The 72,089-nt window shown below is 38.4% G+C and overlaps 1 protein-coding gene across 1 annotated transcript; it reads left to right on the top strand.

Moving 5' to 3' along the window:
- The first annotated feature begins 40,926 nt into the window (after positions 1-40,926).
- LOC137950080 (N-terminal acetyltransferase A complex auxiliary subunit NAA15-like) lies at positions 40,927-67,901 on the top strand. Its single transcript, XM_068796445.1, has 26 exons — positions 40,927-41,104; positions 44,210-44,288; positions 46,073-46,155; positions 46,252-46,401; positions 47,522-47,637; positions 48,009-48,114; positions 49,426-49,497; positions 49,598-49,713; positions 50,039-50,171; positions 52,661-52,738; positions 52,884-52,937; positions 53,112-53,182; positions 54,394-54,448; positions 54,531-54,626; positions 56,798-56,926; positions 63,976-64,058; positions 64,146-64,376; positions 64,516-64,648; positions 64,730-64,843; positions 64,924-65,055; positions 65,367-65,423; positions 66,147-66,244; positions 66,337-66,395; positions 66,477-66,588; positions 66,682-66,782; positions 67,165-67,901. Exons 1-26 carry the CDS (start codon positions 41,054-41,056, stop codon positions 67,365-67,367), a joined length of 2,712 nt encoding a protein of 903 aa, XP_068652546.1. The 5' UTR covers positions 40,927-41,053; the 3' UTR covers positions 67,368-67,901.
- The last annotated feature ends 4,188 nt before the right edge of the window (positions 67,902-72,089 follow it).

Here is a 72,089-nt window from a genome sequence, read left to right as displayed (position 1 = left end):
GGGGGTTACGGTGGATCCCGAGAAGATCCGAGCTATTCACGAGTGGCCGCAACCACAGTCATGTTCTGCATTGCGGGGTTTTCTGGGTCTTGTGGGCTACTACCGTAAATTTATTCAGAACTATGGGCCAGTGGCAGCACCATTGACGAGTTTACTCAAGAAAAATTCCTTTATTTGGAATGAGGGGGCCACCACGTCATTTGTGGCACTCAAAGCTGCCCTCGCATCCGTTCCAGTATTACAACTTCCCAACTTCGACGAATTGTTTGTGGTAGAGTGCGACGCTTCGGGCGTGGGCATGGGGGCCATTTTACAGCAGCTGGGCCATCCTATTGCTTATTTTAGTAGACAGTTGGCAATCCGCCATCACAAACTGGCAGCCTATGAGCGTGAATTGATTGGGTTGGCCAAAGCGGTCCAACATTGGAGGCCTTATCTCTGGGGCCGGGCTTTTCTCATACGCACAGATCACTACAGCCTTAAATTCTTACTAGAACAGCATTTGACGACGTCGCCACAACAGCACTAGATCAGTAAGTTGTTGGGGTTTGAATTCTCGATGGAGTATCGTGCGGGGAGAATAAATAAGGCGACAGATGCCTTGTCATGGTGTTTTGAAGATCAGCAGTCGGTCTATTCTATCAGCCAGCCGAGATTTCTCATTATGGACTTGGTGCGAGAAGCACATGCTACTAACCCTGCACTGCAGGAACTGCATCAGCAGATCTCAGAAGGGACAATGAATGTGAAGTAGTCCATCCAGGATTCACTTATTTATTATAAGCATCGGATTTTCCTTCCACCTGAGTCCGAGTTGATTCCAGCTATTCTCTCGGCCTACCACGACAGTACACACGAGGGGATCCAGAAGACCTTGCACAGAATTCGAGTTGATTTTACTGGCAAGCCATGAAAGCCTCTATTGCGACTTATATTGGCGACTGTCAAGTATGCCAGCGCAACAAAGCTGAGCACTTGAGTCCAGTCGGTCTTCTCTAGCCTCTGGCCCTTCCAACGCAGGTTTGGGCCGTCATTTCAATGGATTTTGTGGAAGGCATACCCCTGTCAGCCGGCAAATCCGTACTTTTCGTAGTGGTTGATTGATTCTCCAAGTACAGGCATTTTATACCGATGGCTCATCCGTATACAGCAACACGGGTTGCTCAGACTTTCCTGGAGCAGATAGTCCGCTTACATGGCATTCCAGAATCCATTGTGAGTGACAGAGATGCAGTTTTCACGAGCACCTTTTGGCGGGAACTGTTTTGCTTGAGTGGGACAAAATTGAAGTTCTCCTCCGCCTATCATCCACAGACAGACGGGCAGACTGAGGTGGTGAACCGCACCATCGAGATGTATCTACAGTGCTTGGTGGGGGATCGTCCACGGCAATGGGTTCAATGGCTTCCGTGGGCCGAATATTGTTACAACACTTCATTCCACTCTGCATTGCAATCCACTCCTTTTCGGGTTATATATGGCTGGGATCCACCTCGCCTCCTCTCGTACAACCCAGGGTCCACCCGAGTGGACACGATTGATCAGGCACTCATAGACAGGGATCTACTGCTACAGAATATCACAGAACGGCTACGACATGCCCAAGCTCGGATGAAGGATGTATACGACAGAGGCCACCGTGAGGTCTCTTTTGAGGTTGGAAAGTATGTGTGGCTACGGCACCAGCCCTACCGTCAGCAGTCTCTAGCGGGACCTCCACGTCATAAGCTCTCACCCAGATTTTTTGGGCCGTTTCCCATTCTTCGATGCATGGGACCAGTCGCCTATCAACTCAAATTATTGGACACAGCCAAAATTCACGATGTGTTTCATGTCTCTCTTTTGAAGCCGCATTCCGGAGCACAGCCTACATCCACTCCATTCCTACCACCAGTTGATCATGGCGAGGTTATTCTTAACCCAGCTGCGGTGTTACGTGCACGGTTGACCAATGATCATTGGGAGATTCTCGTTCAGTGGACGGACACTGACCCCGACGCTGCAACATGGGAACGTGTGGACATCTTCAAACAAGTCTACCCAGCTTTTGAGCTTGAGGACAAGCTCTTTCTCCATGGGGAGGCAGATGTTGTGGACTCAATAGCACACCGAGTCACACAACGAAGAAGACAACAACAACTCACTCAATAGGATTTAATTCTTATATTTCTTTGAGTAGGATTTATTTCTTATATTGTTTTAAGTAGGATTTATTTCTTATATTGTTTTAAGTAGGAGTTATTTTTAATTACTTTATATGTAAGGGCATTATGGGGAATTATTGTAACCCTAACCCTAAAACTCCCTATTTAAGGGATAGGTATGAATGAAATAGGTAAACTTTGAGATTTTAGAATAACTTAGTCTAAATAGGTTGAGATCACCTCTTGATCTCGAGTTTAGGGTTTACTCCAAAAATCCAACCTATCCTTCACCCTCCATTGCCATCCATCTTCACCCAAATTCATCCACCATCATCCCTACTAAGAAAAGGAGTTTCCTGCCCCTTTTCTGAGCCCAAAGAGGAGGTCTATCCTCCCTCTCGGCAGCAGCAGCAAGAGAGGCCCAATTCCTCCCTTACCAAGCAGCAAAGTGAGGATTTTTATCCTCAAATCTTGAGCAAATCCTGGTGCAACTGGGAGCTGATCATAGCATCAAAGAAGAGGTATTAATCTATCCCAAACTCTTGTTTCAAGTTATTTAAGAAAGAAGGATTGCATTCTTAGCTAGAGCAGCAACAAAGAGGGCCAAACCCTCTTTGCCGTGACCAAGAAAAGAGAGCACCTTGCTCTAGCAAGGTCAGCATTGCTGTGGGGTCTTCTACCTAGCACAACAACTCGGTAGGACCCTCAAAAGAGGATCTTTCCTCCTAGCCAAGCACTGGTTAAGGAGAAATACTCATACATAGACTCTTGACGTGAAGTGAGTAAATTCTGAGTGCTGGATTCACAAATCCCACGCCGTGTTACTCGATCCATGACCCGGGACCGTAACATCCAACGTGCGACGTGGGAGCCCTCTCTGATACCAATTGTTAAGCACCTAGCCAATACTACCCAAAAGACCGGCATGTTAGGAGCGGAAGGCACAGGTACTTAACCCAGGACCATAACATCACACCCAGCTCGCCCGAGCTGACGACCACGGCGGCATTAACACAGCAACGTGACCGGGTCAGGGGTCTTGCCAGGGGCTTACGGTCCACCTGCGCATGCGGCCGTGAGGACTCGAAGTCAGGACGTTGCACCTGCTCTGATACCAAATGTTAAGCACCAAGCCAATACTACCCAAAAGACCGGCCTTTTAGGAGCGGAAGACATAAGTACTTAACCCAGGACCATAACAATATTTTAGGATCTAACTACAAAATAATGTGGCAGAACCGGCTTGGTCATCCATCTACCTCATCACTTTGTTCTTTAGTTTCATCTCTTAAATCTTTGTCTAATTTAAATTGTGAGGCATGTCAATTAAGTAAGAATGTTAGGAGTACATATTCTCTTCATCTTACAACTACTAGTACTGCTCCATTTGCATAATACATTTTGATGTATGGGACCCTTTAAAGGTCTCTAACATTTCTTAGGTTCAATATTTTGTTACTGTAGAATTTAGGATCTCATGAAAGGAACTTTAGATCAACAAGAAAGAAGAAGAAGAAGAAGAACGTGGAAGGAGAGAGTTTGGATTAAGGAAGAAGAGGGTTGCGTCAAAAAGAAAAATGAGAGCTGGACAAATTTGTGGAAAGAGAGGAGAATGCTTCAATGCCCACCTCTAAGCCAATGCCTTTATTTATAGTTTTAAAATGCCCTTAGGGCTACAACTTGATAAAACAAAAGACATAAAAAGAACACATATTTACCATTCTATGCCATCTTTATGGAAAGTACCATATTTTACACATATGTCACTCCTTTGACGTGTGGGCTTCTTGTCTTGAACTCGTGGGCTTGAGCCCATCTTTCAACACTCCTCAAGCTGGAGGAGAAAAGACATCATAAATACCCAGCTTGCCACACATAAAAGATAGGATTTTAGATGTAACGGGTTTAGTGAGAATATCAGCTACTTGCTCTTGAGATGACACATGTTTGAGAGAAATTATTCCGGCTTGAAACTTCTCCCGTATAAAATGACAATCCACCTCAATATGTTTAGTTCTTTCATGAAAAACTGGATTTGAAGTGATATGAATGGCTGCTTAATTATCACAATGCAGATTCATGAACCCCTTTTTATTAAAACCTAGTTCGGAAAGAAGGGTCCTGATCCATAAAAGTTCACTAATGGTATGGGCCATAGCTCTGTATTCTGCTTCGGCGCTAGATCTTGCAACTATATTTTGCTTCATACTTTTCCATGTAACCAAGTTTCCCCCAACCAGAGTACAATATCCTGATGTAGATTTTCTATCATCAGGAGATCCAGCCCAATCTGCATCTGAGAAGCCTTCTATGTTGAAGTGCCCATGTTTTTTATACAGCAATCCTCTTCCTGGAGTTCCTTTTAGATAACGTAATATTCTCTCTAAAGCCTGCTAGTGGGTAATTTGTGGTTTGTGCATGAATTGACTCACCACACTTACAGCATATGATATGTCTGGCCTAGTTACCATAACATAAATCAATTTTCCCACGAGTCATTGATATTTGACAATATCAATATCTTCTTCATTTGTGGCACATAATTTTACATTTGTATCCATAGGTGTGTCAACTGGTCTACAACCCTTCATTCCTGTTTCTTCAAGGAGATCCAAGATTATTTCCTTTGAAACAATATTATCCCATGTTTGGATTGAAGAACTTCTATACCCAAAAAAATATGTAAGCATACTAAGGTCTTTAGTCTTGAATTCCTGACATATCATCTGTTTCACCTCATGTATGCTCAAAGCATCATCACCGATTAAGATAATATCATCCACGTATACGGCAATAATATTTTCCCTTTGAATGTATCTTTATAATATACGGAATGATCAACTGAGCACCGATGAAAACCAAACTGTAGGAGTGTTTGACTACATTTATCAAACCAAGCCCGAGGGGACTGCTTAAGCCCATATAAAGACTTTTTTAACCGGCATACTGACTCCCACTCAATCACATAACCAGGTGGTTGAACCATATAAATTTCCTCACTCATATCACCATTTAAAAAATCATTTTTAACATCCAACTGATAGACAGACCATGAGGAGTTAGCAGCAATAGATAAGATGATGCTTACTGAATTCAATTTTGCAACAGGAGAGAAGGTCTCCTCATAATCTATCCCATAGAACTATGTATAGCCCTTAGCAACCAATCGAGCTTTAAGACGAGTAACCAATCCATCCGGATTATGTTTCACCAAAAAAACTCATCGATAACCAACCGGTCTTTTACCTTTCGGGAGTGATGTTAAGTACCAGGTTTGGTTTTCGTATAAGGTGTGCATTTCTTCATCCATAGCCGCCTTCCATCCTGGATGTCTCAGAGCCTCCTGATATGACTGCGGAATGGAAGTAGAAGAAACGGACACAAGAAACTGAAAACACTTAGAAGACAAGCGATGGTGAGACATAAAATTTGAGATAGGATGCGAAGTAGTACAGGAGTGACATTCTTTTCTTAAAGAAATAGGTCGAGTATCAAATTCAAGCCCATACATAGAAGGAGAAGGACTTACCTCGGGTGAATCCAACAACTCCACAGGTGAAGGTACGGCCGGTGCATCAAGGGATGGATCCACTTCAAGATTGAACGGCACAAGCGGACGAGTAGTAGAAGGACAAGTCCATCCTGGAGGAGCATCATGGGAGGATTAGTAGGGAGGGTCCTCAAACAAAGTCACATCCCTAGAGATAAACATCCTCCGAATGGTAGGATTGTAACAGACATAACCTTTCTGAGTGTGAGAGTATCCCAAAAAAATGCATTTCATAGACTGAGGATCAAGTTTATTTTTATGTGGAGATGTAACATGAACAAAACACGTACATCCAAATACTTTCAAAGGAAGATAAAAAGGATCTTCACCATTAAATAACACAGAGTAAGGAGTTTTATGATGAAGGTAACTTATTAATGAGAAACCATGCTGAAAGTATAGCATGAGGCCAATAGAAATAGGGTACCTTCATGGAGTAGAGGAGGCCCCGAGCAACATCAAGAAGATGACGATTCTTCCTTTCAGCAACACCATTTTGTTGAGGAGTATAGGCACATGATGTTTGATGAATAAGCCCATTACTCTCACAAAATGATTTAAAGTCATGAGACATGTATTCCTTAGCATTATCAGATCTAAGGGTTTGAATTTTCTTCCCAAATTGTGTCAAGACCATAACATGAAAATTTTCAAACAATAAGAATTTCGGAACGCTCTTTAAATAGATATAACCAAGTCACTCGAGTAAAATCATCAACAAAAATGACAAAATATTTAACTTGGGAAATATTTGTGACACATAAAGGGCCCCATACATCAGAATGTATTAGCTCAAACGGAGTAGTACTTGTAGTTGTAAAACGAGGAGAATATGTACTCCTGACATGTTTACTTAATTGACACACCTCACAACTGAAATTAGAAAGTCCTTTTAAAGATGGAACCAAAGAACGAAGTGAAGCGGCAGATAGATGACCAAGTCGGTTGTGCCAAAGTTGGGCCTCAGATGTAGTAGACGATAATGCAACTAATGGTGGAATGTGGAAGAGTGAAGTAGTACAAACCTCCCCTTTTCATGGCCGCCACCAATCACCCCCTTCGTAGTGAGATCCTGAATGACACAAGAAGACGGTGAGAAGGTGATAGAGCAATTTCATTGTTTGGTCAATTGGCTAACCGAGAGAAAATTTAAAGGAAATTGAGGAACAAACAAAACATCTTGAAGAGGAATAGATGAAGTAAGAGAGGAGGAACCTTTTCCAAGGACCTTGGTTTGGGTACCATCAGCAATAGTAACGAATTTATGAGGATAACAAGGAGATAAGGACTGCGACAAGTGTTTGTTACCTGATAGATGTTCAGAGGCCCCGAATTCGGTGATCCAAGAGGAAGAGGAAGAAGATGAAGAAAGCATACCTGAGGCAATAGTAGTGGCAGCAGTAGATGAAGAGGGAATAGAGGATTCCATGAAGGACTTCATTTTCTGAAATGCAGCATAGCCCTCAGTCGTAAGAGTCACATTTTCGGATGATGATCCAGCCTTATCTTCATTTTTCTCAATGTTAACCGAGACCGGGTAAGTTGTGGCCCAATCAGGCTTGCCATGAAGTTTCCAGCATGATGCCACAAGGTGGTTCTGATGGCCACAATAAGTACAAAGTTGAGGCTCAGTACGAAAAGAATTCCGACCCGTTCTACCACCTCTATTTTCAGCCCCTCTCATATTTAGCCCCGTCCTCAGGATGAGGAAGATGTTCCCCGATTGCCAGAGAACATCGCCAATGGAGCATCAATAGGAGAAGGAGGGGATGGATCCAGTATCCAAAGTAATGTAGCACTAATATCAATGAAGGATGGAAGAGCAGAAGAACTTAGAAGCTGAGTTTTGGCCACCTCAAGGTATAGTTTAATATTCGATAAGCAAATGGTTGCTGCCAAAACTTCTCTTTGTCGTTCTTGAATGGCAATATCAGTGGAATATGGCTGAGCTAGTTTCCATTCTTGAAGAAAACCTCAAAAGCGTGCCAAAAATTAGTGAATATTATCTCCATGTGTCGTATGCAGCATGTTTTGTAATACATCATATTTTTTTTGTAATGAAGCAGTGCTTGAGTAAAGCTTGGCACAAGTGTCCCATATGTTCTTGGCGGTTTCCAAGTGGACCACATTGTTGGCCACCTGCTCTTTCATGCTATTAATGACCCAACTTATCACCATGTTATCATCCTTAATCTACTTGTGGTAGGACGCATCTTCTTCATCAATCGGAGGAGGAAAGTTAACAACGTGGCTCATGAGGTCACGAGTAATAAGAACCCTCTGAACCAATTGTGACTAGCTCATGTAATTGGAGAGACCTCTAAGTGTAATTGTAGTAATACGAAGTATATCACTCTTATTACTATTGTATCCAATCTCCATGATGAGGCAAGTAAAATATGGAAGTCAAGGGAAAAGGTCTTCTTCAAAGAACAATTACTCAATGTAATTTGAAGAACCCGTAGACCAAATCAATCACCAACAAAAGAGAACAAGAACCAATTTCTTTCACAAGGGCAAGCACCAAATTTTCAAAAAATTTGTGCCTTTAGAAAGTCATAATAACATCCAGCCATCACTCAACTTCTCTTGTATTCATAAGAACAAAGAAAATAAAGTAGATGCAACCGAGTAGGCCTTAATCCAAACTCCAACACAAACGAGCAATAGACAAAAATTTAGAGAAGATTTATCGACAAACCAAGACACTTGGAAGAGATTTATCTTCAGCTCATGGGAGAGTTCAACGTAAAAAAAAAAATCAATTGTTGAAGTTTTAAAAAAACGGAACTACAAAGGGTAAATGACTGCTAGAATTTCAACAAACATATAATGGGCATCCAACAACATAACACAAACCCATGAGCAACCTTAAGTAGGAGAAGATACAACAACATGTGCTGGAATTCTACCTCAAATAAGATGGATCCAAATTACATAAAGGTAATTGAATTTCACCCATCAATCTTAATAAGATGCAAACAACAAATGATCTTGATCACTCTTGTAATTGATTTACAAGGAGTCAAGATTATAACATCAATTTAGTCATAAAAATAAATCTTTACAACATATAAAGATTTATCTTGACTTGATGTGACTCAAAATTCAAGAAGTAAAGACAAACAGTAAAAAGGAGTATGTAAATAAGAAAAGGAAACAAAAACAAACGTAAATAAGAAGAGTATGAACTTATCTCTTTATGACTGAACTCCTTTTACAACTTCTTGAATAGATTTCATAATAACTCCATGAAGAGATCATAAACTCCATGCTCTGATACCATGTAGAATTTAGGATTTCATGAAAGGAACTTTAGATCAACAAGAAATAAGAAGAGAGAAGGAGAAGAGAAGAAGAAGAACATGGAAGGAGAGAGTTTGGATTAAGGAAGAAAAGGGTTGCATCAAAAAGAAAAATGAGGGCTGGACGAATTTGTGGAAAGAGAGGAGTGTGCTTCAATGCCCTACCTCTTAGCCAATGCCTTTATTTATAGTTTTACAATGCCCTTAGGGCTACAACTTGATAAAACAAAAGACATCAAGGGAACACATATTTACACTTTTATGCCATCTTTATGGAAAGTACCATATTTTACACATATGCCACTCCTTTGACGTGTGGGCTTCTTGTCTTGAGCTCGTGGGCTTCAGCCCATCTTCCAACAGTTACTTTTGTGGATGATTTTACCCGACTAACTTGGTTGTTTTTGTTAAAAGAACAATCAGAAATTCTTTCTATTTTTAAAAACTTTTGTTCAATGGTTCTAGTGAAATTTGGAAAATCAAATCCTTAGATCCAATAATGCTAAGGAATATTTTTTTAATGAGTTTAAATTATTTTGTGAAGGTAATGGGCTTCTTCATCAAACAACAAGTGTTATGAACTCAATAGCAGGCCTAGTCATGCAAAGATGCCATGGCTGAGTCAAGTACTCCGGCTGAGTCAGTCATGTTACAATGTGGGACCCACGATGGCCCCACAAGCTGGTGGGACCCACCATGAGCTCAAGAGGTGTCAACAAGAGTCCTCATACAAAGTGACTCTAGCTAAGATATAAGGAACATGTGTTGGAATTAAATAGAATATTTTAAGATCAAGTGGGACCCACAAAGATACCATGACCTGGTATCTCTATCCACATGAGTTGGAAGATCATGTGGGACCCACAAGATAAGACAAGAGTTGGCCCTCTAGCTTGATTCCTGTGATTAAAGAAGGTATTTGTAGTTGAATTAAATTTGTCTCTTAAATAGATAATGTAATCTTATCATGATAGGCTTACCTTGGAGAGTTCCAGTTGGAATATAATTAGGATTCCTAAAATTACTTGTACATGGACTTTATCACCTCCTCAACTATAAATAAAAGTGATTGTAACTCGGAATTCATCGAACAAGTTTCTTTTTTTTTTATTTCTCTCTCCCCTTGTTCGAGGTATTATTCATGGGATCCTAAATTCAACATGGTATCAGAGCAACCAATTTAGGATCCCCATTATGCTCTATGAAGATATGATTAAAAGTTGCTCATAGAAGGCTTCTTATGAAGCAAGATTGAAACTCAAGAGATAAGTATTTATTTTTTATGTTATTAATTTTATGCTACTGGTTTTCGGAATTAAGAGGTGGATTAGAGATGTCCTTATGCATGTTTTCATCTAATAAAATTATGAGACTATATGTATCTTTGATTATCTTTGATTAGAAGAGATTATCAAGGCAAATTATTTTCGGTTTGCACAATACTTTGACCGCGATCAGTGCATATTGAATTTTTTTATAAATCTTTGGGAACATGATTCCTGGATAAATAAGGATGATGTTGAGCCTTTTCTGAATCATTATCCATTAAAATTAATTACTTAGTGTTTATGCTAAGTATCTCCATTAACAAAACTAGTTAAAGCCTTCCACTTGGTCATATTTTGATTACTTGATCGGAGAACTATTTTACTTGATTTGCCTACTATGGCTGAAGATAATATGAGTCACAAGAGTGACATACTCAGAATCACCATTGTACCCTTTTGGGGGGTATCAAATTTTATGAATTGGTTCACATCAGTTCGTCGGCTTCTTATCACAAAGGACCTAGTTGGTCATCTCACCAACCATGGACCACATATTGATGAAGATGATATATTCTATACCAAATGGTTACAGGAGGATACATTGGTTATTAGTTGGCTTATCAACAGTATGGAAGAACATGTCTCCAATAATGTCATTCATTTAGAGACGGCTAAACAAATTTGGTAGACATGCGCCAAGTTGTATTCAAGCTTTGACAACTTACAAAGGCCATATGATATTTTACAATGGATGCTTACCACCAAACTAGGAGACAATATACATGAAAATTTTGGCCCACTTTCGAGGCTTTCTTCAAGAATGGAAACTTGCCCAACCTACCTTTACAGATATCTCTGTCAAAGATAAACAGAAAGAGGCCTTGATAACTGCCATATGCCTTGCTAACATTAAACCGCATCTTGAAGTTGGTAAGACTCACCTTCTTAGCTCTTCCGCAGTTCGCACTTTTGATGATGTATGTGCTACACTTCTCCGTATTCCAAATGATTCTCCCTCTACTACTGAAATGTCATCCGCTATGTACTTTGGACATAGGGGAATACCATCTGACCAAGGTCGAGGCCAAGGCAGATTTTATAGAGGAGGAAGAGGAAGAGGTGGCAGGACCGGTGTTGACCGAACAGATGGGAAGGAATGCACCCTTTGTAAGGGATATGGCCACACTAGAGACACTTGCTTTCACCTGAAAGAATGCTCTATATGTGGTAGATTGGGCCACTCTTGCGAAAGATGTTATAAAGCTAATGAGAATAGGGCTAACCAAGCCTTAGTGAGTGATGCAAAGGTAAAGCAGTCTACCACAACAACTCCAAAGCATACTTTTACTGATGAAGACTATGAACAATTCTAGAAAATGAAAACCATGATGGGGTTCTCCCTAAGTACTTCTTCACCAACCGCTGCCACCACCTCTTCAGGTATGTTTTCTGCCTCCTCTTCATCCTGGATAATTGACTCAGGAGCCTCCAAGCATCTTACAGGTAACAAACATCTTCTATACTCAGTTTTTCCATGTCTCTCACATAAATTTGTTACCATTGTTGATGGTTTACAAACTAAAGTTCAAGGGAAAGGATCCACTTTTGTTACACCATCACTTCTGCTCACTGATATCCTTTTCGTTCCTACTTTCCCTTTGAATCTTTTATCGGTTAGTCAACTCACCAAACATTTTAATTGCTCAATCACTTTCTCACCCACTTAAAGTGGGTTTCAAGATCTTACAATGAAGCGGGTGATTGGTGGAGGCCATGAATAAGGGGGGCTCTACTACCTCGATGTGACACAAATAAATAATGCATCCACCTGTGATACTGAAACCAGGTTATGGCACAACCGGTTGGGACATTCGTCCACCCAATCTCTTCATCATTTTTTCCTAAAGTGTGATCAGACCTTCATAGTGAAGCATGTCAAATGATTAAACATTAGAGGTCTACATACTCACCTCGTCTAGAAATTTAAAGTGTCTCTTCTTTTTCGTTAATTTATACTGATGTATAGGGACCCTTAAGTGTCTCCAACATTTCTCACGTGAAATATTTTATTACATTCATTGATGACTTCATGCGTACCACTTGGTTATTTTTGTTTAAAGAGTGTTCTGGAATACCATTGATATTTAAATCTTTCTTTGCAATGGTACTCACTCAGTTGGGCAGAAAATTAAAGTCCTTCGCTCGGATAATACCAAAGAATACACATCCAAAGATCTTGACTCATTTTATCAAGAAAAGGTCATTATTCATCAGACATCATGTGCCTACACCCCTCAAAAAAATGGTATAGCCGAACAGAAGAACCATCATATTCTTGAGGTAGCTCGTGGTTTACTATATGTCATGCAAGTTTCATATTTTTATTGGCCGCATGCAATTCATACTGCATGTTTTCTTATTAACCGGTTACCCTCATCCGTTCTTGGTTAAAAAATCTTTGTACTTTCTATTATTACCTTATGATCCTTTTTCACTGCCTTTGAGAATCTTCGGCTGTCAATATTTTGTCCATACTTCATCCCCAAACTTGATCCCAAATCTATGAACTGTATCTTCTTAAAATACACTCGCACACAAAAGGGTTATGTTTTCTATAATCCTTCTCTTCAACGTTTACTTATGTCTCGGGATGTCACATTTTTTAAGATTCTCCATATTATTCTGATAATGCTCCTTCATGTTCATCTTTCATACCAGGTTCTCCTCGACCTGTTGTGCCTCGTGTTGCAGAAACTACTCAACCACCTGAAACACTGGCTGACATTGCACCTGTTGAGTTGTCAGTTCCTACCGAGGTAAGTCCATCTTCTCCAATTCTTTTTGGCCCAGATCATGCACCATGCCTTCTACTTCTCACCGCATAACAAACATTGTGTCTCATCATCCTCTATCCCCTATTTGTTGTCAATTTCTATCGGCTATTTCCTTCGTATATGCACCTCAAACATCCAGGGTGGAAGGCAGCTATGGATGAAGAAATGCAAGCTCTTTATGAAAATTAGACATGGGTTCTAGTCCCCCTTCCTTAAGATAAGAAACATGTTGGTTGCAAATGGGTATTTATGGTAAAAACACAATCTAGATGGGTCCGTGGCTCGGTTGAAAGCTCACCTTGTTGCTAAAGGATATACACAATGTTATGGCATTGATTATGAAGAAACCATCTTTCCAGTGGCTAAATTAAACTCGGTATGTTTGTTATTATCTCTGGCAGCTAACTCTTCCTAGCAAGTCTATCAACTTGATGTAAAAAAATATTTTTCTGAATAGGGATATAAAGGAGGATATTTTTATGCAGCAACCACTTGGGTATGTGGTTGAGGAGGAGTTCATCTATCGACTACAAAAATCTATTTATGGTCTCAAACAATCGCCTCGTGCATGCTTTGAAAATTTTAGCCCAGCACCCATACGAGCCGGATTTCACAGATGCTCTGGAGATCACTCTGTCATTATTAAAGACACACTAAAGGGCAAGGTAATTTTAGCCATATATGTTGATGACATTATTATAATTGGCAGTGATCCTGAGGGCATCCAAAAGACAAAAGAAAAGATATGCACTGAATTCAAGACAAAGGATCTTGGATTGCTCAAATATTTTTTTTGTGTATTGAAGTTCTACTATCCAGACATGGAATTATATTATCTCAAAGGAAGTATGTCCTTGACCAACTGAAGAAGACCGAAATATTGGGATGTAGACCAGTAGAAACTCCTATGGACTCGAATAAAAAATTATGTGCAGGTACTGAAGAAGAAGTAGATGTCGGAAGATATCAAAGATTGGTGGAAAGACTTATTTATCTCTGCGTAACGAGGCCAGATATTTCATATGCAATCTATGTGGTAAGTTAATATATGCAAAAACCACAACTCAGTCATTGGAAAGCACTAGAATGGATATTACGATATCTGAAAGAACCACCAGGAAGAGGGCTCCTCTATAAAAATCATGGACACTTCAACATCGAAGGATTCTCATATGCAGACTGGGCCGGATCCCCAGATGACAGAAAATCTACTTCGGGATATTGTACGATGGTTGGAGGAAACTTAGTTACATGGAGGAGCAAGAAACGGAATGTAGTTGAAAGGTCTAGAGTAGCAGCAGAGTTCAGAGCCATGACACACATAGGCAGTGAACTCCTATGGATCAGATCTCTCCTAACTGAACTGGGTTTTTACAAGAAGCTCCTATGAATCTGTATTGCAATAATTAGGCTACAATTCCCATCACATCAAATCCAGTCTTCCATGAGAGGACAAAGCATATAGAAATATATTGCCACTCCATACATGAAAAATTCACTATCGGCATCTTATCTCTCCAGCAGGTATCTTCACAGAATCAGGTTGCAGACATTCTCACCAAACCAGTCACTCAAAAAATTTTGTCCAACATTTGCAGCAAGTTGGGCATCTACGATGTTTTCTCACCCTCAGCTTGAGGGGGAGTGTTACAATGTCAGACCCACCATGTCCCCACAAGCTGGTGGGACCCACCATGAGCTCGAGAGGAGTCAACTAGAGTCCTCATACAAAGTGGCTCTAGCTAGGAGATAAGGAACATGTGCTGGAATTAAATAGAAGATTTGAATATCAAGTGGGACCTACAAAGATACCATGAGTTGGTATCTCTATCTACATGAGCTAGAAGATCATGTGGGACCCACAAGATAAGACCAAGAGCAGGCTCCAAGCTTCATTCACGTCCTTAAAGAAGGTGTTTGTAGTTGAGTTAAATTAGTCTCTTAAATAGTGTTGGAAGACAGGGCCCAAGCCCACACGACCAAGGAAGGCCCACATATCAAAGTGTATTAGAAGATGGTCCCAAACCCATAAGACCAAGGAAGACCCATAGAACCAAGAGATATAGAAGATGGGCTCAAGGCCCACTGATCAAGAAGAAGGCCCATAGGCCCACATACATTGATGGCAGGATGGTAAATAAAGGGTCATCTTATAGAGATGACATTGATGTAATTAAGCTAAAGTTCGAGGGTTAAAATCCTAAACCCTAAGTTTAGGGGTATTATTGTAATATAGTAGTTTCATAAATCTATAAATAGATCTTCAGGGGGAGGGTAAGGAATAATCAATTCCATAACCCTTCTTCCTCCAGTTTTCACCTAATGAGTTTCTTTCCCTTTTTCTCCATGAGCTATATTCATGGAGTCCTGAAAATCAACATGGTATCAGATCTTTGATTTTCAAGACTCGTAGTATAGTTTCAACTTTTTTTTCTTTTCCCATATATATCTTTTTTTTTATAGTTGCTAGAATTGGTTTTTATTGCGTATCACTTGCTCTCCGTTCCGGTCCCGGGTCATGGATCGAGTAACATAGCGTGGAACTTGAGACTTCAGCACTCAGAATTTAAGCTCACTTCACGTCAAGAGTCTGTCTATGAGTCTTTCTCTTTGACCAGTGCTCAGCCAAGAGGAAAGTTCCTCTTTTGATGGTCCTACCGAGTTGCTGTGATAGGTAGGATACCCCATAGCAACGCTGAAGTTGCTAGAGCAAGCTGCTCTCTTTTCTTGCTCACGCCAAAGAGGGTTTGGCCCTCTTTGTTGCTACTCTAGCTAAGAGTACAATCCTTCTTTCTGAATTAACTTGAAACACGAGTTTGGGATAGATTATTACCTCTTCTTTGCTGCTATGATCAGCTCCCTCGTTGCACTAGGATTGCTCAAGATCAGAGGATGAAGATCCTCACTTTTCTGCTCAATAAGGGAGGAATTGAGGCCTCTCTTGCTGTTGCTGCCGAGAAGTAGGACAGGCCTCCTCTTTGGGCTCGAAAAAGGGACAGGAAGCTCCTTTTCTTAGTAGGGATGATGGTGGATGAATTTGGGTGAAGATGGATGGCAATGGAGGGTGAAGGATAGGTTGAATTTTTGGAGTAAACCCTAAACTCGAGATCAAGAGGTGATCTCAACCTGTTTACACTAGGTTATTCTCAAATCTCAAAGTTTACCTATTTCTTTCATTCTTTTCCCTTAAATAGATCACGTCATGGACTTTTAGGGTTAGGGTTACAATAATTCCCCATAATGCCCCTACATATAAAGTAATTAGAAATAACTCCTACTTAAAACAATATAAGAAATAAATCCTACTCAAAGTAATATAAGAAATAAATCCTATTGAGTGAGTTGTCGTTGCCTCCTTCGTTGTGTGACTCGTTGTGCTATTGAGTCCACAACATCTGCCCCCCCCATGGAGAAAGAGCTTATCCTCAAGCTCAAAAGCTGGGTAGACTTGTTTGAAGATGGCCATGCGTTCCCATGTTGCAATGTCGAGGTCAGTGTCTGTCCACTAAAGGAGAATCTCCCAATGGTCATAGGTCAACCGCACGCGTAACACCGCAGCTGGGTTAAGAATAACCTCGCCATTCTCAACGAGTGGTAGGAATGGAGAGGATGTAGGTTGCGCCCCGGAATGTGGCTTCAAAAGAGAGACATGAAACACATCATGAATTTTGGCCGTGTCCGGTAATTTGAGCTGATAGGCGACTGGTCCCACGCGTGGAAGAATGGGAAACGGCCCAAAAAATCTGGGAAAGAGCTTATGATGTGGCGGTCCCGCAAGAGACTACTGACAGTAGGGCTGGAGCCGTAGCCACACATACTCCCCAACCTCAAAAGAGACCTCACGGTAGCCTTTGTCGTAGACATCCTTCATCCGAGCATGGGCATGTCGTAGCCGTTCTGTGATATTTTGTAGCAGCAGATCCCGGTCCATGAGTGTCTGCTCAATCGCGTCCACGAGGGTGGACCCCGGGTTGTATGAGAGAAGGCAATGTGGATCTCGGCCATATATAACCCGGAAAGGAGTGGATTGCAAGGCAGAGTGGAACGAAGTGTTGTAACAGTATTCGGCCCACAGAAGCCATTGAACCCATTACCGCGGAAGATCCCCCACCAAGCATCGTAGATACATTTCGATGGTCTGGTTTACCACTCTATCTGCCCGTCTGGCTGTGGATGATAGGCGGAGGAGAACTTCAATTTAATCCCACTTAAGAGAAACAGTTTCCGCCAAAAGGTGCTCGTGAAAACTGCATCTTTGTCACTCACAATGGATTATGGAATGCCATGTAAGCGGACTATCTGCTCCAAGAAAGTTTGAGCAACCCGTGTTGCTGTATATGGATGAGCCAACGGTATAAAATGTCCATACTTGGAGAATCTATCAACCACCACAAAAAGTACGGATTTGCCGGAGGACAGGGGTAGACCTTCCACAAAATCCATCGAAATGTCGGCCCAAACCTGTGTAGGAAGGGCCAGAGGCTGGAGAAGACCAGCTGGACTCAAGTGCTCGGCTTTGTTGTGCAGGTAGACCTGACAGTCGCCCACATAAGTCGCAATAGAGGGTTTCATGGCTTGCCAGTAAAAATCATCTCGAATTTTGTGCAAGGTCTTCTGTATCCCCTCGTGTGTACTGTCATGGTAGGACAAGAGAATAGCTGGAATCAACTTGGACTCAGGTGGAAGGAAAAACCATTTCTTGTAATAAATAAGTGAATCCTGGATGGACCACTTCGAATAATTGTCCCTTCCAACATCTTCTAATGCAGTTCCTGTAGTGCAGGGTCAGTGACATGTGCGTCTCTCACCAAGTCCAGAATGAGAAATCTCAGCTGGCTGATCGAATAGACCAACTGTTGATCCTCAAAACCCCGTGACAAGGCGTCTATCGCCTTATTTAATCTCCCCGCACGATATTCCACCAAGAAGTCAAAGCCCAACAACTTACTGATCCAGTGTTGTTGTGGTGACATCGTCAAACGTTGTTCTAGTAGAAATTTAAGGTTGTAGTGATCCGTGCGTATGAGAAAAGCCCTGCCCCAATGATAAGGCCTCCAATGTTGGAACGCCTTGGCCAACCCAATCAATTCGCGCTCATAAGCTGCCAGCTTGTGATGACAGACTGCCAATTGTCTGCTAAAATACCCAATAGGATGGCCCAGCTGCTGTAAAACGGCCCCAATGCCCACGCCCGAAGCATCGCAATCTACCACGAACAATTCGTCAAAGTTGGGAAGTTGTAATACTAGCGCGGATGCAAGGGCAGCTTTGAGTGCCACAAACGACTTGGTGGCCTCTGCATTCCAAATAAAGGATTTTTTTTCTTGAGTAGACTGGTCAATGGTGCTGCCACTGGCCCATAATTCTGAATAAATTTACAGTAGTAACCCGCAAGGCCCAAAAAACCCGGTAATGCAGGACACGACTGTGGCTGCGGCCACTCAGGATCCATCGTAACCCCCTCATGTGAGATAATGTGTCCCAGATACCCCACATGTGAAGCCGCAAAAGAATACTTGGAATGTTTCAAATAGAGCTTATGTGCTCATCACAAGTCGAAAACAATCCTCAAGTGTACCAAGTGCTCCTCAACTAACTTGTTATATATCAAAATATCATCGAAAAATACATGAACAAATTTTCGGAGATAGGGGCTAAATGCCTCGCTCATCAAAGATTGAAAAGTGGAGGGTGGATTGGATAACACGAACGGCATGACTACGAACTCAAAGTGGCCATGGTGCGTGCAGAACTCCGTCTTCTCGATATCAGAGGGGTGCATCCGAACCTGATGGTATCCCGAACGGAGGTCGAGTTTAGTGAATAACCACGACCCATGTAACTCATCCAGGAGCTCATCCACTACTGGAATCGAAAACTTATCTTTTACTGTCTGCACGTTCAACTCCCGATAATCCACATAGAAGCTCTATGTCCCATCATTTTTCTTCACAAGTAAGATGGGTGAAGAGAACGGGGAACGACTGGGACTAATAAGACCATGTTTCAATATCTCTTGGCACTGAGTCTCTATCTCGCCCTTCTGAAGGTGTGGGTAATGGTATGGTCGCACGACCACTACCTCAGATCCTAATTTCAGACAGATCATGTGGTCACAGTGCCTCAGGGGAGGCAAACCCGAAGGCTCCTGGAAGAGGTTAGAAAACTCCTCAACGAGACCCTCACTGTACTGTCAGGTTGTTCCTATGTCTGCAAAGTGTGCATGCGGTGGGCCCTATCCACCTGACAGCCCTGTAAGAGCACCTGACTCCCGGCCAAATCAAAGCTCATGGTTAAAGCCAAAAAGTCCCACAGATTAGGCCCCAACGTTTGTAACCATTTAATGCCTAATACCATATCAAATCCCGCCAGGGGAATAACAAAAAATTCAGCATTAAACGAAGTAGAGCCAATGGAAAAAGTTCCTGCTTTACTAATCCCATAGCCAGGGACCTTTTCGCCATTGGCCACTGAGACGATGGCTATTGGATAAGTGTGTATCTGGAGCTGGAGATGTTGTACGGCTGTCAAACTCAAAAAATTGTGTGTACTCCCTGAGTCGACTAGTCCCACCAGTTCTCGGTCGATGACATGAGCTCGGACTTGCATTGTATTAGGCGATTTCTGGCCAGTAATAGCATGTAAGGATATCTCCGGTGGTTCGTCCTCGATAATATCCTCTGGCTCCTCTGGGTCCTTTGAATCCTCCACCTTGAGCCAAAATAATCGTTTACATTGGTGTCCTACCCGATACTACTCATCGCAATTATAAAATAAATTTTTGGACCGCCTTTATGCCATCTCCACACTCATTAATTTTTTTATAAAGCTCAGTAGGGAATTGCCAGGGCGGGGATCGGCTACCCGAGTCGTAGTTGGAGTGTGTCTGGATGGGGCTGTTGGAGATGCTCCCTGAGATGAAGTATAGCGGTGCCCTTGCCATGTGGAGGAAGTGTTCCTCTCACCTGACCAACTCGGCTTACGTTGCTACAACTGTTGTCGTTGTTCCATTGCTTGTGCCATATTAATTGCATGAGCTAAATCCGTAGGCATAAGGAGTTCTACCTCAAGCCGTAAATACTCATTGAGACCCACTGTGAATAGGGAGACCTACTGGTCAACCAATACTCTCTCACCAGCATGAGCCAACTTTTCCTAGAACAGTTTTTGATATTGTTCCACCAAACCAGTTTGTCGCAATAGGACTAACTCTCCCAGGGGGTTGCTGTTGGCGGGAGGGCCAAATCTAACTGTGCATAGATTTTTAAATTCTCCCCAACTCATCCCTGGTCTCTCTTTCTCTACTTGAGTAACCCATAACATGGCTTCATCTGTCATATGGAACGAGGCTAGTTGCACCTTATCCGATTCAGTAGTCCCTTGGTTCAAAAAAAAAAATTCACATCCATGCAACCAAATTAAGGGATCAAATGAACCATTGAAAGAGGAAAACTCTAACTTGGTGTACCTTGGAACTGTGCTTCCATGCTGGGGTCCTTGGACAACAGTGCACCCAGGCCACTGCTCTCCTCTTCTGTGATATGGTTGAGCAACCTCTCTCACCTCTGGACTCTGATGTCTCTCTGCCCTCAACTCCATTAGCATGATGAGGACTCGACTCATCTCTTCTTCCAAACCACAAACCTTCCCCAACACTAGTTGTGCTGTTTCAAGGCTATCTTCTATCTTTTGTATCCTGATTTGGATTAATTCATTGTCGATATTATCCCCCATGTTACCCTGCTCTGATACCAAGTTGTTACAGTCCCGGGTCATGGATCGAGTAACATGGCATGGAACTTGAGACTCCAGCACTCAGAATTTAAGCTCACTTCACGTCAAGGGTCTGTCTATGAGTCTTTCTCTTTGACCAGTGCTCAGCCAAGAGGAAAGCTCCTCTTTTGATGGTCCTACTGAGTTGTTGTGATAGGTAGTATACCCCATAGCAATGCTGAAGTTGCTAGAGCAAGCTGCTCTCTTTTCTTGCTCACGCCAAAGAGGGTTTGGCCCTCTTTGTTGCTACTCTAGATAAGAGTATAATCCTTCTTTCTGAATTAACTTGAAACACGAGTTTGGGATAGATTATTATCACTTCTTTGCTACTATGATCAGCTCCCTCGTTGCACTAGGATTGCTCAAGCTCGGAGGATGAAGATCCTCAATTTTCTGCTCGATAAGGGAGGAATTGAGGCCTCTCTTGCTGCTGCTATCGAGAAGGAGGACAGACCTCCTCTTTGGGCTTGGAAAAGGGGCAGGAAGCTTCTTTTCTTAGTAGGGATGATGGTGGATGAATTTGGGTGAAGATGGATGGCAATGGAGGGTGATGGATAGGTTGGATTTTTGGAGTAAACCCTAAACTCGAGATCAGGAGGTGATCTCAATCTGTTTACACTAGGTTATTCTAAAATCTCTAAGCTTACCTATTTCATTCATTCTTTTCCCTTAAATAGATCATGTCATGGAGTTTTAGGGTTAGGGTTACAATAATTTCCCATAATGCCCCTACATATAAAGTAATTAGAAATAACTCCTACTTAAAACAATATAAGAAATAAATCATACTCAAAGTAATATAAGAAATAAATCCTATTGAGTGAGTTGTTGTTGTCTCCTTCGTGGTGTGACTCGGTGTGCTATTGAGTCCACAACACTCTCTCTCAACTCCCCCTTTGATGAGATAATCTCTCCAATAGTGATCGACCTTTGTAACCCATCCCCGCAATCAAGTTCTTCATCTTCCTCACTTTCGACTTCCTCCTCATCTTCATATCGCTACCTATACACCGAAAAGGAAGGTATCATTTCCAGTACCGTACGCTGCCATTTTGAAGATTTCACCAAGTTCGAATGACTTCCAAGGCAGTTAGAACTCCCAGCAGCCAGATAATGAAAAATATATTGATGTCTTCTCTACCATCTCTGGCTCCGTAGTCAATGAGTAAAATGCAGGTTTGAGCTAAAAAGGGAGACGAGAGGCATACTACTCCTGTCCCAGACAAAAAATGGGGAAGTTGGATGTCAATTACAGAGACCCGAGAAGTCGTGAGTTGTTGTTTCTGGAACTTGAGAAGTTGTGAGAAGTCGTGAGAAAACGACAACATTTCTGCTACTCGACTCTGCTCCACCATCAACCATAGTATTTATGTTCAACGTCGAAGACGACGACTTCTCCTGGTGATTAAGTATCCCAGCGTTCCTGTGGGCTGTTCAGCCGCATGAAAGACTACCCACTTTGACCACTCCGACGACAATCCATTTTTTATTTTTGGAAGTTCCTGCAGTCTCAGTTGGCTCATGCGCTTCGTGGAGAAGAAGATAGCATATTCCCCAATTAAAAGACTTCCTAACTTAGGAATAACAGATTTTAATCCAGCGCCTCTTCTACGGAGACCCGCCATTGCTAGAGAAGACTAAAGTTGTGTTGGAAACTTTCCTTCCGAGTTTTCGCTCTATGTTGGGGAAGAAGAGGGGAAACTTTCCTTCCGAGTTTCTGCTGAACACTATTTATGCCGAAGATGCCGAGGTAGAAGATGCACTCTTCCAAAATTTAATTCTTCCTATGTTACGAAGAGCTGATAAAATCCAGGCCCGCTCTGTTCTGCTGAGACCTGAACTCGCCCTAGTCAACACGGACTAGGGAGTCGAGTTCCCAGCCGACCGAGTGCCCGGCTAGACCAAGTCAACCCATACCAACTCAGTTCGGGTCAACTCAGGTTCGGGTCACAACTACACACTGACTATAGGCAACGAAAAACAACAATGACTCACACAATACTATTCCTACAGTCACACTTCATACATCCTATCATTTCACCATCATATTACTTTTGCTTCCTACCACATGTCACTATTATGTACTCGTTTGTGTCTATTTTCATAGTTATCTAATAGGCCCAACATGATTTCTGCTGCTACTTAGAACTTCTTCAGGTTTTGACCCTATTCCTGTCGGCTTACCACCACGTGGATAATCCGTCAATGCGGTCCTCACGGTCTCCAGAGGGCCCCAAGTCGTTCCTATTAATCGTTGCAACTCCATGGCTACTTCAATAGGGTAGAGCACAGCTCTGTTTCATTTTCTACCCTGGAGCGTAGTCGAATAATTCTAAGTCTCTAGCTTCTGTCCTATTTGGCACTATTTCGATATTATTTCTTTTTACGAGTGAACAATAAACATGAATAGTAACTATGAATAGTAAAAATGAACAGTACTTTTGAATAGTAACTTTGGAACAGTAAAAAACAAACACTGTGGAGATCAAAAGCACTATTGCTCTGATACCATTTTAAAAAAAACAGACACACAACGGAATATGATACCGAAAGCACTATTGCTCTGATACCAATTAAAAAACAACGAGCCTCTAGCAGACTCAACAGCGGAATATAGGGTGAACCTAGGGATGAGGCCAACGGAAATAGAATCCTAGGGATCACAACTACACACTGACTACAGGCAGCGAAAAACAACGATGACTCACACAATACTATTCCTACAGTCACACTTCATACATCCTATCATTTCACCATCATATTACTTCTGCTTCCTACCACATGTCACTGTTATGTACTCGTTTGTATCTATTTTCATAGCTATCTCATAGGCCCAACATGACTTCTGCTGCTACTTAGAACTTCTTCGGGTTTTGACCCTATTCCTGTCGGCTTACCACCACGTGGGCAATCTGCCAATGTTGTCCTCACGGTCTCCTGAGGGCCCCAAGTCGTTCCAATTAACCGTTGCACTCCATGGCTACTTCAACAGGGTAGAGTACAGCTTCGTTTAATTTTCTACCTCGAAGCGTAGCCGAATAATTCCAAGTCTCTAGCTTCTGTCCTATTTGGCACAATTTTGATACTATTTCTTTTTTACGAGTGAACAGTAAACATGAATAGTAAAAATAAATAGTAACTTTGGAACAGTAAAAAACAAACACTATGGAGATCATAGATATAGATGTGGAACATGAACAGTGATAACAACAACTGTATGAATCACAATATTACAAACATGGGGAAAATATAAAAACATACAACAATTGTACAAATCAAAATATTACAAACATGAGAAAATATAAAAATATTGTTCAAACAAAATAAAACAACTAAATACATACCCTTAAAAAAGGGAAAGAAAAACTACTTATCTACATAACTCCTGAAATTATCGACCGTGCTACCGATCGGTTCCTTCTTTTCTACTCAGCCATTACGGTTGTTATGCACATACCATGCTTTTAAGGAACTTGCCGGAGGATGCTCACCAAAAATTGGGCCACTTATTTTTTGCCTCAATATGCATGCCCAAGATTTTGGCACAACTCGGTAAATTTTTTCCTTTAGCTAGTGTAGAATTTAGGATCTCAAGAAAGGAACTTTAGATCAACAAGAAAGAAGAAGAAGAAGAAAAAGAAGAGAGAAGGAGAAGAGAAGAAGAAGAACGTGGAAGAAGAGAGTTTGGATTAAGGGAAAAGAGGGTTGCGTCAAAAAGAAAAATGAGGGCTAGACGAATTTGTGGAAAGAGAGGAGAGTGCTTCAATACCCTACCTCTTAGCCAATGCCTTTATTTATAGTTTTACAATACACTTAGGGCTACAACTTGATAAAACAAAAGACATAAAAAGAACACATATTTACACTTCTATGCCATCTTTATGGAAAGTACCATATTTTACACATATGTCACTCCTTTGACATGTGGGCTTCTTGTCTTGAGCTCGTGGGCTTGAGCCCATCTTCCAACACTCTCCTCAAGCTGGAGGAGAAAAGATATCATAAATACCCAGTTTGCCACATATAAACAATAGGATTTTAGATGTAACAGGTTTAGTGAGAATATCAGCTACTTTCTCTTGAGATGACACATGTTTGAGAGAGATTATTCGTGCTTGAAACTTCTCCAGTATAAAATGCCAATCCATCTCAATATGTTTAGTTCTTTCAAGAAAAACTGAATTTGAAGTGATATGAATGGCTGCTTGATTATCACAATGCAGATTCATGGACCCCTTTTTATAAAAACCTAGCTCGGTAAGAAGGGTCCTAATCCATAAAAGTTCATTAACGGTATGGGCCATAGCTCTGTATTCTGCTTTGGCGCTAGATCTTGCAACCACATTTTGCTTCTTACTTTTCCATGTAACCAAGATTCCCCCAACCAAAGTACAATATCCTGATGTAGATTTTCTATCATCAAGAGATCCAGCCCAATCTGCATCTGAGAAGCCTTCTATGTTGAAGTGCCCATGTTTTTTATACAGCAATCCTCTTCCTAGAGCTCCTTTTAGATAACGTAATATTCTCTCTAAAGCCTGTCAGTGGGTAATTTGTGGTTTGTGCATGGATTGACTCACCACACTTACAACATATGATATGTCTGGCCTAGTTATAGTGAGATAAATCAGTTTTCCCATGAGTCTTTGATATTTGCCAATATCAATATCTTCTTCATTTGTGGCATATAATTTTACATTTGTATCCATAGGTATGTCAACTGGTCTACAACCCTTCATTCTTTTTTCTTCAAGGAGATCCAAGACATATTTCCTTTGAGACAATATTATCCCATGTTTGGATTGAAGAACTTCTATACCCAAAAATATTTAAGCATACCAAGGTCTTTAGTATTGAATTCCTGATATATCATCTGCTTCACCTCTTGTATGCTCAAAGCATCATCACCGGTTAAGATAATATCATCCACGTATACGGCCAATAATATTATCCCTTTGATTGTATCTTTATAATATACAAAATGATTAACTGAGCACCGATGAAAACCAAACCGTAGGAGTGTTTGACTAAATTTATCAAACCAAGCCCGAGGGGACTGCTTAAGCCCATATAAAGACTTTTTTAACCGGCATATTGACTCCCCCTCAACCACATAACCAGGTGGTTGAACCATATAAATTTCCTCACCGATATCACCATCTAAAAATGTATTTTTAACATCCAACTAATAGACGGGCCATGAGGAGTTAGCAGCAATAGATAAGATGATGCGTACCGAATTCAATTTTCCAACAGGAGAGAAGGTCTCTTCATAATATATCCCATAGCACTGTGTATAGCCCTTAGCAACCAGTCGAGCTTTAAGACGAGCAACCGATCCATCCGGATTATGTTTCACCGAAAAAACCCATCGACAACCAACCGGTCTTTTACCTTTCTGGAGTGATGTTAAGTACCAGGTTTTGTTTTCGTATAAGGCGTGCATTTCTTCATCCATAGCCGCCTTCCATCCTGGATGTCTCAGGGCCTCCTGATACGACTGCGGAACGGAAGTAGAAGAAAGGGACGCAAGAAAATGAAAACACTCGGAAGACAAGCGATGGTGAGACATAAAATTTGAGATAGGATGCGAAGTAGTACAGGAGCGACGTTCTTTTCTTAAAGCAATAGGCCGAGTATTAAATTCAGGCCCATACATAGGAGGAGAAGAACTTACCTCGGGTGGATCCGACAACTCCACAAGTGAAGGTACGGCCGGTGCATCAAGGGATGGATCCACTTCAAGATTGAACGGCACAAGCGGACAAGGAGTAGTAGACGGACAAGTCCATCCTGGAGGAGCATCATGGGAGGAGTACAAGGGAGTGTTCTCAAATAAAGTCACATCCCTAGAGATAAACATCCTCTGAAGGGAAGGATTCTAATAGACATAACCTTTCTGGGTGCGAGAGTATCCAAAAAAAATGCACTTCATAGACTGAGGATCAAGTTTATTTTTATGTGGAGATGTAACATGAACAAAACATGTACATCCAAACATTTTCAAAGGAAGAGAAAAAAAATCTTCACCATTAAATAACACAAAGTAAGGAGTTTTATGATGAAGGATTGATGAAGGCAACCTATTAATGAGAAAACATGTTGTAAGTATAGCATGAGGCCAATAGAAATAGGGTACCTTCATGGAGTAGAGGAGGCCCCGAGTAACTTCAAGAAGATGACGATTCTTCCTTTCAGCAACACCATTTTGTTGAGGAGTATAGGCACATGATGTTTGATGAATAAGCCCATTACTCTCACAAAATGATTTGAAGTCATGAGACATGTATTCCTTAGCATTATTAGATCTAAGGGTTTGAATTTTCTTCCCAAATTGTGTCAAGACCATAACATGAAAATTTTCAAACAAAGGAAGAATTTCGGAACTCTCTTTAAATAGATATAACCAAGTCACTCGAGTAAAATCATCAACAAAAATGACAAAATATTTAACTTGGGAAATATTTGAGACACATAAAGGGCCCCAAACATCAGAATGTATTAGCTCAAACGGAGTAATACTTGTAGTTGTAAGACGAGGAGAATATGTACTCCTGACATGTTTACTTAATTGATAAACCTCACAACTGAAATTAGAAAGTCCTTTTAAAGATGGAACCAAAGTACGAAGTGAAGCGGCAGACAGATGACCAAGTCGGTTGTGCCAAAGTTGGGCCTCAGATGTAGTGGACGATAATGCAACTAATGGTGGAAGAGTGAAGTAGTACAAACCCCCCCTTTTCATGGCCGCAACCAATCACCCACTTCATAGTGAGATCCTGAAAGACACAAGAAGACGATGAGAAGGTGATAGAGCAATTTAATTGTTTGGTCAATTGGCTAACCGAGAGAAAATTTAAAGGAAATTGAGGAACAAACAAAACATCTTGAAGGGGAATAGATGAAGTAAGAGAGGAGGAACATTTGCCAAGGATCTTGGTTTGGGTATCATCAGCAATAGTAATGAATTGATGGGGATAACAAGGAGATAAGGACTGCAACAAGTGTTTTTTACCTGATAGATGTTCGGAGACCCCGGAGTCAATGATCCAAGAGGAAGAGGAAGAAGAGGAAGAAAGCATACCTGAGGCAATAGTAGTGGCAGCAGTAGATGATGTGGGAATAGATGATTCCATGAAGGACTTCATTTTCTGAAATGCAGCATAGCCCTCAGTCGTAAGAGTCACATTTTCGGATGATGATTCAGCCTTATCTTCATTTTTCTCAATGTTAACTAAGACTGGGTTAGCTGTGGCCCAATCAGGCTTGCCATGAAGTTTCCAGCATGATGCCACAAGGTGGTTCTGACGGCCACAATAAGTGCAAAGTTGAGGCTCAGTATAGAAAGAATTCTGACCCGTTCTACCACCTTTATTTTCAGCCCTTCTCATAGTTTGACCCCCTCTCATATATCTGCCCCGTCCTCGATATGAGGAAGATGTTCCCCGATTGCCAAAGAACATCGCCGATGGAGCATCAATAGGAGAAGGAGGGGATGGATCCAGTATCCTAAGTAATGTAGCACTAATATCATTGCAGGATGGAAGAGCAGAAGAACTTAGAAGTTGAGTTTTGGCCACCTCAAGGTATGGTTTAATATTCGATAAGCAAATGGTTGTTGCCAAAGCTTCTCTTTGCATTCTTGAATGGCAATATCAGTGGAATATGGCTGAGCTAGTTTCCATTCTTGAAGAAGACCGCGAAACCATGCGAAAAATTCGTGAATATTATCTCCATGTTTTGTATGCAGCATGTTTTGTAAGACATCATATACTTTTTTGTAATGAAGCATTGCTTGAGTAAGCATGGCACACGTATCCCATATGTTCTTGGCGGTTTCCAAGTGGTCCACATTGTTGGTCACCTGCTCTTCCATTCTATTAATGAGCCAATTTATCACTATGTTATCATCCTTAACCCACTTGTGGTAGGACGCATCTTCTTCATCAATCGGAGGAGGAAAGTTAACAACGTGGCTCAAGAGGTCACGAGTAATAAGAACCCTCTGAACCGATTGTGACCAGTTCATGTAATTGGAGAGACCTCTAAGTGGAATTGTAGTAATATGGAGTATATCAGTCTTATTACTATTCTATCCAATCTCCATGATGAGGCAAGTAAAATATAGAGGTCAAGGGAAAAGGCCTTCTTCAAAGAACAATTACTCTATGTAATTTGAAGAACCCGTAGACCAAATCAATCACCAACAAAAGAGAACAAGAACCAATTTCTTTCACAAGGGCAAACACCAAATTATCAACAAATTTGTGCCTTTAGAAAGTGATAATAACATCCAGCCATCACTCAACTTCTCTTGTATTCATAAGAACAAAGAGAAGAAAGTAGATGCAACTGATTAGGCCTTAATCCAAACTCCAACACAAACGAGCAATAGACAAAATTTAGAGAAGATTTAACGACAAAACCAAGACACTTGGAAGAGATTTATCTTCAACTCATGGGAGATTTCAACGTAAGAAAAAATTCAATTGTTGAAGTTAAAAAAAATGGAACTACAAAGGGTAAATGGTTGTTGGCATTTCATCAAACATATAATGGGCATCCAACAACATAACACAAACCCATGAGCAACCTAAAATAGGAGAAGATACAGCAACATGTGTTGGAATTCTACCTCAAATGAAATGGATCCAAATTACATATAGGTAATTGAATTTCACCCAACAATCTTAATAAGATGCAAACAGCAAATGATCTTGATCACTCTTGTAATTGATTTACAAGGTGTCAAGATTATAACATCAATTTAGTCATAGAAATAAATCTTTACAACATATAAAGATTTATCTTGACTTGATGTGACTCAAAATTCAAGAAGTAAAGAAAAACAATAAAAAGGAGTATGTAAATAAGAAAAGGAAACAAAAAAAAATGTAAATAAGAAGATGATGAACTTATCTCTTTATGATTGAACTCCTTTTACAACTTCTTGAACAGATTTCATAATAACTCCATGAAGAGATCCTAAACTCCTTGCTCTAATACCATGTAGAATTTAGGATCTCAAGAAAGGAACTTTAGATCAATAAGAAAGAAAAAGAAGAAGAAGAGAGAAGGAGAAGAGAAGAAGAAGAACGTGGAAGAAGAGAGATTGGATTAAGGGAGAAGAGGGTTGCGTCAAAAAGAAAAATGAGGGTTGGACGAATTTGTGGAAAGAGAAGAGAGTGCTTCAATGCCCTACCTCTTAGCCAATATCTTTATTTATAGTTTTACAATACCCGTAGGGCTACAACTTGATAAAACAAAAGACATAAAAGGAACACATATTTACACTTCTATGCCATCTTTATGGAAAGTACCATATTTTACATATATGCCACTCCTTTGACGTGTGGGCTTCTTGTCTTGAGCTCGTGGGCTTGAGCCCATCTTCCAACAGCTAGATTATTAATTTTGAAGAATTGACAGATAATTCCTTGGTCAACACATTATTTAGAACAGATATGTGCATTGGATTATTTCATGGGTCATTTTACAAGGATTATTTTGGTCGTGTTAAATGAGCCCAAAACAATTTAAGTTGTTGCTATTGTGTCTCTTTTGATGAGGCATTATTATTGAAGAAGAGGAAGCCTCATACCAGTATTTATTTATCTCCTCGTCAAAAATATCAAAATTATTTGTCGTTGGGAGTCCATGACTGAGGAACTTCATCCCCGTCAAAATATCAATTTTTTTACGGTTGGGAGTCCATGATGGAGGAACTTCATCCCCGTCAAAAATATCAAAATTATTTGTGGTTGGTAGTCCATCATGAAGGAACTTCATCCCTATCACAAAATTCTAATTTTTGTGGTTGGGAGTCCATAACAGAGGAACTTCATCCCCGTCAAAAATATCAAAATTATTTGTTGTTGGGAGTCCATGACGGAGGAACTTCATACCTGTCAAAAATATCAATTTTTTCTGGTTGGAAGTCCATGACGGAGGAAATTCATCCCCATAAAAAATATTAATTTTTTGTGGTTGGAAGTCCATGATGGAGGAATTTATTATTATATTTATGTTACTTCCCCCCATTAATAACATATATTACTCGACCACTTGAGAGTCATTGTCCTATGGAGGGACACGGTGGTGGAGATGGACACTTCAGAGCAATGTCTTAGCGGCTAGTAGTGATTTACTCTCACTGATATTATACCAACTGGGCCTCATGAACGAGAGCACCAGCATGAGGGGGAGTGTTGGAAGATGAAGGCACATTATACAAAAAATATTTTATACATCATTTGCTACAGGTTGGGAGTTCATATTGGTCTCTCACTCCCAGCTTGAGGAGGAGTGTTTGAAGATAAAGCCCAAGCTCACACGACCAAGGAAGGCCTACATATCAAAGTGTATTAGACGATGAGCCCAAGCCCATAAGACTAAGGAAGACCCATGGAACCAAGAGATATAGAAGATGGGCTCAAGGCCCACAGATGAAGGAGAAGGCCCATAGGCCCACATACATTGATGGCAGGATGATAAATAAAGGGTCATCTCATAGAGATGGCATTGATATAATTAAGCTAAAGTTCCAAGGTTAAAACCCTAAACCCTAAACCCTAAGTTCAGGGGTATTATTGTAATATAGTAGTTACATAAATCTATAAATAGAGCTTTCAAGGGGAGGGTAATGAATAATAAATTCCATAACCCTTCTTCCTCTATTTTTCTCCCAATGAGTTTCTTTCCCTTTTTCTCCATGAGCTAAATTCATGGAGTCCTGAAAATCAACAAATAGATAATCTTATCATGATAGGCTTATCTTGGAGAGTTCTAGTTGGAATGTAATTAGGAGTCCTAAAATTACTTGTACATGGACTTTATCACCTCCTCAACTATAAATAGAGGTGATTGTAACTCGGAATTCATCAAGCAAGTTTCTTATTTTTTTTCTTCTCTCTCAGGTGAAGTGTTCTCTCTCTACTCTCTTTTATTTTCCTTCTCTTCTCTCTCTATCTGAGAGCTCTTCTCTTTTTTCTTTTTTTCTTTCTCTCTCCCCTTGCTCGAGGTATTATTCATGGGATCATAAATTCAACAAGTTACTTAGTCATTTTGTTTTCTGTTCAAGTTAAATGCCATGGAGGGGAAAATCTATAATTATAAAATTTGTCATCCTTACAATCTTCACCGCACCACCCCCAGGATAGCTACTACCACCACTTCCAAAGTTATCACCACCAAAACCACCAGCACTGCAAGGTGGGGCATCATAGCCATCTCTGCAACTGAGACCATACACATCACTGTCCACACTAGAATTCCAAGAACCCATTGTAGTCATTGTTCCTGGAACACCCAACTTGTTCCCAATGAAATTTTTTAAGCCAAATTTTCCTTCACCACGAGAAGAAGCCTCCCCATTGCCCTCATACTGCTGTTGATCGGTATCCCATGACAGAGTATGGATTACCCCAATTTATACACGCCGGACAGAGGGATTCGAAGACTCACCAGAGATAGTCGTGGCTCCAAAACCTCAGCCTCCATTGGCTCATTTTATGTTCTGATATTTTCGAGAAGGAGGTTCGCCTTTGCATGAGAGGCACCACCCTTAACAATTCCCACACCAGACTTCAGTTTCTGATTATTTTGAGAAAAAGAGTTGACGTTCCATGAAATTTCCTCTTCCTCAACATTATCGTCCTCCTCCGCTTCTGGAACTGACAAGTTTGCCCTTGCGCCAGAGTTCCCTCCCTTGGTTTGGATTTTGTGGAGTTCCAAAACCCAGGGCAATGCATTTGAGGTTTCTTCGAAAGAAGAAACCATGGCTATAACACGTGCTGGCACTCAACTTCCCTCCCCTCTTCGGTCCGGTTTTTGGTTTATTCCAGCCAATATCTCTATCAACCTACTCGTGAATAGGTCGTGTTGCTAGTTAAATCTGGTCTTCCATGTTGCATCTCGTGCCTCATCTTCTGCCTGCCATGCTGCTCATCTTTCTGCCATTCTCACCTCTCTTTTTGCCCGTGTTTCTCTGGCAATTACTAGTCGCTTGTCACTCTTGGATGAATTACCCATGTTCAAGCTCTAATACCACGTTGTTACAGTCTCGAATTTAACACAACGATTTATAGGGAAGAAGAAGAGAAGAAAGAAAATCAAGCTGAAAGGAAGCTTGAAAACCATAAGTTCGTTAAGAGGAATGCACACCTTCAAGCTCATTTAGGAGAACTCAAACCCTCTATTGAACCTAAATTCAGACTTCCATTTCCCATTCCTATTCCCCTCTAAATAGGGTTCATGTTCACAAGGTTCAAGAGAAAAATTACAGATTTGCCCCTCCATGGCATTTAACTTGAAAAGTAAACAAAATGACTAAGTAACTAACTCAACCAGAGTAATTGACTCAACCTTGGCATCTCTACATGACTAGGCTTGTTATTGGGTTTATAACATCATGTGCCTATACCTCTCAACAAAATGGTGTTGCTGAAAGAAAGAATTGTCACCTCCTTGAAGTTGCTCGGGGCCTCCTCTACTCCATGAAGGCACCCTACTTTTATTGGCCTCATTTTATTCTTACAACATGTTTTCTCATCAATGGGTTACCTTCATCAGTCCTTAGAAATCAAACTTTGTATTCTATTTTGTTTCATGGTGAAGATCCATTTTCTCTTCCTCTTAAAGTATTTGGTTGCACGTGTTTTGTTCATGATACTTCACCACATGAAAGTAAACTTGATCATCAATCTCTGAGGTATTTTTGTGGGGTATTCTCAAACTTAGAAAGGATATATTTGTTATAATCCTACACTTTAGAGGTTGATTGTATCTTGGGATGTGACTTTCTTTGAAGACACTTACTTCTACTCCTCACATGAGGCTCCTCCAGGGTTTACATTTCCTCCTACCACTCCATGCTCGCTTGTGCCATTTAATAAAGATATTACTCAACCCCCTGAAGCACCGACTGTCCCCTCACCTGTGGAGTTGTCTGATCCACCTGAGGTAAGTCTTTCTCCTCCTCCTCTGTTTGGGCCTGAATTTGATACTCGACATATTGACCCTGTTCTTGTACTACGTCTCATCCAATTGCCAATTTTATGTCTTCTCATCGCTTTATCTTCTGAGTGTGTTCTGTTTCTTGCTTCTCTTTCGTCTGTTTCCATACCACAATCCTATCAAGAAGCCCTAAAGCATCTATGATGGAAGGCGACTATGGATGAAGAAATGTTTGCATTATATGAAAATCCAAATGGACATTGGCATCGCTCCCAAAAGGGAAAAGACCAGTTGGTTGCAAATGGGTTTTTTCGGTGAAACACAAACCAAATGGATCAGTTGCTCGCCTTAAAGCATGCCTTGTTGAAAAAGGTCGTACTTAGTGTTATGGGATAGATTATGAAGAGACGTTCTCTCAGGTTGCAAAACTGAACTCAGTACGTATCATCCTCTCTATTGCTGCTAACTCATCCTGGCCAGTATATTAGCTCGATGTAAACAATGCATTTTTAAATGGAGATATACATGAAGAAATTTATATGGTCCAACCACCAGGATATGTGGTTGAGGGGGAGTCCGTATGCCGGTTAAAGAAATCTTTATATGGGCTTAAACAATCCCCTCGGGCCTGGTTTCATAAATTCAGTCAAGCGGTTCTTCGATTTGGCTTTCATAGGTGCTCGTTTGATCACTCAGTATATGTTAAAGATACTATCAAAGGGAAGATATTATTGAACGTGTGTGTTGATGATATTATCTTGACTGGGAATGATGCTCATAGTATACAAGAAGTGAAGAATATGATATGTCAAGAGTTCAAGACTAATGATTTGGGTAAGCTCAAATATTTTCTAGGTATAGAAGTCCTTCAGTCAAACCATGGAAAGGTATTGTCTCAAAGAAAATACATCTTGGATCTTCTTGAAGAAACAGGAATGAAGGGCTATAGACCAGTTGATACACCTATGGATGCGAATGAAAAATTGTGTGCCATAACTGGAGAAGATATTGACACTGGCAAATATCAAAGACTTGTGGAAAATTGATCTATCTTGGGTAACCAGGCAAGATATATCATATGCATGAGCATGGTAAGCCAATTCATGCACAAACCACAAATTACTCATTGGCAAGCATTGGAGAGAATACTACGATACTTAAAAGGTGCTCCAAGAAGAGGATTGCTATGTATAACAATATGGTCACTTCAATATAGAAGGCTTCTCAAATGTAGATTGGGTTGGATCACCCAATGATAGAAAATCTATGTTTGGGTATTGTACCCTTGTTGGGGGGAACTTGGTAACATGGAAAAGCAAAAAGAAAAATGTGGTTGCAATATCTAGTGTTGAAACAGAATATCGAGCTATGGCCCACACTATAAGTGAACTTTTATGGATAAAGACTCTTCTTACCGAATTGGGATTTTATAAAGGAGGCTCTATGGGGCCTACATTGTGATAATCAAGCAGTTATTCACATTACGTCAAATCCAGTCTTCCATGAAAACTAAACATATTGAAGTCGATTGTCATTTTATATGGGAAAAATTTTAAGCAGGAATAATTTCTCTTAAGTATGTTTCATCTCAAGAACAATTAGCTGATATCCTCACCCAACCGGTTACATCCAAAATTCTATCTTATATAGGTGGCAAGTTGGGTATTTATGATGTATTCTTTCCTTCAGCTTGAGGGGAGTGTTGGAAGATGGGCTCAAGCCCACAAGCTCAAGGCTAGAAGCCCACACGTTAAAGGAGTTGCAAAGTGGTTATTTACGGTATGTTCCATAAGGATGGCTTGAAGATGTAAATACATTGTCTTAGTATGTATTTTAATCTATTGAGTTGTAACCCTAAGGGCTTTGTAACACTATAAATAAGAGCATTGGCTAAGAGGTAAGGCATTCAAGCCTTCTCCTCTCTTTGAGAAAATGTCCAACTACCCTTTCTTCTCCCTTGACGTATTCTCTCCTTCCCTTAATCCAAACTCTCCTCTCTGACGTCCTTCTCCTTTCTCCCTCTTCTCTCTCTTCTCTCCTTCTTCTTCCATGTTGACCTAGAGTCATTCTCATGGGGGCTTAACTTCTACAAATTATTTGGATTATTTAAGTTACTATATATCTGGTATCTTTGATAATACAAATATAAGTTTAAGGCTTATAGTTCTGGATTGATACTCAATCGAATCAGATAATCTGATAATCATAGTATCAGTATCATTGGAGTTTATATCATATTGTATTTATGGAAAAGAGAAATATTTCATTGACTTATTGTAATCAGAGTACATGAACCTCTATTTATAATAGAGGAAAGTAGTAGAGTCCAATTACAATTAAACTACCCTTATCCCAATTACACCCAAAGTCTAACACTTAAATATAAGTCCTAGCATAATTAAATAACCCAATATAAATAGAAGACTAATGTGACTAAAACACTTTTAAACTAAACCTCCTCTATAAGACCTGCTTCCATAATAATTGTGGATATGTTAAACTTCTTATTGTGTAAGACTTCTTATGCGACCTCACGTGATCATGGTGGGTCCCATATCTTATGGGCTTGGGGGCCCATCTTCCAACACACTTGGATATGTGGGCCTTCCTTGGTCGTGTGGGCTTGGGCCCATCTTCTTTCACTCCCCCTCAGGGGGTGAGAGAACATCATGGACTCCCAGCTTGCTGCAAATGATGTATAGGATCTTCTCGTATAAAATGGCAGTCCTCCATATCTTCCAACACTCCCCCTCATGTTGGTGCTCTCTTCCATGAGGCTCAGCTGGCATAAAGTAAGTGAGAGTAAAATCACTCCAAGTTGTATGACATCGCTCCACACTCCAGTCATAACCCATGTTGGATGTAGGCACACTCCTATCATTCCCAGGTAGTGGCACTCCTATCTTTCATAAGCAGTGGATCTATACGTAGTGCTTAGAAGTGTAGTAAAAACTCCTCCATCACCGAGTCCCTCCACAAGACAACAACTCTCAAGTGGTAGGAGTAATAAATGCCAATTAAAGGGGGTAACATATTTGTAGTAATAAGCTCCTCCATCACGGTGTCCCAACCCGTGCACCGACTCTCACAGGTAGAAATGGGTGATAAATGTCTATCATTCATAAGACGGCGATAAAAGACGTGATACGTGATAAATGTCTGTCATTCACAAGACGACAATAAATGACGTCATAAGTGGGTAATGCCTGTCATTTACAAGACGACGATAAAAGACCCATGTGTACATAAAAAAGTCTCAATGGACTTAAAACACCCAACCATGATGGACTTAAACTCCCAACCGAAGCAACACACAAAAATTTGGCCCAAAGATGTATGTGAGAGTCAAATAAAGGATGGTAGGAGTAAAGTTGTCAAATAACCAATAGGTAATGGATAAACAGGAAGATGGAATGTTGAGGTCACCACTTCTTCAATAATAATGTTTCATCCAAAGGCACACAATAGCTACAGCTGAAATGGGCCTGGGCCCATATAACACGAACCAAAATAATAAAAATCCTTGTAAAAAATGACCCATGAAATAATCCGATGCAATATGTTGACCAAGGGATATGTTGCGCATACCTCAAAATAATAATTCAGCCGAAAAAAATATTGAGTCACGTCAAGTCAAATAGTACACCAATATAGTCGAGTTGAGGCAGGAAATATATGTAAAACTTGGGACTCAGACCCGTATACCGAGGCAAAAAATAAGTGGGCCAAGTTGGGTTGACCCGGTCCTAGTTGACTTGGACATGAACAGAACCAGTAAGTAGCCTTGGGTTGTTGGGCTAACTCGGCCCGGTCCGGGTTGGGTAGAACTGGCTTGGCTCGTATTTAATCAGCGCTTCCAAACTTAGGAAGAAATATTAATTTGGTAATAGTGCTTCTTCCCCACAGTGCTAAACAAAACCAGAGATAACAATGAGTTGAAGCAGCAAAGGTCAAGCAACAAAAAAGTTGTGCAGTAGCAAAAAGCCTCAACTTCTTGAATGGTTTGTACCAACATTACTGAGGATTTATATTTGCAATTATATCTCAAAAGAAAGTTATGTGAGTCTATTTTCTATACCAATAAACATTTTCTCAATTTGATCTTTCTAGAGAGATATATCCACATTGGAAGAATCAAAGGTCATGTTGGTATCCTATGGCATGCAAAAATCCAAATCTAAGCTGAATTTTTTGTTGCTAATGTTGGTTAAGTTTCCTATTTATTTTTTAAATCTAGTCAATATTTTACCAACTTGAGTTTCTTTCCTTCCTTGAAAGTTTCTTTTGTTTGATCTCATATTACATTAGATTCCTTAAGAGTCTTTCCCATTTTGAGTTTAGTTTCCTTTTTTGACAAAGTTTAAAAATTTTGAATTAGAAAGTCTTGTTTTCTCATTATAAATACCAAATCTTGGTGTCCTAGATCCTCTCTCATTCCATAAATTATCTCATGAATATTTTCTTTTCAAATTGGTCATATTGTGTTAAAAAGTAATTGCCTTATTAGTGAAGTCTATGTTTAGAAAGTTTTAATATGATATTCCATCTCAAGACTTTCTTATTGGAGAACTTTTTTTGAGCTTCCTCAATTATCATTTTCCTAGAGGAATTATTTTTTTTATTTCCCTCTTGAGTCAAACTTGGTCACCCCAAAAGTCATATTTGGTAAAATTTGTTAATTTAATTCAATACTACCTCTACAAATTGTTAAGTTGTGAACCGTAATTAATGTCCTACACCTTTTTCGTGCTTGTTTTTCCTTTCTTTCGCGTTTGTTATTATTGCTCTCGTTGGTTTGGAATTAGGGCGTCTAATTCCTAACTCAATCTCCTTCTTATTACGGTGGTGGTTATTTTCTCTACCTTTAATCCCTCATTACCTTTTTACTCGGTTGCATTTCTCCTACCATCCTTTTTTTACTCTCGTTTACCCTCTTAGGCTAACCCCTTGGTCCTTTGCTTTAGTTGATCTTCTTTTTTATATATGGGTGTTTTTAAATCCATTGAGATTTTATTGGTACCCTTTGGTTTTTTTTTATCATTGTCTTTTGAGTGACTGACATTACCCTCTTTAGGGATTATTACCACTATTTTGTTTGAAATACATTAAGGTTGATTTTGACTTTTGCTTTATCACCCATGTTTTTGCTTTTTGAGAGTCTGATTAAGTATTTATCCTTTGGACACCTTTATAGAGCAGACAATTACTACAACTATTTTTTTGTTTCAAGGTCGTATCATTGTTGTTACCTCCCAACTTGAGGGGGAGAATAGAAGGAGAAGTATGAATGATAAGATTGTAAGTTGAGTGTTGTAGTGGTTGCGCCTCCTTTTGAATTGAAATATGGATGTTGCTATCATTTGAGAAGAAGAAGCATAATTTACAATGAAGAATTCTACGTGTTGTGGTAATCAAATCTTATATAACTAAAATATCCAAGTAAGGGGGAGAACAAGATGACAACGGGATGAAGACTAAAAGCAAGATGTGAACAAGAACAAGATAAATTAAAACAAAGTAATATAATCTTCTTTTCCAAGCCACACAAGATTAAAATTTATTTTTTAAATACACTAATTTCTTGACCAAGATTATTTGTAAGTGAAGTTACAAACACCAGCTTAGAGGGGGAGTCTTAAGAGATACCCACGTGTACAGGGGTGACATGACTAATAAATAAAGAGAACTTTCATAAAGATAGCATAAAATTATTATTATTCAAGTTGGTACATGTCCTCTTATGTCTTTTTTTCTTTTGAAGCATGTATCCCTAAGGACACTTTTGTCATTGTAAAACACCTTCACACAACTATAAATATAACCTCAAGGCATTGGGGCATAACATCCAAGCTTCTTACTTTTGGCTCAAATTCATCCTTACACCTCTCTCTCTTTTCCTCTTCTTTCTCTCCCTTTGTTTCTTTTCTCCTCTCTTGTAAGAGCTAAATTTTCTTTCTTCTCTTCTTCACTTAAAATCTCTTGGGTTTATGTGTTAACCCTAGAAATCAACATAAATGAAGTAACAATGAACTCAGTCTACACAATCAATAAACACAAGTTTTCCTGTTTCTTTTCTCACTTCCGTTATCCTTTCTCTAGCACGTTCACACTCTTAACATATAAAAAGAGGGAGTACAACGTAATAATAAAAAAAAAAAAAGGAAAGGAGGCTGTCTCCTCTATCTTGGATCTTTAACCAAAACAAGTGATAGTGAAAATAGAAATAGTAGACCAAAAAAAAAATGGTCTTCCTTTCACCTCAATCTTGGATCTCTAATCTTATTAGGGAGGGGAAATATAAATAATAAAAAAGTAAAAAATTATTAATAGAGATGAGAGACTAGAGAAAGGGGGAGAAGTCTCTCTCTCTCTCTTCAATCTTGTATTATTTTTATCAAAGCAAGGTAAGGAGGAAAATAGCAGGGGAAAATAAATAATAGCAAAATAGAAAGGAAAAAAAAGACCATTGACCTAAATCTATAAGCTTGAGATTTATTGTATTATTTTATCAAAGCAATCTTGTATTATTCTTATTCTACATTTTATTTTTTTGTCTCATGTATTCATGTTGATGTTCATTTGAGATTTTTTTCTTATTCTTATCAAGTTTTAATGATAAAACGAAGATAATACCATTATTTTAAATATAATGAAGTAAGTGGCATTCATGTAAATAAAATAACTTTCCTAAAGAAAAAATTGGGTGCAACCAAGGTTGGCTTGAGTCAATCTCCTTGACCAGATACATTTATTATTAGGGTATACAACAGATACTAACAAAATAAACAAATAAACGGAATAAGGAGCTACTTAGTACTAACAAGAAATTCAGAATTGAACCGGTGGTTTGAGTCATTTTGGTCAAATATGATGTATTTCTTCCAATCTTAAACTAAAGAATATATTGTCACGTTACGTACTGCGTCCTTAACATGAATAAGCTTAATGGGTCCCACCAGCAGATAGGACCCAGTAGGACCCACACCGATCATCACAAAAAAATTTCCCTACCCTGAACACTTCTCTCTTCTTCCTAAAGCCTGGACCCGTATATAACCTGTGTCTTTTTTTCCCCCATCTAGTACTTTCTTATTTTCGTTTTCTACTACTCGGGGGAGGTAGGGTTGCAGAACAGATAGCCACATCTGCTCTCTCTGCTCTCTCTCTCTCTCTCTCTCTCTGCCCTAAAACTTCTGTCTGTCTCTGTGAGAGACTCTCTGCGAAAATGGGGTCATCTCTCCCTCTCAAAGAGGCCAATCTGTTCAAGCTCATCGTCGTAAGCTCCAATTTTTGGACTCTCTGGCTGTTATTTTACTTCTCTTTTGTCGATAGATATTCACTGTGACTGGCCACTTCACTCTTATTCTGCTAATCGGCTTAGTTCCTTGGGAAGTGCATTGGCTGCTGTTTTTTTTTTAATGATTGTCCATGTGGAACGAGAACGTCCGATTTACGCTAAAATTTGTCTTGCTTCGTTGAAAGTGTGAAATTTTACTGTTTTTGACGTCGAAACTGCGAGAGAATTAATGTGATGTTGCATTTCCATGTTTGTAATCTTTGCCCATAAGAAAAAGGGCCTCATTTCGTCCGCCGATTTTAGTGCTGCTTCTTCTACAAATGTTTGAACTTAAATTACGTCGCCCAAGTCAAACTTATGGTTCATTGGCTTCCCTGTGGATTGATCCTTACATGTAAGCATGTTTTCTATATCTGATAAGTTTAGGATAATTTCTTTATAACATTGAGGATATAGTCCTCATACTTCCAGGATGTTCTTGTATTCCACTTATTTTTGTCGATAGATACTCACTGTGACTGGCCACTTCACTCTTATTCTGCTAATCGGCTTAGTTCCTTGGGAAGTGCATTGGCTGCTGTTTTTTTTTAATGATTGTCCATGTGGAACGAGAACGTCCGATTTACGCTAAAATTTGTCTTGCTTCGTTGAAAGTGTGAAATTTTACTGTTTTTGACGTCGAAACTGCGAGATAATTAATGTGATGTTGCATTTCCATGTTTGTAATCTTTGCCCATAAGAAAAAGGGCCTCATTTCATCCGCCGATTTTAGTGCTGCTTCTTCTACAAATGTTTGAACTTAAATTACATCGCCCAAGTCAAACTTATGGTTCATTGGCTTCCCTGTGGATTGATCCTTACATGTAAGCATGTTTTCTATATCTGATAAGTTTAGGATAATTTCTTTATAAAATTGAGGATATAGTCCTCATACTTCCAGGATGTTCTTGTATTCCACTTATTTTTAATTTGAAGTTTCATGTTTTTATTAATTACTGATACTCTATCGGTTGGTACTCGGAATCCCTGTCAGTCATTGTGTACCATGAACATTTCCATGCAGTCAATGAATCTTCGGATGTTAAATCCTGGAATTTAAGGTCTTTCATTATACACAATCATACTGTTGCTATAATAAAATCTGAGATCACATTTCTGAGAATGATAGCTTACAAGTTTACCTATCGATTCATAAAGGACCGACTGATGATGCATGCAGTTCTGCAAAAAGAATATATCACACAATAGAAAGCTGTTGGATACACCTGGGCTGGGTTTGATGTCTGTTTTAAATGGGAATAACTGTGATACTCCTTGACTTTTGGCACTTGAGTGTGGTTGCCCTGTTACTGATGTTCAAAATTGTCGTTATTATTTTGTAATTGTTACTGTTCTTACTAGTAATACTGTTTAGGTCACTGCCTAGAAGTACTGCTTCGGTCACTGCCTAGATGGTGTAAGTGATTTTATTGTCAATTCTTAGGTGATTAATCTCATGTTTCTGGACAGTGATTGGATACCTTTGCTCCCTTGCACAAACTTCTGCATTTTTTTGTTTTCCCTGAGGTCTATGTTAATTAAATTAACTTTTTTTCAGAGTGTTTCATATGTAAGACTGGAGGTGTGGTCACTTGCATGAGAATATTTTTTTTTTTTTTTTGGTCTTTGTGCTAGCAAGTTCTTTTAGTTGTCATTCTGGAAAAAAAAGGGAATTCGTTTGTTTTTCTTTCTTTGAAAGGTAAGGAAATAACCTTCAGCTCTCACAAAAGTGTGGAAGACAAAGAATAAAATTAAGGAGATCAAAGGGTAGAAGATAATTGAAATAGAAGCAAAGATGAACAAGGCATGGCTGTGGAAATGTGGGGACCATTTAAAAAAAGGGATCATTTTTTCATGAATTAAAACCTATAGTTTTCATGCTCCTGATTGCCAACTCAATATCAACACTGTTCTTCCTTCTTTGAAAGGATTTCTGAAAATGCCCTTCAATTACAATATACTGTTGTGTTTATTGCTGGAATCCTTGAAGAGTCTAAGATCATTGCTTTTAGGAACATTCAAATTTCACATCGCTATCAAGCTTGAAAAAACAATAGGGGTTTGGCACAGCATGCTCCTGGGCTATGCGGCTAATCGATGCTATGGTTTCAGATCAATGTTATTCCCATGTTTGTTTTTCCTTCTATAGTTGGTAGTATGTGAGAGTTATAGACTCATGCTGTTGGCTTGTATCTGCCCTTAATAAACCTGTTGTCGCAGAACCCGTCTGAATTATTTTTCTGGCATAATCAACTTGTTTCCTAGAACATATACCCAAAATTACAAAATGATGAGAACCTGCATATTTCATTGATTGGCTTCTTTAGTTATAAAAAGTGGTAGGCTCTGTCAATTGGTGTAAGTGCTGTGAATTCTACTTTTTTCTTATGTGGAAAGTGTCTGCTCAGAAATAACATTAGAAGAGGGACAAGTCTGGGTGTGTTTTTTTGATGTTGGTAGGGGCATATTGCCCTAATTTTGAAATTGAAGAAAGTGCTTAGTTAATTAAGTGAGTGTTCAAGGCAGCAATAAAATTATCTGTAATTTTAATTAATCATCTGAGTGGCTGTTTCGGTAGTGTCAGTATAATAATAAAAATGAATAAATAAAGAGAGAGAAAGGCAATACGAATTCCAGGATGATCTGATTTCACTATAAGTTGGGGTCACTCGATTTTATAAATAAAATATAAGGTTGACATCATTCCATCTAGCTTAAACTTTCTTTAGAGAAAGTGCAACAAGACCCTCAGGCAAGGGTAGCTCACTTACTTTCATTTTGGATTTGATTGACAATATTCCTGAAAAAACTTCACGGAGGTGAAGTGGATTCTGCCCCCACAGTCTACTCAGATTAACATGTTCTGAACATTTCTTAGAGTAAGTGAAATTTCTTAGGATCTTTCGTTTCCACTTACATGGCTTGGTATTCTGATATGAGGAGTATCAAAAGATCATATTTTGTGCTACTATTGTACACTCTCTCCCCTCCTCTCCTCTTTTCCCCTTCTCTTTTTCAGCTTCTCACTTTCTCTTCTTTATGCAGAAATCATATGAGACTAAACAATATAAAAAAGGGTTGAAAGCAGCAGATGCTATATTGAAGAAGTTTCCAGATCATGGAGGTACACACTTGCTACATGCATTTATGTCCAATTCAGTGCTGATTATCTATTGAGTCTTACTTTTCTGGTGTCAACCCTGGTTGTATACATCTGTTGTTATTTCTAAGGTGTAAATCAAAGTGTTATGATCTTTTATAGAGATGTGATTTTTGTGGTTGTTACGATCTTTTGATTGCTATTGCATTCAAGAATTTTGTTTTTTTAACAACTGGATTATACTTTATTAATTTAAATATAGTTCCTGACATTTCTATGGACAATCTGGGAGAATGAGATCCTCCGCTCTTTGTTATTTGCTCTTTTGAGCTTTTGTCTTAATAAAAATCAGCATTATTTAAAAAAAAAAAGGAGATTCTCCGCCACTTATGTCTGCTACCTCCTATTCCAAACAAGTCAACCATGATCACTTGCATATGTAATGCCTGGCTTTCAACTTAATTCCTAAATACTCTTTTATTATTATCAAAGTTACCTATATCTGCTTACTGTTAAATTCCATCGGTTAACTCTAACTAAAATATGTAATAGGTTATAAAATGCCCAGTAACATTGATTTTATGTCTCTTTTATATATATGAGTTTGTGCAATGTGAACCTTCTCAAGTGAATGATGTAGGACATACCTAATAATTGTAAAGGGATCTTCCACAGTACCTTTCTGGACCCATGTGCAGTTGGTCTAATTGCATTGGTTCACACTTGATAACTCATTGGTCACATGGTAAAAGAGTCACGGTATCACTATCACGAGGGCATTTATGTCTTTTCGCATTTTATAGTTAACTGATGAAATTTAAGGTGTTTTTGCTGATAGTATAGGTGGATATACCATTATTTTGAAAGCGACAATGCCATTTTTCAGGCAATAAATTCAAACCCAATATGCAATTGCCTTTCTCTTAATTTTTCTGGCAGCTCATTTCTTGGAAGAGATTGCAGGATGCCTGAAATAGAAAATCCTCTGTGACTGATTACCTAGATTATGACATATATTGATTTTAAGATTAACAAAGTGAATCTTCTAGAAATCAATGGTTTCTTGGCTGAAACCCTAAAGGGCATGAAAGAAAAATACAAAAAAAAATAAAAATAAAAAAAATGCCAAAGGTGGCTGCAGAAAGTATTTCTGTAATCACTAGAACATCCCCAGTTACAGCCCTAGACAGGTACTAAAGCCCCCTAGTTGTCGTAAATGGTTTTTATATAATGAACCCTTGTGGCAGTAACTTTTGAATGTTAAAGTGTCCTGAACCCTAACAGAAATAAATTGAAAATAAATAAAGATAAGCTACCTAAAATCCTCTGCTAGCTTCATTTTTGGTTCTTCTTCTCAGGTCTGACTTTGTGAAGTTGATCCAAGTTAATCTAGGCATGCTTCTGTACATCAATGATAAAAGATGTGTTACTTTTTATTGTAGAAGCTCCTTGATGAACAAGGCTCAGATGAAAATATTTTTCCATGATCTTTTAACCGATGAAAATCTAGGCATGCTCCCTTGACTTTAAACAGGAACAACAACAAATTAGCACGTAAACATTTTTTGCTAGATTTATATTCTCTGAATCTCATTGTTATTGAGTGAAGATGTAGATGCACTTATTCATATGAAATATACTGGAAATAATATCCTGCAATCTTTTATTTTTCTTCTCTCTGTTAAATGTTTGGTCCTTCAAGAATAATAAGAAATGGACAATGATTTGTGAAACTTATTAAACTATTTATTTGTTTCATATGGTTATTGTCTCTTACTTACTGATGAGCTAGTTTTCTCTTTCCTCAGAAACGTTGTCAATGAAGGGATTGACGCTGAATTGCATGGACCGGAAAGCTGAGGCTTATGAGCTCGTCAGGCGTGGGTTAAAGGTCTGAGTGCCTTCATTTGTTAGATCTTATATGGAAACTTGGTTACAGTTTTGTGTCCTCTTCTAACCATCTGATATCTGCCCTTCTATTCTGCAGAATGACCTGAAAAGTCATGTTTGCTGGCATGTGTATGGTCTGTTATATCGATCAGACAGGGAGTACAGGGAAGCAATCAAATGTTACCGCAATGCTCTTAAGATAGATCCTGACAACATTGAAATTTTGCGGGATCTCTCTCTCTTACAGGTAGATATTTGTAGTGGGAACTTTAATATGTTGTAGAACCTTATCTTTCTGTTTAATATTTTCACTTTTCACCTTAGATTGGTGTTGTTCGAATCATGTCTAGATATTCCCATTTTCAATGCAGAAATTGTTGATGTGCATGTCATTGTTTTGTGTTTCCTGGTTGTTCTTTACTAATTCCCTCTTTTAAAGAGTCATTATTTGTGAAGTGGTCGGAGATGATTAGTAAAAGATGAAGATAGGATTTACTTCTGTCAACATAGAAATAGGTATGATGCAGAACTGCTGTTCTATTTGTCACTATTCATTTTGTCTTCTTAGCCAACAAGTTTTTAAAAAGGATCCGCTACTAGCAAATGTGAATATAGTGTATTTTGTGTGTTTTTTTTTTCCTTTCGCAAAAGATAGTCATGATAAGTGTCTGTTTCTGAATATATGAATTAATATCATTGTTTTTTGTATAATGTGTGTTTGTTGCATAATGTTCCCTGAGATCCTTTCAAGTTCATATTTCTTTCTTGACATAGATGATGAGCTGATATGAGCTTGTGTTGCTGATTTTGAAATTCATTGATCTTATAGAAAAAGTAGGTATATGCAATGTAAATTGAATTTTAAGAGAGCATGATCCTTTTAAAACCGTTAAATGTATCCAAAAATATTTCGAACTCCAACACTGCCAAGGTTCACGGCCCTCCTCCATGGGCTAAAAATCTACTCTACACGCTTCTCTCATTCAGTGATCATTGAGGGTGACTCAAAAACTGTCATTGCCTTGGTTAATGAATCTTCCCCCCAAACAGGTGGAGATTCGACCATGAATTTGTCCAAATTTGGGAATTATCTGGATTGCTTAACATCACCTGGGACTAGGTCCCCCATGAAGCCAATTCCTTGGTGGCCGATCACTTTGCCTGGATGGGCCATTCTCAGTCTGGCTTAACTATGTGTACTGAGTTGTAATTCCTTCTTATGCTGGTGTTCGGGTCTCTTGCCCCTTTGTTTCCCTTTTGTTTAATAAAATTTTGAACCATTTAAAAAAAAAAAACTGGATCCAAAAAAAAAAATTATATCATAGCTTTAGATTTCATTATGCAGTTTGTGTCTTTCTCTTTGGCAGGCACAAATGCGTGACTTGGCTGGTTTTGTTGAGACAAGGCAACAACTCCTGACTCTAAAACCAAATCATCGGATGAATTGGATTGGTTTTGCTGTTGCCCATCATTTGAATTCTAAGTATGTATATGTTCTTGTCTTAAAAAGCTTTTGAGTTTCAATGTTCATAGGCTTTTGATATAATTGTTTATGAAAGTGGTCAGTTTTATTATACTCTTAGAGGTGAACTTAAAGTACTTCAGACGTTTTTCTGTAAATCTCGTAAACATGTTTTGAGTGTGATGAGAAAAAATGAAAACCTAAATCTGATAAAGTATTTCTCCTGCATTGTTCTGTTGGCACCTTCTTGTCATCTGTTTTTTTTGAGGGAAGTGTGTGAAACCTTCTTGTCATCTTGTTGTACTTTAATTTTAATTTTTTCAGAGTAAACAGATTTTTTGCAAACAAACCTTTGTAAGTAAATTTTTATTGGATTTGGTGTTACTGAATAGTGGATCAAAGGCAATTGAAATTCTTGAAGCTTATGAAGGGACTCTTGAAGATGATTATCCACCAGAGAGTGAACGTTGTGAGCATGGAGAAATGCTTTTATACAAGGTAGATAAGCTATATTCTTTTTCATTCCATTGTCTATATGAGTGCTGGGAAACATGACATCTGACACATGTTTTAAAACAATTTTACTGGTGAGTTGTGACTTAATTTCCAATCAATTTTCTGATGCCAGTTTGCATGTAAACCCAACCAGGTTGTGCCTGGTGACATCTGAAAACCTCAACACATGTTTGAGCAGGTGGATCTTATAACCTCAACAGCCACAGCACATTAGGCTTAGATTTGATTCTTATGATTAATAGGTGGAGTTCTCAGGAAATTAATAGACTGTATTCACTTGAACATGATGTACACCATTAGATTCTTATGACTGGATCATGCAACCTTGATGTGCTTACCATCTTTCATGGCTACTCTGGGTCCCATCAACATAATTATTTGCTAGCTTGTGAAACTTGATTTTTCTATAATGGTGTACATCATTTGTTGACAGTCAAAGTCATCAATTTGCTGTTATTCACGTGCATTATAGGAATATGTACTTGAGAATCTCCACTGATAGCTGTCCGTTTCGTTTTTAGTGCATGGCAAGAATCTAATTAAGCAGGGGGGATGGGGGTATGGAGCCCTGAGGGGTAAAAAGTGAAAATAAAAGAGCTCAAACTACAGTGAAAGCAACAAACAAATTCAATATATCTCAAGTTATTTCGGTGATAGAGGGATGGAGTCTCCCACAACAGGTTTTTGTTGTTGGTCTCAGATTCTTGCAAAGGAGTCAGCCAAATGATTGGATCACGAAGTGCTGTGGTGTTTATATAGTACCTATTTGCAAGGACACAAATTTCATTGAAGGTATTGATGACAGTGCCAACTGGGGTAGCACCAAGGCAACCAGCTAATGATAACTGCATAATCTCATTCCAACATGAGCAAATTGGGGAAGGAACCTATAAAATCATGAGTCTAGGAAGAACCTTCTTTTGGGTCAGCATGCCCAAAAGGAGGAAATAATATGAACAAGTTCCTTCCATCATTGTGCCTCATCAAGATCAACCCGTTGCAAATGCTTCATTAAGAACTTTTTTGATGAACGACTTAAATGATATTGACATTACTAAAATGTCAAAGGTCAAAATGCATTTGGCAGTATCCATCAAACATGTTTTCAAACTTAATTGTTTCTATTAATGTGATTATTGAGAAACATTACTCATCCTTTCTAAAAAAAAGAAACATTACTCATCAAATTTCTTCTATTTGCTCTCCTTCTATAAGCTTTGACTCTTTCCTAATAATAATTTTCGAGTTCTCCTAACATAGACCATGAATTACCAAGAAATCTTTTTTGTGCAGATTTCTATAATGGAGGAGTGTGGATTTCTTGAAAGAGCACTTGATGAATTATACAAGAAAGAGGCCAAAATTGTAAGTCAATTTTGTTGAATGATATATAAGTTATAGACCTAAATTTGCATTTCTTAGTTCTGGAGATTATGTCTAGCTTCTCTGTCCGTGACTTTTACAGGTAGATAAATTAGCATTCAAGGAGCAACAGGTTTCTTTACTTGTGAAACTTGGCCGCTTAGAGGAGGGAGAGAAAATTTATCACTCCTTGCTATTTATGATCCCAGACAATTATAGGTAAGTTCTTTAAATTTGTGATCTGTTTTACTGTGTCTCACCAATCTTTGTTTGTTATTGTGAGGACTGTTAATTTCAAGTGAAAGTGTTAAAGTCATCTTTTGGGTCATAGGAATGAATCTTTAAGTTATTGTTTTCTTCTTCTTTAGAGTATAGATGTTACAATTAGCTTAATGATCATTATCAGTTAGATTTTAATGGCCAAATGATAATGACGATGATGTGACTGAAAGATGTTAAGAATCTTATGTTTGTGTTTAATAAGTATACCAAATGTTTAGAGGGATGCTGATTTGGTTGCTTGGGGGCATTTCTTTTCCTTCAGGTACTACGAGGGCCTTCAAAAATGTCTAGGGCTATATTCTGAAAATAATCAGTATACACCGGAGGAAGTTGATCGCTTGGATGCTTTGTACAAGTCTCTTAGGATGGAATATACTTTGTCATCTTCTGTAAAGGTAAAATGTTTTGTTTGGTGCTTCACTTTTCTTGGTCACTTGGAGGTGAGATTAAATTTCTATTATTAAATCCTATTTGAATATGTACTAGCTGAACTAAGACACCATGTTATGTATAATGTGTCTGTTCTTTTTATTTTCTAAATTATTATTTTTGTTAAATTTTTTCTTGATTGTTTTAGTTTTGTTAATTTTTTTAATTACACTTAGGTGTTTTAGCTGATCCTTGGAAAATTGTTTCCCTAAATCTGTGAGAAAGATATATTATAAGGAAAAAAAAGCACATACCTCTTTGACAAAGGAGAATACATTAGGAAAGGAAAACAAATATGGTCCACAGAGAAAACACGTACATAACTGAGACAATTAAGATAAGGGAATTTTTTCCCACTACAAACTCTTGCATGAAACCCATCCTAGGTGATGGTGTGCCAAATGAATGATGCAGTCAGGTTTTGAAAAAAAATCTACAATGTTGTTGCAAATTTGATGGAAGTGGCAAAAGTGATCTTTTTCCTTGATCTCGTTGGTGGCGACTGGAAAATTTACCCTTTTTTCTTTGAATTGCAGAATTTACCTTTTTTTGGTTGCTGAAATGGTGTTAGAGTTTTATTAGAAAGAAAAGAGAGTTACATCGAGGGTGGGGGGAACCCCTCCTAGACAAAGAGGGATTTGAGGGAGGTCCCACCTTTAGTTAAGTTGTCGGCAAAAGTGTTTACCGATATAAAAACATGATTCCGAGAGCAAGAAATAGAAGATACAATGTCAGATCTGGAAAGCAAAATAGGCTAGTGGCGCCAGGGGAGAGAAGCCGATCCTGAGCACCAACCAATGACAACTTTGGAGTCCTCTTCAATGAGTAGATGTTCGGTGAGGCGGTCCTTATAGACAATCAGACCATGGAGATGGGCGCTGACTTCAGCAGTGGTAGAGTCTATCACCCCCAGAGGCCCTGCATGGCAAAAAATAGTCTCTCCTGAATAGTTATGGAAAACTCCCTGAAGCCAGCAGGTCTTGGGTAGCCAATGGCGCTGCCATCAAAATTTAACTTGATGCAACCACTTGGAGGGGGGGGGGGGGGCACTCAATCATGGCTGTACGTTTGGAGGGGCCAGACATATGCGCAAGGATGTGCCAATTCGTCTGAATATGTACACCCCAAGGGAGAAGAACTCTTTTTGGGAGTGAAGCCTGGTAGGAATGAGACCAACAGCTGAGGTGATAGTGGCATTGATGTTGCCGAATTTTTTATTGAAGCATTGGCTATTCAGCTCAAGCCAGATGCACCAAGGCATGTGGGCAATGCAGGCGGATAGAAGCAATTTATCGAGGCTAGATAAGGGAATTCCCAAGACCAGATTCATGGTGCCAATGAGGTCATGCTGCAGGCCGAGCCGCTGAAATATGGCCATCCAAACTTGCCAAGAGTAGCTGCAATGGAGGAGGACATGCTGAATGGTTTAGTCGCAAGAGTTACAGAGAGGGCAAGTGGAGGTCGGACTGGTGTAGCCATGCCTGTGAAGGTTGTTGACTGTAAGGACTTTCCCCCTAAGAGCTGTCCTAACAAAGAGTTTTATTTTGCTTGGGGCAGAGAGTCTTGAAGAACAGTGGTTTCAAGAGTGGAGAGGAGCAAGCATAGTGTGCTCGTTTCATCCTCCCACTAAGCCACGTCTGAAGTGGTAGTTCTAGGCGTGATTGTTCCAAACAACAGCCATGGTGGCATCTTGTTGCCTGGTTCCCACACCAACAATCGCACCAGAAGAGGAGCTTGTGCCATTACCGGTGAAGAAAGCGGTGGTGCCATTGAAGAGCGACAATAAATGCGTTGAGTACCACCCTCAGTCCACCACAAACCCGCACATTGAAGCTTGAGCGCAACCATAGGTCTCTAGATGGATTTGTGTGTTAAGTTGTGGAGCCTAATCAACGTCCTACGCTGAGTCGGTACACGGATCGACCTTCGCGGTAAGGTCGCCGTGGGGATTGAAAGGTCTTTGCCAATATGTACCTTTCCTGCATCTCTATGGATCTTTTTGTGGTGCAGAATTATTTACCTGTAGATGCAAATTTATGTATACTATTAGAATTGTAGTTCTGATCCTGTTTGTTCGTAGAGAGTGTGACCTGAGGTATTAAAAGACGAAAAGAATAGAAAAGGGTCATATAACCTAGTTTAAGCCTTTGCCAGTATGTACCTTTCCTGCATCGCTATTTGTTTCCTTACATTTATTAATTTCAAAAGTAAAGCTTGCCTTACCAAGGAATTTCTGGAATCATTCAACTAATTTCTTTGTACATAGTTGTGCCAATTGTTCTGCTACTTCATAAGATAATTCGGCTTGGTGATTAAGGTCTCTAATTTTGATATTTTGTTGTCTTCCTGAAAATTGTTTTGTAATTAAAGGTTGAATACTTAATCTTGTTTTATATCCTACGAGAATTTTTGTGTTGGAATTGAAGCCACCCAATTGTTTTTGCTCTCAACTCAGAGAATACCACTTGATTTTCTACGAGACAAAAGATTCCAAGAGGCAGCAGACACTTATATTAGACCTCTCTTGACCAAGGTGATGTTATAGTCACCTTCTTTGAAATAATTATTATTTTTTAGGGCCATTGTTTTTGTTATCTAGGGCATCTATTCGTTAGTGAAATGTTCAGAAGGCAAAGAAGATGGTTTTCCCAACTAAAACATGCAATCCTGGTTTTCAGGGAGTCCCTTCATTGTTCTCTGATCTCAGCCCTCTGTATGATATTCCTGGAAAGGTGAGTTCTTTTATTGCTTTGATTTTTTTTTTTTTTTTTTTTGTGATGGACATATTTTCAGTGTTTCTTCTTGAGATATTTATATTACATGGTTACTCAAACAGGCTAGTTACCTCCCTGGAAGCTTTATCTAATTTCTGCATTCTGAATTAAATGTTTAATTTTTTAATCCAGGCTGATATTCTGGAGAAGATGATCCTTGGGCTAGAGAGTTCAATCAGTACCACTGGTAGATTTCCTGGGAGGTAATTCAGGAAATCTAATCTTTTAATAGAAGCAGCAATATTACCCTTAGTTTCTCTTCCTTTTCTTTTCTTTTCTTTTGCTTCTTGTCTGTATTTGGCAGTAAGATTCTTTGTTTCTTTTTTCTGTTTTTCTTTCTCCTAAATAATATTTCCAACTGTTTCCAAAAAGGTCAGTTTTTAAATCTTTTATTGCATGGTTTGCCAGATATTTTGGCATGTTTTATCTGGATGATTGACTTTTCATTCTGTAAATATGTAATCATATATGGCTTTTTCATTTTCTAAAAAAATGTAGCTTTTTATTTCTTTCAGTTTATCAACGTTAGTAACTCAATATGTGGTACATACTGAAATACCTAGGACAGTGTTAATGGCTTCTATAGTTTTGGGGGGAAATATGTAAAAGATTCCTCTATAATTGTTTTATTTAAAAAAATATAAAATATTTTTCTATAAATTTTTTATTTTTAAAAAACCCATTGAAAATCTCATTAAATAAACCTCTTTAAATGACAAAACTATTTCTTTTAACCCCTTCTTTTATGGAAACTACTAACACCAGTTGCTTAATAAGAGAAAACACCTAAAATGATTTTATTAAAATATTTAAAAACCCAATTATAAAATTTTAATATCTAATAAAACAAATATTTAAATACCCTTAATTAATAAATAAAAAGTTATCACTTGGTTTTCTGGTTCTGTGCTCCCCTGCTTTCTGGTTCTGATGAAGTTATTCATTTATTGTGTGATATGCTGTTATCTGAAAGCATGCATGCTGATCAGCTTATCATCTTGCTGATGGTTTAGCAAAATCTAGGGTATCTAGGTTTGTATTCTTGTTGGGGAATCTACTCTCCTCGGGCCTTAGCTCTTTTTTATTTTGCCCTTAATTAATAAAATTTTGCCATTTTTCAAAAAAGTAAATAAGGATAAGACTGTATTTAATTATACTTTTGATTTTACCTCTTTTCAAATGAAAGTTTTTATATTTAGATTTCACATAAGTTTATTATAATCTATAATAACCCATATTTTTAACAGTCTATTGATGTGGTGTCATTATTATCAAAGCTCTCTTAGTGGACTTCCTACATTAATATGTCTGACATTCTTGCCCTTCATTCAAGGCTTGGTTACAAATTTCGTGTTTTCCGGGACTATCCTCTAACTTTCTTCTACTAATGCATGTGGACCGTCTTATCCTGCAGTGAAACAAAAGAACCTCCTTCAACATTCATGTGGACTTTGTTTTTGTTGGCCCAGGTTTTGCTTGAAACCTTTCTGATTTTGTTTTGCCCATTTTTTGTTTTCTATGGACTATAACTGAGGGACTGTCCTGATGCAGCACTATGATAAAAGGGGTCAGTATGATCTCGCACTAGCGAAGATTGATGAAGCCATTGAACACACACCAACTGTGATTGATCTCTACTCTGCAAAGGTGTGAATGCTACTTTATCTGGTCATTGTTTTTCTCATTGAGTGGCATGTGAGCCATAATTATGTTTACTGGTGATATATGTCAATGTGTACATTTGTTTTTTGTTTTTTTGAGCAGATCGATGTTTTCTTGATTTAGTCTTACCGCTGGAAGAGACTTATTGTGATCAATATGGCATAATTATTTACTACATAGACTGGGTTTCTAATTTCTTATCATTTTCTTTGATGATGCATTGATTTGATTCACTTGTGTACAAGGTTCATTTATTTGTTATGGTCCCTTTTGTACGGTGTTGGCTGCATGAATTCTTTTCATCCATTATGATCAATCATATGTGAGATCCATTGTGTTTTTATTTTTTTATTTTTTTTATTTTTTTATGAATGGTGCATATATTGATAAAAAAAGGAGAAGAAAAATTACAAACCTGGGCCTGACTCCACAACAAAGTGTTGGAGAGAAATGCCTGCCTTGGCCTGGGTGTCTACTGGGGGAGTAGTAGAGCGGGAAATGTGATTCCATTTACATCTTCAATGGGAAAATAAATTACATATTTCATTGAACATATCCCAATGATGCCATGGGGGTTTGACGGAGTTTGCACACCAATTGATAACCACTTTTGAATCGCCTTCAATATAAAGAGGACAAGAGAGGTGGCTAGAGAAAAATTTCAGCCCATGCAACAATCCCGAGAGTTATATTGTGGTAGAATTGAAGTTGCCAAGGGGCCTGCATATGAGAAGAGGAGGTCATCAGTTGCATCGTGGATAATGCCACCGAACCCTGCTGGACCCGGGCAACCGAGAGCTCTCCAATCAAAGTTGAGCTTTATATGCCCGGGAGGAGGGAGGGGCCCACATAGCCATGGTTGGGGGGGGGGGGGGGGGGAGATACACCAGCGGTTGTCTTCCAGTTTCCCTTGAAGTTTCTGAATTCTTTTTTATTTAGGAGCCAAACAGATACTTGGTTGGTGATTTGCTTTCTCAGAACCTCAAAAGGAGAGGTTTTGAATTTGATGGAAGATCCATTGTTAGTGTGGCCTTTAGCAATTATTTTCAAAATAAGTACTATCCTCCTCCTTTTTGGCCTTAGTATACTCTGTTCATCATCAACATCGATGAAACCCTCGTCTGATAGGAGGCTTTTGTCTGATGTCCTAACAATCTAGAGTAATCTTTTTTTGTATTTTACATTATGCTACTTTATTTTTATTTTTATGAAAGGTGATTTTATTAAAAGAGAGAACAAAGAGAAACAACCTCAGGGGAGTTACTTTTACATTATACTACTTGTGTTATTTAATTTGTTGGCCTTAATTTTGTCACTTGTCCATCTCAACATTTGCATCTCCTTCATTCTCATCTTCTGCAATACTGCTTCGTAAGTGCCCAAATTCACATGAAACACTGAAAAAGCACAACTACTTTCAACATTGCCTCGCCTTTTGACATCACTTGGGCATACATCTGGTATGCATCACTTGGCTCACTAGATCTGGGTTTCTCCAACAACACCTTGTTGTTAGCCATTCTAACACATAGATTAGGACCATCTTCATTTTGAAGTTTAGCTATTTATTCTATGGTTGTTATTTTGTTTTGTTTTGTTTTTTTAATTTATATTTATTTTCATGTATTAAGAATAGCTGAATGAATCTATTTGTGGTATAACTTGGCCTCTAATATGAATTAAACTGATTGGACTCGCATGCTTTGGCTCATATAGTTGGTTTCTTTAGCTCCTGGAATCTGGAGCTGCCTTCCTTATTTCTGTTTTTCAGTTCAGAAGATTTTCGAAATCATCCATAAACATCATAACGTCTATTTCTATAAACCGTACCATGCTAAATTGATAAAAGCCAAGTTATTGTTGTGCTCTGAGGTTTCTCTAAGTTACATTGGAAGTAAACAGCTGTTTCTTATGGAACTTCAATATTGGAGAGCACTTTAATCCTCATGTTTGCATGAATATGCTTCTATTCTCAACTTGAATACGTGTGGGCTTAGGTTATTGTCTTTTTTACTATGTTCTGTTTTCTGGCATAGAGTTTCTGGACAGAAGGCCATTTTTTTTTTTTTTTTGAGAAAAAATCTATTTATTTTTAACATGATCATACTTTCCTGGGAATCTTAGATTTCTTTGATGTTTGTTCTCCAATGTCACAGGGCAGGATATTGAAACATGCGGGTGATTTGGTAGCTGCTGCAGCTACGGCTGATGAAGCTAGGTCCATGGATCTGGCTGATCGATTTATTAATAGTGAATGCGTCAAACGCATGCTTCAGGCTGATCAGGTATCAGAAATTGTTCATTTATTTCATAGATATTTATATACCAAAAAAGTTTTTTAGGACATTAATTTTTTAATGAAAAGTTGGCTTTTAAAGCTTAATTGCTCGTGGGGGCAAGCCCACAATACAAGGGGGAAGGAGCTCCCCACGAGAACATTTAGTAATTTATTGTTATTATTATAACATCTAATCTTTTATTGTTATTATTTATTTTTATTTAAGGGCTTCCAATTAACAATGGATGTACTCGAACTATTGATTTAGCTATTGAAGCATCTTTATTAGCCTTCCTTGTCTGTAGCTTAAGTAGTATTACCAAAGAGAACTGCAGAACTTCTTATGAGCAAAATTGTCGAACACCTTGATTATGTTGTTTTTGGTTTAATTTCATTTCTTTGCCAGTAGGACATTGCACATTCATTGAGTAGCTCTAAGACTTGGTACTTATTAAGAACTCATTTCTGATAAATTGGCTGTCAAGGATTTTAAGCATCAAAGTTTTCGTGTGTTCACACTCTATCTTGCTCTTTTTTGTTTTTTTTTTTTTTTTGATAAAACTCTATCTTGCTCTTCTTCTCTGTACTCTTTTTTAAATGTTCAGGTACACTTTGGGTGATTGTTCTAACTGCTCTACATTGTGTTACATCTTCTTATTTGATGCTCTCTTACTAGTTCTGCTTGATGTTCTAAAGACTTTTTGTGGGCAAAAAGCTTCACCTTGTGTTTTTTTTTTCCTTGTGAAAATTTTGAGAATTAGGAAAAGATGCCCCAGAGTGGAACCTTACTGCCACTGCACAGGTACCAAACAAGAAAAAGGAGAAAAAAACATAAACAAGAAAGACTGAAACTACAATCTAGGGAGCCTTTGGCTCAATGGTCACATTGGAATGGAGGGCGATTGAGGGGGGTTGTGTGAGGTCATGGGTTCTTGTCTTACTGGGCTCTAATGTTTAATGTTCGAATGTAATCAGCATTAAAAATAAATAAATAAATCTAGGGGATACAAGAGGAATGAAGTTTCTGCAACAAAGTATTTGGTTGGAATCTTTCATGAGCCCTTCTTGTGGGATCTATGAGACCAAGTTATGGACTGAAGCTCTGAGATGTTCAAGATCTCATTAAAATACTAAAGAAGGCACTATGGTGGAGAATATTTGGGAGGGGCAAGCCCACTAAGGTTGACCCAGTTACCGAGACCTCAGAGTTACCCTGACACTAGGGACATTGATGTCTTGAAACTGTCACAAGAAGAATATGTGAAGAAGGTGTTGAGCAAATTCAATATGAATGTTGCAAAACTAGTGAGTACTCCTTTGGCTAGTCACTTTAGGCTATCTAAGGAGCTGTCACCTTCTACAGAGCAAAAGCGAGCCTACATGGCCAATGTGCCTTATACTTCTGTTATTGGCAGTCTCATGTATGCCATGGTGTACACTAGAGTAGACATAGCTCATGCAGTGGGAGTTGAAAGCAAATATATGAGTAATCCGGGTAAGCAACATTGGGAAGCAGTGAAGTGGATTCTCAGGTATTTGAGAGGCATTGCAGACTCAGCCTTGTGTTTCAGAAAGTCAGACATGAGATTACAGGGTTATGTAGATGCTGACATGGTTGGAGACATTGATGGCAGGAAGAGTACCACTGGATATGTATACGCATTGGTTTGTACAACAGTTAACTGGATCTCTAAGTTGCAGAAGATAGTTGCTCTTTCCACCATTGAGGCAAAATATATCGTCGTGACCGAAGCCGACTTGTATTGTGACAGTCAGAGTACTATTCATTTAGCAAAGAATCTTGTTTATCATGCTAGAACAAAGCACATACAAGTGTGTTATCACTTCATTAGATTGGCCCTGGAGGATGGAGTCTTAGCACTTGAGAAGATTCAAGGAAGTCAGAATCCGTCTGATATGTTGACAGACTGTTACGATTGAGAAACTGAAGTTGTGTGCAACTTCAGTTGGGTTTCTCTTTGAGGATTGAGTAGTTGTTGCTGTTGCAAAGGAGATATTGATGATGGATCAGTCTCCTACTGGGAGATTGTTAAGTTGTGGAGCCTAATTAACGCCCTACGCTGAGTCGGCACGCGGATCGACCTTCGCGATAAAGTCGCCATGGGGGTTGTGTGGGTAGAGCGCCCCCTCCAAGTCCATGATATATTAACTACAATTTTAATATACTTCATCCTATCTTGTTGCACTAGGTTGTTAGCAATATTTTTTTTGAAATGATGTGTATAAACTATTAAAAGAAGAGTCAAGTACAAAACAAACCTAGGAAAGAGGGCCTTCATCCTCAACAAGGTGTTGGAGTGAAATGCCTGCCTTAGCCTGAATGTATGCCAAATGATTGACAGAACGAGGAATGTGCTTCCAAGTACAATTCAAAAGGAAAATTAAATTACAAATTTTTGAGTACATGTCCCAATGAGATTGTTGTTGGCAATATTAATAGCGGTTTACTATCACATTGCAGTTTCAAAGGAATACCCAAGACCCTTAATTAGACATTTACCCACGGCATATCAGCAACTCTATCTGCCAAAGCACGATATTCCACCTCTACACAACCTTGCTTTTACTTATTATTATTATTATTTTTTATGAATGCTAAAAATTATTTCTTACTTCTCTAGCAACAAAAACTACTAATAGACCACTTGTCATTTGAATTACTCGCCCAATCTGCATGGCAAGACTTCAACCAAAGTAGTACTACATTTAAAAAAAAAAAAAAAAAACAGAGATAGTAGTACTCTTGGAGGAATGTAAACCAAAAGCAAGATTACCTTTAAGATAGTATAGAATCTACTCAACAACAAGCATCAGAGGAACTTTAGGGCCATCCATAAACTGGCGAACTGTATTTACAACATGAGCAATGTCCGGTCGAGTCAAAGACAAGTATAAGAGTTGTTCAATCAATCTCTAAAATCTGTTCTTATCTTACAATGGCTCCCCATTAGTAAGACACTACTGGTGTCATATTATCAAAGGTGTAGTAGCAGGTTTACATGTAGCGTTCCAGTTTCCTTTAGAAAGTCTAATACATAATGTCTTTGACAAATGAAATTTTTGGATTCCCTTCTACACACTTTAATACCAAGAAAACACTTTTAAGTGATCCAAGTCCTTAATTTCAAATTCCTTGGCCAGACTTCTTTTCAACAATTGCCTGCTCACTTGTCCCTATAATGATAATATTATCCAGATATACAAGTAAAATAGTAATATGTTGTCCCTGCAATGAATAAAGAATGTAAAACCCACATTACTCTGATGTTGTTGAACCTAAACTATTTCAATCGCTCACACGAGGAAATTGTTTCAAATCCTACAAAGCTTTTCTTAAGTCTACAAACTCTGTGCCCATCAACAATCAATCTTGGTGAAGGAACCGTATACACTTCTTTCTCAAAATCATCATTAAGGAAGACATTCTTTACATCTAACTAATTGAACTCCAATCAAAACTCATAGCTAGTGACAATAAAACTCGAATTGTATTCAACTTTGTCACTAGAGGTCCATAATATTCCCCATAAATCTGAGTGAAACCCTTGGCAACTAACCAAGCTTTATACCTCTCAATTTCTCCATTTGATCTATATTTAATAGTGTACACCCACTTAAAACCTATTAGTTTCTTACTTTGTGGCAGTTTTGTCAACTCCCAAGTCCCAATCTTCTCTAGGGTTGCTATCTCTTCCTCCATGCTTTCCTTATTGAGGAATAGTCACTACCTCTGAGAAATCCTTGGGAATAACAAAAGAGGATAAATTTGTGATGAAAACCTTATGAGATGATGCAAGTGTATCATAACTAAGGAAATGAGAAATAAGATGTTGTGTTGAAGAACAAATGCCCTGCTTCCATGCAACAGGAAGATCCAATTTATTAAAAACCAAATCCAGTGATAAAAGTTTGACAACTACTAGGTTCATAACAAATATACCTCTTCTGTAAAGAAGAATGTCTTAGAAATACACACTTAATCAATTTAGGATCAAGTTTATTTCTGTTACGAATATGTAGAAAACAATGACTTCCTAAAACTTGAAGTGGTAATGAGAACATAGCTTCCCCAGGCTTAAGGAGTTGGAAAGGAGTCTTAAGATCAACTACCCAAGAGGTTGTCCTATTGACCAGTTAAGCAATGGTAAGCAAGGTATGCCCCCCACATGTACTTTGGAAGACACTGTGAAGATCTCCCAGCTTTTAGAAGATGTCTATTTTTCCTTTCAGTATCTCCCAAATCAAGAGGCAGTAACAGAAGAAGTAGAAGAATCATTACCTGACTGAGCTAAAATAGTGGAGGGAGATAGCCACTGTTCATCAAGTCTGGAGTACAACTGGTGAATAAGCACAGCTGTATCATCCGGGCCAAAAGGCGAAGAAGCAAAACTGCCTGTAGGAAAATAAGCCGACACCTCCATGGCGTCATCTTGAGCGCCCCTTCTCTTTTCTTTTATGTTCTTGTTCTTAGCTTAGACCTCCTTCAAATTACAAAACTTCACCCAACTGTAATTTTCTCCATGCCCATTGGCACCAGTAATGTGCACAAGGTTTAAGTGGTTTTCTCTGACTTTGAAGGGTCTTGTCCCAGCACTTGACTTTGAATAAACTCAAACTCAGGATTCAAGCCGGCAAGAAACCTTTAAACCCTCTAACCCATGATGTAACTGTCGGTCTTCGATACATTTGCACTCTTTCAAAGTATACTGATCATGTTCAGTCCTCCAGCCTTGCATGTTAGCATGATAAGCAGTCACAGTAATTTCTCCTTGTTTTAGCGTGTTTAACTCAGAGGTGATCTTATAGGTCCTAACATGGTATTATCTTTCAGAGTAGGTGATACGATGCAACTCCCACATCTCTTTAGGTGTAGGACAAAACACGATAGTTTTCCTAATAGCCGGACTAAGAAAATTCAGAATCCAACCTATTACTTGACTATTCTCTTTATCCTTGCTTATCAAAATCTGGATCAGAGGAATCTGGTACTTCATTTTTGGTGATATATTTCTTTTTTCTTTTTCCAGAAATACAAATACAGGCAGAAGTTGCCCATTGCAAATAGTTGGGCCTATCCAACTTAACAGAAGTAACCCGAGTATCACTTTTTACAACCACCTCCAAATTAGTGTTAGCCCCTAGCAGTGTATTACTAGTTGCTTCACTAATAGAGGCATGCCGAAATAACTCCAGATAAAAGGAATTGGCAACTAATCATTTGACAATAAGTAATCCAAAGATAACAAGCCAATTAAAGTAGAATTAATCAGTCTGCCTTCCATTAATACAAAAAAAATTGTAGAGTGAACCAAAAACTAACTTTAACCCAAGACTTCGGTCATTCAATCCAACCCACACTTAGTGTGGTCTTTTGTGGTTTATGATTGCTGCTCTTTCTTCCTTGGATGGGTGCACATAGGTTATCAAGCGGCTGACCTAAGTCTTTTCCTTCAATCCATTAAAGAGAGAGGGCGCTCTGTTTTACATAAAATACAAGACCGGAATGACTAGTCTCTTCTCAGTCCATTACAGGAGATAAATGTCCTTCAAAAGAATGAAGAAAGAAGGAAAAAAAGAAAACATAGCTTGGGAGAACAACCTTTTTTTTTTCTTCTTTACTGCTCTGATACCATGTTAAAATTCCTCAAGTAATTTAAAATCTGGTAAAGTATATGAGAAAGGTAGGAGAAGAAGTGAATGATAGAACCAGGGATGAAGAGAGAAATGCAATGCCGTTATCTCTTTCTTTATTTATTTATCTTCAACAGGGAGAAACAAAATTACTGGAGAGAAAATAGGAGAGGTGCATCCTCTTCATAATTTCAAAAATAACCCAAAAACCCTAATGTTACAACAGTATTCTTTCATTCTTTGGGCCTTCGGGTATTATGCTTCCATCGAAGCTGAGATCAGATTTGTCCTTCTAGGGTTTGATCTTCGTTCATCTTCTGTGGGGCTCTCTTGTTGTGATAGGGGATTTTAAAGTCATTACTGGTTTGTGGGCTCGAGGGATTGATCCTTGGCTCTTTTGACACTGTTTTGAAGAAGTTGAAGAGTTAGCTGGACTCAATTCCATCTGTTGGCAAGACATACCTTTTGCAGCCAAGAGTATTGTTGGTACTGACAATAGAAAAGGAGCATCAACTTCTTCTTAATGGTCCTTTCATTTCTAATATGACTTTTTAGTTCTGTTATTTCTTCCTAATTTTAATTTAAATTTTTTTGTAGCTGCTTTTGCCCATTGAAGGTGGCGCCTCCTTGTAACATTCTTTCTTTTAGTAAAAGTGATCCTTTTCCAATGAAAGATACAGTAGATTGCTTTACTTATCACTTTACAATATCCTTTCTTCTATGTGTTTTTTGAAGTTTCTAATTTTTTTTTATGGCAAACGACTTAGAGATATATGTGGATGTATTTACTATCCGTTTTGTTTTGTTTTTCTGGTAGGAAATTTGATTGCATGCTAGGAAATACTGTTTACACATAATTTAGTTGCTGTCCATGCTGAAGTACTTTCTAGTCATACTCACCTCAACAATCATTAAATGGAATTGGATCCATTTGACTAATTTATCATTTTTATGTTTATCCATGGCTAGTTGATTTTTTGTTGATGTTAAATGTTGTAAATTGTTTTTAAATTTTTTATCTCATTCTCTCTCTCATTGGATATATTACAAGTTTCATCTGATTAGATTTGGATGTAGATCCAGATATGACTTCTTTGCTGATCCATATTGCACATAAAACAAAAGATCCCAATTCTTCTCTGGTTAGATGGGTTTCAGTTTGTAATAGAATCTATTTCTCTCTCTTTTATCAGTTGTGTTTTTCCAATCAGCTTTATATATATACTTCCTGGGGTGGAGTTGGCTCATCCCAGTTTCTTGTATTCTCGTAATAAAATCAATCTGCTATTAAAAATGATGTCATTTCATGTGCCTTTTCTTTTCTCGTGTCTTCAGAATTAGATGAGTTACACTACCCAATCTTGTGCATATTTTCTTCTCTTTGTGCTAACTTTCTTGATGTAGGTGAGATTGGCGGAAAAGACAGCTGTTTTGTTTACGAAGGATGGAGACCAGCATAATAATCTGCATGACATGCAATGCATGTGGTGAGTCCTTTTGCCTTTCTCAGAATTTTTCTAATCATAATTATATTCTTTCATCCTTAAGGTTGTTGATTTTTTCATCACTTGCAGGTATGAACTTGCTTCTGGAGAAAGTTACTTCCGACAAGGTGATCTTGGTCGAGCTTTGAAAAAGTTCTTGGCTGTTGAGAAGCATTATGCTGACATGACAGAGGATCAGTTTGACTTTCATTCTTATTGTTTACGGAAAATGACTTTGCGTGCATATGTGGAGATGCTGAAGTTTCAGGATCGATTACACTCACATTCATATTTTCACAAAGCAGCAGCAGGGGCTATCAGGTACAATTTTTGTTGGTTTTATACGTTGGTTAAACGATTGTGAAAATTTTCTAGGAGAAAAGCAGAGGAGTTCATCTGGTTTGTTTTGAGAGAGGATTTTGTCTTATATTCAAGCAATATATGGCTGTTTCAAATGCAGATGTTATATAAAGTTATTTGATTCTCCTTCAAAATCTTCAACCACAGAAGATGATGAAATGTCAAAACTACTTCCTTCTCAAAAGAAAAAGCTCAGACAAAAGCAGAGGAAAGCCGACGCACGTGCTAAGAAAGTATGGTTTCAAAACTTTTGTGCCCTTTGTCTGTTAATTGTTTGAAATGGATTTTGATAGGCCATTCTGAAATTCTTTTAGGAGGCTGAAGAAAAAAACGAAGAAGAATCAAATGTTGCTGCTATATCTAAAAGTGGCAAGAAACAACACGCAAAACCAGTTGATTTGGATCCTAATGGTGAAAAGTTGTTGCAGGTATGTTTATTTGTTCTTGCATTTATCTGCTTCTGTTGAGGAAGTTCCTCTTCAACTGTTGTGTACTTGCATTGACACAGGTAGAAGATCCATTAGCTGAAGCTACGAAGTACTTGAAGCTACTTCAAAAGAGCTCTGCAAACTCATTAGAAACACATTTACTCTCTTTTGAATTAAATATGAGAAAGCATAAAATTTTACTTGCCTTTCAGGTAATCATTTTTTCTTGCTTGGGTGTCTGTAGTAGGTTTTCTACCTTTGTGTTTTTATTTTCATACTGGACCTTATATTATACAAATCATTTTTGTGGCATTCTTCATTAATCGATTCCAATCTAATCTCATTTATGTTAAATATTATGAAAATGCTTTAACATTACCATTTTTTTAGCAAAAAATCTTGGGACATGAGTACATTTTTTTAGCTTTCTGAGGTGGTTATAAAATAAAAGCTTTTAATGTCTATATGATGCTGATGTACCATCATACCCTTGTTATTCAATATCTTCTATTTGCTATTGCAGGCTGTGAAACAGCTCCTTAAACTTGATCCAGAGAACCCTGATTCTCATAGTTGCTTCGTATGTATCTCGTGAAACGACCACTTTCAAATGTTTAAAGTTATTGTGTTTGCTTTACCTTTACACATTCTTTTTGGAATCTACCTTATTTATTTATTTATTTTGTGTGTGTGTGTGTACCTCTGTCTCCTCTGCCTCAGCTCTCTTTGAAAAACAAAATGAAATTCGATAAAGAACAAAAAATGCTTCAAAGGAGAGAATAATGAATTATATAGCTTCAATTTTTTATGTACATAGAATCGTGAGTGATTATTTCTTCTCTTCAAAAAAGTTACGGAGGATGCTGTTATTTGTGTCACGAAGAATGCTAGAATGGGCTTTTTAACCTACCTTTGCTTATTTTGTCTGCAAAATTCTGTTTTGCTTACCAACTAATGCTTTTGAGCTTTCATTCAGTTTAATCCTTTTTTTTTTCGGGGGGGGGGGGGTTGTGACCAAAAAAGAAAAAAAGTCAAATCGAATGGGAGTATGAGACCTATTTAGAATTCATACATTTTGGCATCACCAGGAATCAGCATTTTTACTTCTGTTTTACAAATCAAGATAATTAGGAGTAAGAGATTCAAGTGTAGGTTTTGTTATTGGCCATTTCCTTTTTTTTATTTTCATTTCTTTTCATGGGAAGGAATATTGATTATTGAAAGCTCTTCTCAGTTTGTAAAGAAACATTTATTGTCCTTTGTGAACCTTGTGTCAATAGTTAATCTGTGGTACCTATTACAGATAAAATTCTTTCATAAAGCAAGCAGTTTTTCTGCTCCTGTAACTGATGCAGAGAAACTCGTTTGGAGTGTCATTGAAGCAGAACGACCTACTCTGTGGTATATTGTAGGAATAAGAACTATTTACACGAAGTATGTTTGGTGATCCAACAAATTTGCAAAAAATTATATTGCTATTCTTATCTTTGCAGTCAGTTGAAAGAGAAGACGCTAATTGAAGTGAACAAATCTTTCCTTGAGAAACATAAAGGTTTGTCTTCTCTATTGTTTTTTTGTGATTTTTTTGTTGTCACGAACTTAGTGGTGCTGACTAAAAATGTGTTTTTTGAAGATTCCTTGATGCATAGAGCTGCAGCTGCAGAAATGTTATACATGCTTGAACCTGAGAAGAAGCTTGAGGCAGTTAAGCTAATTGAAGAATCAACTGACAACCAAGTTTCAGCGTAATTACTACAAACTTTGTTGTTATATCCATTTTGCAGTCTTATATGTTGTGGCTAAAGAAATCCATGACTATGATACCATGTTTGATCCAGAAATGGTGCCGTGGGACCTGTCAAGGAGTGGAAACTCAAAGACTGTATTGCCATTCACAAACTGTTGGAAACAGTGATAGCTGATCCTAATGCTGCTTCTAGTAAGTGTTCCTCCCCTATTGGAAGAATTAGCTTTTTTTTTTTTATCTCAATTGCTGATTAAAACATGTTTACCTCTCCTCCTGTTATAATCTTATATGAGGCGTTCATGATATAAGTTGTCTTTAAAAACCTAAAGATCCATGAAAACATCTTTTGCTGATGCATCAATCAGCGTGTGGAAACATGCGGATGGTTTGGACAAACTATTCGAGTTCCAAATTCCAATGTTCTGATGCAAAGGACCAGTTCTAGAAGCCAAATTTTAAGTCATCCAAAATTGTTTTAGTAATGGGAATGCCGACACTGGAGTTCTATCAATTTTCATCGCTGAACAGTTTCATGGATATTTTCTTATTGCAGCTGTTTGTACTTGTGTTACAGGATGGAAGACTCTGTGTGCTGAATATTTCCCAGTTTCAACATACTTTGAAGGGCCACGCAGCTCAGTTGTATCACGTTCTTCTGATCTTGAAATGTATGATGCTGCAGAGAACGGTGGTGGGAACCATCAAGAAGCTAAAGACAACGCTGCTTCTTACTCTTTAAATGGAAATATTAAAGTTTTAAAAGATCTCAAGATCTAACACCCCAGCCTGCTGTCTTTTTCTTACCCCTTAGTGTACCAAGTTGATGAGCTGAAGGATAAGGAACACGCAGTGAATTGTAAGTGCGGGTGCTATACACGGCTCTGCAAAGCCTAAAAAGAAGAATTCAAAAGGATGAGCAAGATCAAGGAAAGAAATGCACACCATATGGGATTAACTGGTGCTCCGATGCTCGTTTTACTCAGCTTGGATCAGATTCTGTACCAATTGTGTATATTTAAATTAGGGGAAGAATATTGAAGCCTGTTTGGCCCCCCTTCGTGGTCAGGGTGCCACCATTCAACCAATTTATTGCGTCTGCAGCGGGCAACAGGTCTATCTATACCTTGTTCTGTTTGTAATTCGGCTGTAACTTTCTGAGCCATATTCATTTTGTCGCCTCTGTACACTACAGAACATAAAAATTTTTGGCAGTTTTTTTGGGTTTGTACCTTCGCTGCGATTACCAGCATCCAACTGTAAGTGAAGAGATCACTTTCCCCTTTCTGGTCAGTTTTAACTTTGTTCATTGTAGCTGGTTGTCTAATGAAGGGATGACATGTAAATAGGTGTTAGCCCGCCCCCCTGTAGCTCACATCGGTTGTGAAGCATTATAACGTCATTGAACAGCGCGTTAATGGACCCAAGATTCGTCTTGTGCAAAGCGTATTCGGGTGGATTGCTTGATCGAGTTGGATTTCCCAATAAGACTGTTTATTAGTTGATGGCTTTAATATGGAGGTGGGAATGCATGGGTGAGTTGATTATTATAGTGTACATGGCCTGTGCAGAGGATCAAGTAATGGTTAATTTACAAATATAACTCTCTTATATGCCATATTAATAGGCCACATCTTGGATATAAGAATACCGTTGCCTTGCATGGTATTTTAACCTATCAAGCTTGAAGAAAAGCAAGGTTGTTGCGATTTCATTAATTGAGTGGATTAGAGTCCCTTCTCCGTTTTTAGAAGGATTAGATTACATATACACTCTACAATAGATTAACTGAAATCACATTAATTGACTTGCCTATCCTAGCCTTAACACACAAACACATAATGAAAAGAGGGCTCGGTTACAGATTTTCCCCCAGAACCTTTCAAGTCTCTTAATACTCCCTTTAAAGGTGGGGCATAGACATCATAGAACTACAACGTCTTGCATAATATAAGAAATTCCCTTTTGAAAGTACTTTTGGGAATATATAACTGCGATTTCATTAATTGAGTTGATTAGAGTCCCTTCGATAGATTAACTGAAATCACATTAATTGACTTGCCTATTCTACCTTTAACTTACAAGAGAGCTCAGTTACAGATTTTCCCCCAGAACCTTTCAGTCTCTGAATACTCCCTTTAAAGGTTGGGCATAAACATCATAAAACTACAACGTCTTACATAATATAAGAAATTTCTTTTTGAAAGTACCTTTGTGAATATGTCAAGAAGTTGATTAGATGACTTCACACGAGGAATAAATAAGATTCCATTGGTCACAATTTCTCTTATAAAATAAAAATCCACCTCCATATGCTTGGTTTGCTCATGTTGTTAGAAAATACAACTTATGTAGTCGCAATGATGTAAATAATCCTTTATTTTTGTCCATTTTCCTCCCTTCTTAGGTGATATATCAATTATTATAAATATAAGTGAGGGAGAGGATTACGTATGTGACTAAAACCCTAATCCTTCTTTCTCCCTTATCAAACACTCTAGTCATCCACCTCTTTCTCACACTCTTTCTCTCTTCTTCTTTATCTCTTCTTTCTTCCCTTCGGCCTATCATCTACCTTTGACTGATTATTTCATGTTGTTCATCATAGAATCCTAAATCCAGCATGGCATCAAAGTAATAGATTTAGAATCCTGAAGATAATATGATATTTAATGCATGTGGTTTATCAAACTTCACGTGGATCTCTTGTTGGTGAAGCAAGAACTCGGTCTTGCACAAAGATAAGTTTTTTCGCTTCTCTCATTGATGAGATATTTTATCATTTTTCAGTCTTGAAATTGATTGATACATGAGATTCTCGTCCAAATTGAATTGGAAATTGAGTGTTTTATATGATTTATGCTCTAGCATGAAACTCTAGTGTTTGGTTTGGCTTTGATCATGCAAGGTTGACAGACAATTTTTTGAGTACTCGGTCTAAGCATAAGAGTTCAATTTATCTCCTTGGAAAATACGATTAAGATTCGTTCAGTTTTTTTTTTTTTTTTTGTGGATTATCATGATCAAAACATGATTGGATTCATTGAAGACTACTTAAGTTGATGGTTGTATGACTTGCTCTCAAAAGAGAAGGTTGTTTTCTAGGTTATCGAGAAGGATTTTTTTTTTTTTTTTGAAAGAGTTGCTGGTTTTTGCAACGAATTTTTGACCTTCCATTGGCCGTGTTACTCTCTTCGGAACCTTACCTAAAAAATTGAAGAAAAAAGGTAAGATTAAGCTGTGATTAAATCATAAAGTTGGAACATGTTTATGGAAGGAAAATTTCCTTCTTCAAGAGATTTCTTAGAGGAATTTTTTAAAAGAAAGAAAGTGTTGAATTTTAAAATTTTGAAGGCTTCCTTTATTAGAATATTCCTTGAAATTTCTTTCCTAATTGATTTAAGGAAAGAAGGAAGCAAAGAATGTGATCTTTATTTTCTAGGTGGCGCAAGTAACAAAGAAGGTAGGTTTCCTTCTTTAGAAGGAACCTGAGTTGTCCAAGATCTTTTTTTGAAAGCTTTCCTAGTTGCTATGATTAATACATTGATGATTATTTACTTGATTTAAAGCATGACAAGCCAGAATATTTACTACATCCAAATTGCATTCTTGGTATCATATTACCATGGTTCAATTTTAGGACATTTGAGATTTGATATGTTTTCAAGATCGACTCAGATTTGAGAAAGGTTATAAGCCAGCACTTGAAATATTTGGTTAATTTATATTCATATTAGGTTGATATATGATTGATGATAAATGCCTATTATGCTCTGATTGGTCTATTCTCTTTTGGTTTGCTTATGTTTAGTTGTCTCATTGGTTTGAAAATTGAGCCAGTTTGACATCCTACATATAAGTGAGTTGCTTGAGCATTAAGTGATGTCTGATGATTACATAGGAAGTAAAAGTGATCTTCTTAAAATTACCACCATACCCTTGAGAGAGTTGTCTAACTATCTGCACTGATCACAATCGGTTAGAAGGTTTCTCATCACTCGAAACCTCTTAGGACATCTAACCAAACCATCTCCACCAGTTGATAAAGAAGATAGTTATTATGTTAAATGGTTCAATAATGACTCTTTGGTCTTTGGTAAATTATTAGCATGGAGGAGCATGTAGCCAACAATGTTGTTTACCTTGAGACTACAAAGCAGATTTGGGACATTTGTGCCAAGTTATACTCAAGTATAGAGAACTTACAAAAGTTATATGATATTTTTTAAAATATTTTTAATACAAAACAAGGGGAAAATCTATATGAGTACTTGGCTTAGTTTTGAGGGCTGATTCGGGATTGGAAAATTGCTCAACCCTACAGTAACATCTTGCTTTAAGAAAAGCAACAGGAGGCCTTAGTAGTTGCTATTTGTTTGGCCAATATCCAGCCATATCTAGAGGTGGCCAAATCTCAACTTCTTTGCTCCTCCGCACTTACATTCTTTTATGACATAAGTGCCACACTACTTAGGATACCAAAACCCTCTTCCACCTCTCAAAATGAGGTATCCTCTACTATGTACTCAGGTAATAGGGGTACAAATTCTACCCATAGAGGACACGGTAGAATTTACAGAGAAGGCAGTGGAAAAGGTGAAAGAACTGGTTTTGGTCCTTTGAGGACTGATAATCAGGTAGGCACTCACTATGGTGGATTGAATCATCTAGTGGACACTTGTTTGAAGCTTCATGGCAAGCCAAACTGGTTTATTGCCAATCAGGCCTCAAATAATAGCAATGAGAAAAATGATGAAAAACTCGAGTTACAGAAAGGCAAGAAGACAGTCTCAGATTATGATTATGAATTATTACAAACAATGAAGACGTTGATGGTATCTACTCCTAAAACATCTACTACTGAAGTTGCCACCACTGCATCTAGTATGATCTTTGCCACTTCTTCCTCTTCATCTTGGCTCATTGACTCAGAGGCCTTCAAGCATCTTATAAGTAATAAGAGTTTGTTACATTACAGGCCTCCATGTTTACTAGATAAGTTTGTTACCATACCAGATGGATCTCAAACCAAAGTTCTTGGGAGGGATCCTCCTCCACTACACCCACACTTCCAATTATTAATGTATTTTTTTCCCCTAGTTCCCATTAAATTTTTTGTTTGTTAGTCAATTAACAAAAAATTTTAATTGCTCTATCACCTTCTCACATTCTTCTTGGATTTTCCAGGATTTAACAATTAAGCAGGTGATTGGTAGAAGCCATGAATAGGAGGTCTTCTATTACTTGGACTTGCCTCTAGTGATTGAAGTTTCCACTTCTTAGGCAGAGGCAAAATTATGGCATGCTGGACATCCGTCAGTAGCATTACTTCAGCACTTGTTTCCCTTTTTGAAAACCTTGTCCTCTCTAAATTGTGAAGTATGTCAGTTGAGAAAATACCAGAGGACTACATATTCTCCTCGAGCTGAACTTAAAGGTGTTGTTCCCTTTTCATTGATTCACTCGAATGTATGGGGACCCTTGAGTGTCTCAAATATCTCT

The sequence above is a fragment of the Aristolochia californica genome, unplaced genomic scaffold (genome assembly GCF_029961685.1).
Source record: "Aristolochia californica isolate CCGP_79_NKW_82.1479 unplaced genomic scaffold, dmAriCali1.0.hap1 SCAF_14, whole genome shotgun sequence".
NCBI classification, from domain to species: Eukaryota; Viridiplantae; Streptophyta; class Magnoliopsida; order Piperales; family Aristolochiaceae; genus Aristolochia; species Aristolochia californica.
This window is presented reverse-complemented; position numbering and strand designations above follow the sequence as displayed.

Bases quoted from the DNA above. Each gene is read 5' to 3' on its own strand.
- LOC137950080 (XM_068796445.1), top strand. From the start codon at position 41,054: ATGGGGTCATCTCTCCCTCTCAAAGAGGCCAATCTGTTCAAGCTCATC. The intron at 46,156-46,251 runs GTCTGAGTGCCT...TCTATTCTGCAG, and splicing joins TCGTCAGGCGTGGGTTAAAG to AATGACCTGAAAAGTCATGT. The intron at 65,056-65,366 runs GTAATCATTTTT...TTGCTATTGCAG, and splicing joins AAATTTTACTTGCCTTTCAG to GCTGTGAAACAGCTCCTTAA.